Source organism: Perna viridis, chromosome 14 (genome assembly GCF_037379345.1).
Source record: "Perna viridis isolate PV_CMFRI_1.1 ecotype Kerala chromosome 14, ASM3737934v1, whole genome shotgun sequence".
NCBI classification, from domain to species: Eukaryota; Metazoa; Mollusca; class Bivalvia; order Mytilida; family Mytilidae; genus Perna; species Perna viridis.
In genome coordinates this window covers 16,858,217-16,923,890 of record NC_142458.1, presented here as the reverse complement: position 1 = coordinate 16,923,890, position 65,674 = coordinate 16,858,217, and the positions used below count along the sequence as shown (strand labels likewise).

The following is a 65,674-nucleotide window of genomic DNA, read 5'->3' as shown; positions in this document are numbered from 1 at the left end:
CATATATATTACATATTTCCCTGTTTGATATACATATAATTTTCAGGAAAAAATGCTTTGATTTCTGTTTTTATCCTTAAGTTCTTTCGCTTTTTCCGAGATTGCAAAAGTAGCAACCGCGCCGACAAAAATATAGTTGTGTACGCCATGCATTATACAGACAGTCACTCTTTAGTGGACATATTTGTGAGTGTTGTCGAAAAGGTACAATAATCCTCTCAAATTATAGCTTGGTTGGAATAAAAAGTAGGAAATCCTGAGTGATATTTTATTCACGGCAGTTATTTTTTATCTCAAAGCTTGAAAGTTTTAAAATTGAAATTGAAAAAATCAGAACCTACTATATCATGACATCTGAATATACCACACAAGCTTATGTATGGGACAGGAACTCAAATTAAGGGGAAAATAACGCGTTGAAATGCCAGAAATTCGTTAAAAACTCGTCTTCCCATTATATGTAATTTTATTCAAACCCTAGTTATTATATCAAGGCAAAAAAAATAGAATTTAGGAATAAATTCAGAAGGTAACATTTTGGAAAAATTTTCAGTCTTTCAATGGCGCAGCTGGTTTTTGTGTGTTTCATGTCCGATGAAAGATAAGTCGGTACAGCGAATATATCTAGTTTAGACGTGTTAAACCACTTTGAAATAAAAGAAAAATGATTATTCTACTTTTCTGCAGATTTTGTTTTCTGAAATATACGCGCAATTAGCAATTATGAATATTTTTCTGTCGGGTTACCTGCATTGACAAATCGCTTCGCTCTACGAAAACTATTTATAACTTTTTACTGTGTGTATCAAAAATTACAATTTCTACGCAGAGAGGCAGAATAATGTCTGCTGAACATTTTCATATATAATTCAAGGGTGTTCTAGTAGAAATTGTATTAGAATTTACCACAAAAATCGGAGAAGAAGCACATAATCATTTTACCGAGATCGAGTAATGGATTTTACAATTTATTTTTATGGGTGTCTTCGTCGAGGTCCGCGTTGATCGTTTATAAACGAACAGAGCATGTCGGCGTTATTTTCAAATCGTCAATCGTTGGATTAACTTCGTGAAAGACGGATAAATTCTACAAAAATGTCTGACGCAGCAGCAGCAGCCCCAGCCAAGTCACCAAAGAAGAAGGCAGCAGCCAAGCCAAAGAAGCCATCAGCTCACCCAAAATACAGCGAGATGGTCGGCAAAGCCATTACAGCTTTGAAAGAACGCGGAGGTTCCTCAAGACAAGCCATCTTGAAATACATCATGGCTAACTTCAACGTAGGAAAAGATGCCAAGTCAGTCAACGCTCACCTTAAAATGGCATTGAGAGCTGGAGTGAAGAACAAGACCTTGAAACAGTCTAAGGGAACAGGTGCCAGTGGTTCATTCAGACTCGGAGAAGTCAAGAAGGCACCAAAGAAGAAACCAGCAGCAAAGAAAGCAGCCAAACCCAAGGCAGCAAAACCCAAGAAGGCAAAAACACCCAAGAAGAAGGCCGCAGCCAAGAAACCAGCAGGCGAGAAAAAAGCCGCCAAACCAAAGAAGGCAGCAAAGAAACCTACAGTCAAGAAGGCAGCCAAGCCCCCCAAAAAGGCCGCCAAATCTCCAGCCAAGAAGAAGGCAGCCAAGAAACCAGCCGCCAAGAAAACACCCAAGAAGAAGTAAATGCAGAGAGTCTACCTCTGAACTGGCTGTTTAGCAGCACCAAAAGCCCTTTTAAGGGCTACCCAAATATTTCAAAAAGATTCTTAATTTGCATTGTTACGAGTATATCCAAATCTTAAACTGAGCTATACCGAATCAGGGGCGGATCCAGACACTTTGAAAAGGGTGGGTGCCAGCCGGGGTTCCTCAGAAAAAGGGGGTGCTAATACATTATTTGCCTATTTTACACATGAAAACGACAAATTATGCAATAGGAAGGGGGTGTGCCAACCCCCTGAACCCCCTCTGGATCTGGATCTGCCACTGCCATGCCAAATATTTCTCTCATTTTGCCTTCTTTCTCACTGTCCTGCATGTAAAAATTTTTCGGGAACATATGCCTTTGAATATGTATACATAGAAAACTCTATGATGTATGATGCACACGTACAACATTCTCATTTAAGACATTCACATTTTGCTACTTTTATTTGGTATGATAACTTCTAATAATACAAAAACAAAACAAAACAGGTCTCTTAATTACACCCCCCCCCCTTTTAAAAAAAAGATCAACAATGTGATATAAATATCTTCGTTCTTTTAATTATGTGCTTTGTGACGGTGATGGGGAGGTAACTCTAACTTCATTTTTTGTATTTTGATAAAAATTAATAAATTCACAGTATACTTTTCTTTGTTATGTAAGTATTGTGTGTATGTCTCTATATAACTCTTGTGGTATCTTTACTCGTGCTTGTTTTGTACTTTAGAACCAGTTTTGTCTTGTATCATTAAAAAAACAACATATTGTAATTTAGTATCCAGTCGATGCGCGTGCAATTCATAATTAGCAGCGCGTGAATCCTCTGACGTCCTTTCCCTCGCGCGCGACAATGACGTTTGTGACGTAAATACCATGACTACAACTAGCATGCACACAGGAAACAAAGTGAGTTCTATTTTGCACGGTAAGACTTAAATTCCCCTTTAATTTGCCCAAAAAGTCATACACTTAACCTTTCTCTGTCAACGTTTTTCAAATAGGAACACTCCCTTAAATTAAAAAAGGACCATATTATTTGTCGCGCCATATCTTAGTTATCTTATTTCTAACAATTCAAACCCCTAAAATTTTCCGCGCTCGCTCCGCTCGGCCCATCCTTTTATACACTAATTTCCAATAACCTCAAACCATCCACATCAATATCATCCCACACAAACTTCAAAAATATCTCAACCACACCCCCACCCACCCCCCGACCAGTCTACCCCTACCCCCGCCACCCCCCCCCAAAACAAAACCCCACCCCTACCATGTTCAGTCACAAATCTCAACGGCACAAACTCAATTTTATATACCTATAGTTCACTTAGTCTACCTATCTGTCTGCATAATAAACAATACCATACATCAAATGCATGTATTTCCTGCATTATAAAAAAAAACTTCAAAATAACCAAGAGTTTTCATTAATTAATAGCTAGTTCTCTAGTCGCCCTTTTTATCAAAACCCCCTCCTTGAGATAGCGCAAGCAAAAAAAAAAAAAAAACCAAAACCAAAATAAAACAACACTGCCCCCCCCCCTCCCCAACAATTTCTTGAAGACGTGTTACTACACGTAGTAATTTATAATGACTATCAAATTTACAATTGTACTCATGACAAGTACATACACGATCGAGAGATTGGTGAGCGAAACCATATTACACGAAGAAGTAGTGACAGGTCGTTTTTTTTTTTCGATTTCGATTTCCAGTTCTAGCACATGTACACCATAATGTAATGCCATATGATTCTCTTCTGTGCTATACTCTTACCCATTTACCTTCGTGTTTCATTCGGTGACTGACAGCTATATTGTCGCTGCATGTACGCACGTTACGATTGAATCAAATCATGAAGAAAATTTGGCCAGAGGTTTTAGTATTTACGAGGACTTTTCTCGCTTTCTAATTTTATTGTGTATGCCAGTTCATATGTCTATGAAAAGATTGCTTTTCTTGCTGTAGTTTATATACATAAACATATATATTACATATTTCCCTGTTTGATATACATATAATTTTCAGGAAAAAATGCTTTGATTTCTGTTTTTATCCTTAAGTTCTTTCGCTTTTTCCGAGATTGCAAAAGTAGCAACCGCGCCGACAAAAATATAGTTGTGTACGCCATGCATTATACAGACAGTCACTCTTTAGTGGACATATTTGTGAGTGTTGTCGAAAAGGTACAATAATCCTCTCAAATTATAGCTTGGTTGGAATAAAAAGTAGGAAATCCTGAGTGATATTTTATTCACGGCAGTTATTTTTTATCTCAAAGCTTGAAAGTTTTAAAATTGAAATTGAAAAAATCAGAACCTACTATATCATGACATCTGAATATACCACACAAGCTTATGTATGGGACAGGAACTCAAATTAAGGGGAAAATAACGCGTTGAAATGCCAGAAATTCGTTAAAAACTCGTCTTCCCATTATATGTAATTTTATTCAAACCCTAGTTATTATATCAAGGCAAAAAAAATAGAATTTAGGAATAAATTCAGAAGGTAACATTTTGGAAAAATTTTCAGTCTTTCAATGGCGCAGCTGGTTTTTGTGTGTTTCATGTCCGATGAAAGATAAGTCGGTACAGCGAATATATCTAGTTTAGACGTGTTAAACCACTTTGAAATAAAAGAAAAATGATTATTCTACTTTTCTGCAGATTTTGTTTTCTGAAATATACGCGCAATTAGCAATTATGAATATTTTTCTGTCGGGTTACCTGCATTGACAAATCGCTTCGCTCTACGAAAACTATTTATAACTTTTTACTGTGTGTATCAAAAATTACAATTTCTACGCAGAGAGGCAGAATAATGTCTGCTGAACATTTTCATATATAATTCAAGGGTGTTCTAGTAGAAATTGTATTAGAATTTACCACAAAAATCGGAGAAGAAGCACATAATCATTTTACCGAGATCGAGTAATGGATTTTACAATTTATTTTTATGGGTGTCTTCGTCGAGGTCCGCGTTGATCGTTTATAAACGAACAGAGCATGTCGGCGTTATTTTCAAATCGTCAATCGTTGGATTAACTTCGTGAAAGACGGATAAATTCTACAAAAATGTCTGACGCAGCAGCAGCAGCCCCAGCCAAGTCACCAAAGAAGAAGGCAGCAGCCAAGCCAAAGAAGCCATCAGCTCACCCAAAATACAGCGAGATGGTCGGCAAAGCCATTACAGCTTTGAAAGAACGCGGAGGTTCCTCAAGACAAGCCATCTTGAAATACATCATGGCTAACTTCAACGTAGGAAAAGATGCCAAGTCAGTCAACGCTCACCTTAAAATGGCATTGAGAGCTGGAGTGAAGAACAAGACCTTGAAACAGTCTAAGGGAACAGGTGCCAGTGGTTCATTCAGACTCGGAGAAGTCAAGAAGGCACCAAAGAAGAAACCAGCAGCAAAGAAAGCAGCCAAACCCAAGGCAGCAAAACCCAAGAAGGCAAAAACACCCAAGAAGAAGGCCGCAGCCAAGAAACCAGCAGGCGAGAAAAAAGCCGCCAAACCAAAGAAGGCAGCAAAGAAACCTACAGTCAAGAAGGCAGCCAAGCCCCCCAAAAAGGCCGCCAAATCTCCAGCCAAGAAGAAGGCAGCCAAGAAACCAGCCGCCAAGAAAACACCCAAGAAGAAGTAAATGCAGAGAGTCTACCTCTGAACTGGCTGTTTAGCAGCACCAAAAGCCCTTTTAAGGGCTACCCAAATATTTCAAAAAGATTCTTAATTTGCATTGTTACGAGTATATCCAAATCTTAAACTGAGCTATACCGAATCAGGGGCGGATCCAGACACTTTGAAAAGGGTGGGTGCCAGCCGGGGTTCCTCAGAAAAAGGGGGTGCTAATACATTATTTGCCTATTTTACACATGAAAACGACAAATTATGCAATAGGAAGGGGGTGTGCCAACCCCCTGAACCCCCTCTGGATCTGGATCTGCCACTGCCATGCCAAATATTTCTCTCATTTTGCCTTCTTTCTCACTGTCCTGCATGTAAAAATTTTTCGGGAACATATGCCTTTGAATATGTATACATAGAAAACTCTATGATGTATGATGCACACGTACAACATTCTCATTTAAGACATTCACATTTTGCTACTTTTATTTGGTATGATAACTTCTAATAATACAAAAACAAAACAAAACAGGTCTCTTAATTACACCCCCCCCCCTTTTAAAAAAAAGATCAACAATGTGATATAAATATCTTCGTTCTTTTAATTATGTGCTTTGTGACGGTGATGGGGAGGTAACTCTAACTTCATTTTTTGTATTTTGATAAAAATTAATAAATTCACAGTATACTTTTCTTTGTTATGTAAGTATTGTGTGTATGTCTCTATATAACTCTTGTGGTATCTTTACTCGTGCTTGTTTTGTACTTTAGAACCAGTTTTGTCTTGTATCATTAAAAAAACAACATATTGTAATTTAGTATCCAGTCGATGCGCGTGCAATTCATAATTAGCAGCGCGTGAATCCTCTGACGTCCTTTCCCTCGCGCGCGACAATGACGTTTGTGACGTAAATACCATGACTACAACTAGCATGCACACAGGAAACAAAGTGAGTTCTATTTTGCACGGTAAGACTTAAATTCCCCTTTAATTTGCCCAAAAAGTCATACACTTAACCTTTCTCTGTCAACGTTTTTCAAATAGGAACACTCCCTTAAATTAAAAAAGGACCATATTATTTGTCGCGCCATATCTTAGTTATCTTATTTCTAACAATTCAAACCCCTAAAATTTTCCGCGCTCGCTCCGCTCGGCCCATCCTTTTATACACTAATTTCCAATAACCTCAAACCATCCACATCAATATCATCCCACACAAACTTCAAAAATATCTCAACCACACCCCCACCCACCCCCCGACCAGTCTACCCCTACCCCCGCCACCCCCCCCCAAAACAAAACCCCACCCCTACCATGTTCAGTCACAAATCTCAACGGCACAAACTCAATTTTATATACCTATAGTTCACTTAGTCTACCTATCTGTCTGCATAATAAACAATACCATACATCAAATGCATGTATTTCCTGCATTATAAAAAAAAACTTCAAAATAACCAAGAGTTTTCATTAATTAATAGCTAGTTCTCTAGTCGCCCTTTTTATCAAAACCCCCTCCTTGAGATAGCGCAAGCAAAAAAAAAAAAAAAACCAAAACCAAAATAAAACAACACTGCCCCCCCCCTCCCCAACAATTTCTTGAAGACGTGTTACTACACGTAGTAATTTATAATGACTATCAAATTTACAATTGTACTCATGACAAGTACATACACGATCGAGAGATTGGTGAGCGAAACCATATTACACGAAGAAGTAGTGACAGGTCGTTTTTTTTTTTCGATTTCGATTTCCAGTTCTAGCACATGTACACCATAATGTAATGCCATATGATTCTCTTCTGTGTTATACTCTTACCCATTTACCTTCGTGTTTCATTCGGTGACTGACAGCTATATTGTCGCTGCATGTACGCACGTTACGATTGAATCAAATCATGAAGAAAATTTGGCCAGAGGTTTTAGTATTTACGAGGACTTTTCTCGCTTTCTAATTTTATTGTGTATGCCAGTTCATATGTCTATGAAAAGATTGCTTTTCTTGCTGTAGTTTATATACATAAACATATATATTACATATTTCCCTGTTTGATATACATATAATTTTCAGGAAAAAATGCTTTGATTTCTGTTTTTATCCTTAAGTTCTTTCGCTTTTTCCGAGATTGCAAAAGTAGCAACCGCGCCGACAAAAATATAGTTGTGTACGCCATGCATTATACAGACAGTCACTCTTTAGTGGACATATTTGTGAGTGTTGTCGAAAAGGTACAATAATCCTCTCAAATTATAGCTTGGTTGGAATAAAAAGTAGGAAATCCTGAGTGATATTTTATTCACGGCAGTTATTTTTTATCTCAAAGCTTGAAAGTTTTAAAATTGAAATTGAAAAAATCAGAACCTACTATATCATGACATCTGAATATACCACACAAGCTTATGTATGGGACAGGAACTCAAATTAAGGGGAAAATAACGCGTTGAAATGCCAGAAATTCGTTAAAAACTCGTCTTCCCATTATATGTAATTTTATTCAAACCCTAGTTATTATATCAAGGCAAAAAAAATAGAATTTAGGAATAAATTCAGAAGGTAACATTTTGGAAAAATTTTCAGTCTTTCAATGGCGCAGCTGGTTTTTGTGTGTTTCATGTCCGATGAAAGATAAGTCGGTACAGCGAATATATCTAGTTTAGACGTGTTAAACCACTTTGAAATAAAAGAAAAATGATTATTCTACTTTTCTGCAGATTTTGTTTTCTGAAATATACGCGCAATTAGCAATTATGAATATTTTTCTGTCGGGTTACCTGCATTGACAAATCGCTTCGCTCTACGAAAACTATTTATAACTTTTTACTGTGTGTATCAAAAATTACAATTTCTACGCAGAGAGGCAGAATAATGTCTGCTGAACATTTTCATATATAATTCAAGGGTGTTCTAGTAGAAATTGTATTAGAATTTACCACAAAAATCGGAGAAGAAGCACATAATCATTTTACCGAGATCGAGTAATGGATTTTACAATTTATTTTTATGGGTGTCTTCGTCGAGGTCCGCGTTGATCGTTTATAAACGAACAGAGCATGTCGGCGTTATTTTCAAATCGTCAATCGTTGGATTAACTTCGTGAAAGACGGATAAATTCTACAAAAATGTCTGACGCAGCAGCAGCAGCCCCAGCCAAGTCACCAAAGAAGAAGGCAGCAGCCAAGCCAAAGAAGCCATCAGCTCACCCAAAATACAGCGAGATGGTCGGCAAAGCCATTACAGCTTTGAAAGAACGCGGAGGTTCCTCAAGACAAGCCATCTTGAAATACATCATGGCTAACTTCAACGTAGGAAAAGATGCCAAGTCAGTCAACGCTCACCTTAAAATGGCATTGAGAGCTGGAGTGAAGAACAAGACCTTGAAACAGTCTAAGGGAACAGGTGCCAGTGGTTCATTCAGACTCGGAGAAGTCAAGAAGGCACCAAAGAAGAAACCAGCAGCAAAGAAAGCAGCCAAACCCAAGGCAGCAAAACCCAAGAAGGCAAAAACACCCAAGAAGAAGGCCGCAGCCAAGAAACCAGCAGGCGAGAAAAAAGCCGCCAAACCAAAGAAGGCAGCAAAGAAACCTACAGTCAAGAAGGCAGCCAAGCCCCCCAAAAAGGCCGCCAAATCTCCAGCCAAGAAGAAGGCAGCCAAGAAACCAGCCGCCAAGAAAACACCCAAGAAGAAGTAAATGCAGAGAGTCTACCTCTGAACTGGCTGTTTAGCAGCACCAAAAGCCCTTTTAAGGGCTACCCAAATATTTCAAAAAGATTCTTAATTTGCATTGTTACGAGTATATCCAAATCTTAAACTGAGCTATACCGAATCAGGGGCGGATCCAGACACTTTGAAAAGGGTGGGTGCCAGCCGGGGTTCCTCAGAAAAAGGGGGTGCTAATACATTATTTGCCTATTTTACACATGAAAACGACAAATTATGCAATAGGAAGGGGGTGTGCCAACCCCCTGAACCCCCTCTGGATCTGGATCTGCCACTGCCATGCCAAATATTTCTCTCATTTTGCCTTCTTTCTCACTGTCCTGCATGTAAAAATTTTTCGGGAACATATGCCTTTGAATATGTATACATAGAAAACTCTATGATGTATGATGCACACGTACAACATTCTCATTTAAGACATTCACATTTTGCTACTTTTATTTGGTATGATAACTTCTAATAATACAAAAACAAAACAAAACAGGTCTCTTAATTACACCCCCCCCCCTTTTAAAAAAAAGATCAACAATGTGATATAAATATCTTCGTTCTTTTAATTATGTGCTTTGTGACGGTGATGGGGAGGTAACTCTAACTTCATTTTTTGTATTTTGATAAAAATTAATAAATTCACAGTATACTTTTCTTTGTTATGTAAGTATTGTGTGTATGTCTCTATATAACTCTTGTGGTATCTTTACTCGTGCTTGTTTTGTACTTTAGAACCAGTTTTGTCTTGTATCATTAAAAAAACAACATATTGTAATTTAGTATCCAGTCGATGCGCGTGCAATTCATAATTAGCAGCGCGTGAATCCTCTGACGTCCTTTCCCTCGCGCGCGACAATGACGTTTGTGACGTAAATACCATGACTACAACTAGCATGCACACAGGAAACAAAGTGAGTTCTATTTTGCACGGTAAGACTTAAATTCCCCTTTAATTTGCCCAAAAAGTCATACACTTAACCTTTCTCTGTCAACGTTTTTCAAATAGGAACACTCCCTTAAATTAAAAAAGGACCATATTATTTGTCGCGCCATATCTTAGTTATCTTATTTCTAACAATTCAAACCCCTAAAATTTTCCGCGCTCGCTCCGCTCGGCCCATCCTTTTATACACTAATTTCCAATAACCTCAAACCATCCACATCAATATCATCCCACACAAACTTCAAAAATATCTCAACCACACCCCCACCCACCCCCCGACCAGTCTACCCCTACCCCCGCCACCCCCCCCCAAAACAAAACCCCACCCCTACCATGTTCAGTCACAAATCTCAACGGCACAAACTCAATTTTATATACCTATAGTTCACTTAGTCTACCTATCTGTCTGCATAATAAACAATACCATACATCAAATGCATGTATTTCCTGCATTATAAAAAAAAACTTCAAAATAACCAAGAGTTTTCATTAATTAATAGCTAGTTCTCTAGTCGCCCTTTTTATCAAAACCCCCTCCTTGAGATAGCGCAAGCAAAAAAAAAAAAAAAACCAAAACCAAAATAAAACAACACTGCCCCCCCCCCCTCCCCAACAATTTCTTGAAGACGTGTTACTACACGTAGTAATTTATAATGACTATCAAATTTACAATTGTACTCATGACAAGTACATACACGATCGAGAGATTGGTGAGCGAAACCATATTACACGAAGAAGTAGTGACAGGTCGTTTTTTTTTTTCGATTTCGATTTCCAGTTCTAGCACATGTACACCATAATGTAATGCCATATGATTCTCTTCTGTGCTATACTCTTACCCATTTACCTTCGTGTTTCATTCGGTGACTGACAGCTATATTGTCGCTGCATGTACGCACGTTACGATTGAATCAAATCATGAAGAAAATTTGGCCAGAGGTTTTAGTATTTACGAGGACTTTTCTCGCTTTCTAATTTTATTGTGTATGCCAGTTCATATGTCTATGAAAAGATTGCTTTTCTTGCTGTAGTTTATATACATAAACATATATATTACATATTTCCCTGTTTGATATACATATAATTTTCAGGAAAAAATGCTTTGATTTCTGTTTTTATCCTTAAGTTCTTTCGCTTTTTCCGAGATTGCAAAAGTAGCAACCGCGCCGACAAAAATATAGTTGTGTACGCCATGCATTATACAGACAGTCACTCTTTAGTGGACATATTTGTGAGTGTTGTCGAAAAGGTACAATAATCCTCTCAAATTATAGCTTGGTTGGAATAAAAAGTAGGAAATCCTGAGTGATATTTTATTCACGGCAGTTATTTTTTATCTCAAAGCTTGAAAGTTTTAAAATTGAAATTGAAAAAATCAGAACCTACTATATCATGACATCTGAATATACCACACAAGCTTATGTATGGGACAGGAACTCAAATTAAGGGGAAAATAACGCGTTGAAATGCCAGAAATTCGTTAAAAACTCGTCTTCCCATTATATGTAATTTTATTCAAACCCTAGTTATTATATCAAGGCAAAAAAAATAGAATTTAGGAATAAATTCAGAAGGTAACATTTTGGAAAAATTTTCAGTCTTTCAATGGCGCAGCTGGTTTTTGTGTGTTTCATGTCCGATGAAAGATAAGTCGGTACAGCGAATATATCTAGTTTAGACGTGTTAAACCACTTTGAAATAAAAGAAAAATGATTATTCTACTTTTCTGCAGATTTTGTTTTCTGAAATATACGCGCAATTAGCAATTATGAATATTTTTCTGTCGGGTTACCTGCATTGACAAATCGCTTCGCTCTACGAAAACTATTTATAACTTTTTACTGTGTGTATCAAAAATTACAATTTCTACGCAGAGAGGCAGAATAATGTCTGCTGAACATTTTCATATATAATTCAAGGGTGTTCTAGTAGAAATTGTATTAGAATTTACCACAAAAATCGGAGAAGAAGCACATAATCATTTTACCGAGATCGAGTAATGGATTTTACAATTTATTTTTATGGGTGTCTTCGTCGAGGTCCGCGTTGATCGTTTATAAACGAACAGAGCATGTCGGCGTTATTTTCAAATCGTCAATCGTTGGATTAACTTCGTGAAAGACGGATAAATTCTACAAAAATGTCTGACGCAGCAGCAGCAGCCCCAGCCAAGTCACCAAAGAAGAAGGCAGCAGCCAAGCCAAAGAAGCCATCAGCTCACCCAAAATACAGCGAGATGGTCGGCAAAGCCATTACAGCTTTGAAAGAACGCGGAGGTTCCTCAAGACAAGCCATCTTGAAATACATCATGGCTAACTTCAACGTAGGAAAAGATGCCAAGTCAGTCAACGCTCACCTTAAAATGGCATTGAGAGCTGGAGTGAAGAACAAGACCTTGAAACAGTCTAAGGGAACAGGTGCCAGTGGTTCATTCAGACTCGGAGAAGTCAAGAAGGCACCAAAGAAGAAACCAGCAGCAAAGAAAGCAGCCAAACCCAAGGCAGCAAAACCCAAGAAGGCAAAAACACCCAAGAAGAAGGCCGCAGCCAAGAAACCAGCAGGCGAGAAAAAAGCCGCCAAACCAAAGAAGGCAGCAAAGAAACCTACAGTCAAGAAGGCAGCCAAGCCCCCCAAAAAGGCCGCCAAATCTCCAGCCAAGAAGAAGGCAGCCAAGAAACCAGCCGCCAAGAAAACACCCAAGAAGAAGTAAATGCAGAGAGTCTACCTCTGAACTGGCTGTTTAGCAGCACCAAAAGCCCTTTTAAGGGCTACCCAAATATTTCAAAAAGATTCTTAATTTGCATTGTTACGAGTATATCCAAATCTTAAACTGAGCTATACCGAATCAGGGGCGGATCCAGACACTTTGAAAAGGGTGGGTGCCAGCCGGGGTTCCTCAGAAAAAGGGGGTGCTAATACATTATTTGCCTATTTTACACATGAAAACGACAAATTATGCAATAGGAAGGGGGTGTGCCAACCCCCTGAACCCCCTCTGGATCTGCCACTGCCATGCCAAATATTTCTCTCATTTTGCCTTCTTTCTCACTGTCCTGCATGTAAAAATTTTTCGGGAACATATGCCTTTGAATATGTATACATAGAAAACTCTATGATGTATGATGCACACGTACAACATTCTCATTTAAGACATTCACATTTTGCTACTTTTATTTGGTATGATAACTTCTAATAATACAAAAACAAAACAAAACAGGTCTCTTAATTACACCCCCCCCCCTTTTAAAAAAAAGATCAACAATGTGATATAAATATCTTCGTTCTTTTAATTATGTGCTTTGTGACGGTGATGGGGAGGTAACTCTAACTTCATTTTTTGTATTTTGATAAAAATTAATAAATTCACAGTATACTTTTCTTTGTTATGTAAGTATTGTGTGTATGTCTCTATATAACTCTTGTGGTATCTTTACTCGTGCTTGTTTTGTACTTTAGAACCAGTTTTGTCTTGTATCATTAAAAAAACAACATATTGTAATTTAGTATCCAGTCGATGCGCGTGCAATTCATAATTAGCAGCGCGTGAATCCTCTGACGTCCTTTCCCTCGCGCGCGACAATGACGTTTGTGACGTAAATACCATGACTACAACTAGCATGCACACAGGAAACAAAGTGAGTTCTATTTTGCACGGTAAGACTTAAATTCCCCTTTAATTTGCCCAAAAAGTCATACACTTAACCTTTCTCTGTCAACGTTTTTCAAATAGGAACACTCCCTTAAATTAAAAAAGGACCATATTATTTGTCGCGCCATATCTTAGTTATCTTATTTCTAACAATTCAAACCCCTAAAATTTTCCGCGCTCGCTCCGCTCGGCCCATCCTTTTATACACTAATTTCCAATAACCTCAAACCATCCACATCAATATCATCCCACACAAACTTCAAAAATATCTCAACCACACCCCCACCCACCCCCCGACCAGTCTACCCCTACCCCCGCCACCCCCCCCCCCAAAACAAAACCCCACCCCTACCATGTTCAGTCACAAATCTCAACGGCACAAACTCAATTTTATATACCTATAGTTCACTTAGTCTACCTATCTGTCTGCATAATAAACAATACCATACATCAAATGCATGTATTTCCTGCATTATAAAAAAAAAAACTTCAAAATAACCAAGAGTTTTCATTAATTAATAGCTAGTTCTCTAGTCGCCCTTTTTATCAAAACCCCCTCCTTGAGATAGCGCAAGCAAAAAAAAAAAAAAAAACCAAAACCAAAATAAAACAACACTGCCCCCCCCCTCCCCAACAATTTCTTGAAGACGTGTTACTACACGTAGTAATTTATAATGACTATCAAATTTATAATTGTACTCATGACAAGTACATACACGATCGAGAGATTGGTGAGCGAAACCATATTACACGAAGAAGTAGTGACAGGTCGTTTTTTTTTTTCGATTTCGATTTCCAGTTCTAGCACATGTACACCATAATGTAATGCCATATGATTCTCTTCTGTGCTATACTCTTACCCATTTACCTTCGTGTTTCATTCGGTGACTGACAGCTATATTGTCGCTGCATGTACGCACGTTACGATTGAATCAAATCATGAAGAAAATTTGGCCAGAGGTTTTAGTATTTACGAGGACTTTTCTCGCTTTCTAATTTTATTGTGTATGCCAGTTCATATGTCTATGAAAAGATTGCTTTTCTTGCTGTAGTTTATATACATAAACATATATATTACATATTTCCCTGTTTGATATACATATAATTTTCAGGAAAAAATGCTTTGATTTCTGTTTTTATCCTTAAGTTCTTTCGCTTTTTCCGAGATTGCAAAAGTAGCAACCGCGCCGACAAAAATATAGTTGTGTACGCCATGCATTATACAGACAGTCACTCTTTAGTGGACATATTTGTGAGTGTTGTCGAAAAGGTACAATAATCCTCTCAAATTATAGCTTGGTTGGAATAAAAAGTAGGAAATCCTGAGTGATATTTTATTCACGGCAGTTATTTTTTATCTCAAAGCTTGAAAGTTTTAAAATTGAAATTGAAAAAATCAGAACCTACTATATCATGACATCTGAATATACCACACAAGCTTATGTATGGGACAGGAACTCAAATTAAGGGGAAAATAACGCGTTGAAATGCCAGAAATTCGTTAAAAACTCGTCTTCCCATTATATGTAATTTTATTCAAACCCTAGTTATTATATCAAGGCAAAAAAAATAGAATTTAGGAATAAATTCAGAAGGTAACATTTTGGAAAAATTTTCAGTCTTTCAATGGCGCAGCTGGTTTTTGTGTGTTTCATGTCCGATGAAAGATAAGTCGGTACAGCGAATATATCTAGTTTAGACGTGTTAAACCACTTTGAAATAAAAGAAAAATGATTATTCTACTTTTCTGCAGATTTTGTTTTCTGAAATATACGCGCAATTAGCAATTATGAATATTTTTCTGTCGGGTTACCTGCATTGACAAATCGCTTCGCTCTACGAAAACTATTTATAACTTTTTACTGTGTGTATCAAAAATTACAATTTCTACGCAGAGAGGCAGAATAATGTCTGCTGAACATTTTCATATATAATTCAAGGGTGTTCTAGTAGAAATTGTATTAGAATTTACCACAAAAATCGGAGAAGAAGCACATAATCATTTTACCGAGATCGAGTAATGGATTTTACAATTTATTTTTATGGGTGTCTTCGTCGAGGTCCGCGTTGATCGTTTATAAACGAACAGAGCATGTCGGCGTTATTTTCAAATCGTCAATCGTTGGATTAACTTCGTGAAAGACGGATAAATTCTACAAAAATGTCTGACGCAGCAGCAGCAGCCCCAGCCAAGTCACCAAAGAAGAAGGCAGCAGCCAAGCCAAAGAAGCCATCAGCTCACCCAAAATACAGCGAGATGGTCGGCAAAGCCATTACAGCTTTGAAAGAACGTCGGCAAAGCCATTACAGCTTTGAAAGAACGCGGAGGTTCCTCAAGACAAGCCATCTTGAAATACATCATGGCTAACTTCAACGTAGGAAAAGATGCCAAGTCAGTCAACGCTCACCTTAAAATGGCATTGAGAGCTGGAGTGAAGAACAAGACCTTGAAACAGTCTAAGGGAACAGGTGCCAGTGGTTCATTCAGACTCGGAGAAGTCAAGAAGGCACCAAAGAAGAAACCAGCAGCAAAGAAAGCAGCCAAACCCAAGGCAGCAAAACCCAAGAAGGCAAAAACACCCAAGAAGAAGGCCGCAGCCAAGAAACCAGCAGGCGAGAAAAAAGCCGCCAAACCAAAGAAGGCAGCAAAGAAACCTACAGTCAAGAAGGCAGCCAAGCCCCCCAAAAAGGCCGCCAAATCTCCAGCCAAGAAGAAGGCAGCCAAGAAACCAGCCGCCAAGAAAACACCCAAGAAGAAGTAAATGCAGAGAGTCTACCTCTGAACTGGCTGTTTAGCAGCACCAAAAGCCCTTTTAAGGGCTACCCAAATATTTCAAAAAGATTCTTAATTTGCATTGTTACGAGTATATCCAAATCTTAAACTGAGCTATACCGAATCAGGGGCGGATCCAGACACTTTGAAAAGGGTGGGTGCCAGCCGGGGTTCCTCAGAAAAAGGGGGTGCTAATACATTATTTGCCTATTTTACACATGAAAACGACAAATTATGCAATAGGAAGGGGGTGTGCCAACCCCCTGAACCCCCTCTGGATCTGGATCTGCCACTGCCATGCCAAATATTTCTCTCATTTTGCCTTCTTTCTCACTGTCCTGCATGTAAAAATTTTTCGGGAACATATGCCTTTGAATATGTATACATAGAAAACTCTATGATGTATGATGCACACGTACAACATTCTCATTTAAGACATTCACATTTTGCTACTTTTATTTGGTATGATAACTTCTAATAATACAAAAACAAAACAAAACAGGTCTCTTAATTACACCCCCCCCCTTTTAAAAAAAAGATCAACAATGTGATATAAATATCTTCGTTCTTTTAATTATGTGCTTTGTGACGGTGATGGGGAGGTAACTCTAACTTCATTTTTTGTATTTTGATAAAAATTAATAAATTCACAGTATACTTTTCTTTGTTATGTAAGTATTGTGTGTATGTCTCTATATAACTCTTGTGGTATCTTTACTCGTGCTTGTTTTGTACTTTAGAACCAGTTTTGTCTTGTATCATTAAAAAAACAACATATTGTAATTTAGTATCCAGTCGATGCGCGTGCAATTCATAATTAGCAGCGCGTGAATCCTCTGACGTCCTTTCCCTCGCGCGCGACAATGACGTTTGTGACGTAAATACCATGACTACAACTAGCATGCACACAGGAAACAAAGTGAGTTCTATTTTGCACGGTAAGACTTAAATTCCCCTTTAATTTGCCCAAAAAGTCATACACTTAACCTTTCTCTGTCAACGTTTTTCAAATAGGAACACTCCCTTAAATTAAAAAAGGACCATATTATTTGTCGCGCCATATCTTAGTTATCTTATTTCTAACAATTCAAACCCCTAAAATTTTCCGCGCTCGCTCCGCTCGGCCCATCCTTTTATACACTAATTTCCAATAACCTCAAACCATCCACATCAATATCATCCCACACAAACTTCAAAAATATCTCAACCACACCCCCACCCACCCCCCGACCAGTCTACCCCTACCCCCGCCACCCCCCCCCCAAAACAAAACCCCACCCCTACCATGTTCAGTCACAAATCTCAACGGCACAAACTCAATTTTATATACCTATAGTTCACTTAGTCTACCTATCTGTCTGCATAATAAACAATACCATACATCAAATGCATGTATTTCCTGCATTATAAAAAAAAAACTTCAAAATAACCAAGAGTTTTCATTAATTAATAGCTAGTTCTCTAGTCGCCCTTTTTATCAAAACCCCCTCCTTGAGATAGCGCAAGCAAAAAAAAAAAAAAAAACCAAAACCAAAATAAAACAACACTGCCCCCCCCCCCCCTCCCCAACAATTTCTTGAAGACGTGTTACTACACGTAGTAATTTATAATGACTATCAAATTTACAATTGTACTCATGACAAGTACATACACGATCGAGAGATTGGTGAGCGAAACCATATTACACGAAGAAGTAGTGACAGGTCGTTTTTTTTTTTCGATTTCGATTTCCAGTTCTAGCACATGTACACCATAATGTAATGCCATATGATTCTCTTCTGTGCTATACTCTTACCCATTTACCTTCGTGTTTCATTCGGTGACTGACAGCTATATTGTCGCTGCATGTACGCACGTTACGATTGAATCAAATCATGAAGAAAATTTGGCCAGAGGTTTTAGTATTTACGAGGACTTTTCTCGCTTTCTAATTTTATTGTGTATGCCAGTTCATATGTCTATGAAAAGATTGCTTTTCTTGCTGTAGTTTATATACATAAACATATATATTACATATTTCCCTGTTTGATATACATATAATTTTCAGGAAAAAATGCTTTGATTTCTGTTTTTATCCTTAAGTTCTTTCGCTTTTTCCGAGATTGCAAAAGTAGCAACCGCGCCGACAAAAATATAGTTGTGTACGCCATGCATTATACAGACAGTCACTCTTTAGTGGACATATTTGTGAGTGTTGTCGAAAAGGTACAATAATCCTCTCAAATTATAGCTTGGTTGGAATAAAAAGTAGGAAATCCTGAGTGATATTTTATTCACGGCAGTTATTTTTTATCTCAAAGCTTGAAAGTTTTAAAATTGAAATTGAAAAAATCAGAACCTACTATATCATGACATCTGAATATACCACACAAGCTTATGTATGGGACAGGAACTCAAATTAAGGGGAAAATAACGCGTTGAAATGCCAGAAATTCGTTAAAAACTCGTCTTCCCATTATATGTAATTTTATTCAAACCCTAGTTATTATATCAAGGCAAAAAAAATAGAATTTAGGAATAAATTCAGAAGGTAACATTTTGGAAAAATTTTCAGTCTTTCAATGGCGCAGCTGGTTTTTGTGTGTTTCATGTCCGATGAAAGATAAGTCGGTACAGCGAATATATCTAGTTTAGACGTGTTAAACCACTTTGAAATAAAAGAAAAATGATTATTCTACTTTTCTGCAGATTTTGTTTTCTGAAATATACGCGCAATTAGCAATTATGAATATTTTTCTGTCGGGTTACCTGCATTGACAAATCGCTTCGCTCTACGAAAACTATTTATAACTTTTTACTGTGTGTATCAAAAATTACAATTTCTACGCAGAGAGGCAGAATAATGTCTGCTGAACATTTTCATATATAATTCAAGGGTGTTCTAGTAGAAATTGTATTAGAATTTACCACAAAAATCGGAGAAGAAGCACATAATCATTTTACCGAGATCGAGTAATGGATTTTACAATTTATTTTTATGGGTGTCTTCGTCGAGGTCCGCGTTGATCGTTTATAAACGAACAGAGCATGTCGGCGTTATTTTCAAATCGTCAATCGTTGGATTAACTTCGTGAAAGACGGATAAATTCTACAAAAATGTCTGACGCAGCAGCAGCAGCCCCAGCCAAGTCACCAAAGAAGAAGGCAGCAGCCAAGCCAAAGAAGCCATCAGCTCACCAAAAATACAGCGAGATGGTCGGCAAAGCCATTACAGCTTTGAAAGAACGCGGAGGTTCCTCAAGACAAGCCATCTTGAAATACATCATGGCTAACTTCAACGTAGGAAAAGATGCCAAGTCAGTCAATTCAAGGGTGTTCAAATAGAAATTGTATTATAATTTACCACAAAATTCGGAGAAGAAGCACATAATCATTTTACCGAGATCAAGTAATGGATTTTACAATTTATTTTTTTTGGGTGTCTTCGTAGAGGTCCGCGTTAAGCGTTTGGTAACGAACAGAGTATGTCGGCGTTATAAAATCCACTCTACAGGTTGACGTTCTCCTTAGCAGTTAGACAGGGGAAACGCTCTCGGACCCACGTGGGGTCTGGGAGTAGGCCAGAGCGTCAACACTGTAGCCAAGCCGCTAGTAGGACATACTCTGACCGAGTTTTTTGGTCAGGTATCCCGAAGGCTGGGCTCCGCCACCAACACCAGTTGGTTCTAATAACCTACTAACTTCGACCGTGAGAGGCCTATATTGGTATTCAAGCTCGTTAAAACCCCCAATCAAATCGGCGTTATTCTAGGTTCATACGCTGATCCGCGCCGTTCCTGACCAGTCGTGTTTGTCGCCGCTCCCCTTGGGTTCGTTCTTAATTAAGTTTTGTTTGCACTATGTACTTTGTTATATTTATTATTAAATTTGTAGTTTTTAGACTAAGTTCATACCACCCCCATATATCTTTTAATTTTTTAATTTATATATAAATGAAAAAAAAAACGCTCTAATTTTGTTTTAAAATTTGTTTTTATTTTTTTGGTAAAACATAAAATAAATATCCGCCGTAAATCTCATTTATTTTGATTAAAATTTTTTTTCTTTCAAAACAGGAGGTTTGATTACATCTTTATTAATTGATTATTGATTATGGCTAGTCTTAAAAGAAAAGACAGAAGCCCATCAGACACATCACCAGAAATGCCTATCAAAAAGGCCAACTTCAATGGCCACAATAAAAAAAGTTTGAACTTCTTCCCAGAGGAAGAAGCAATAATTCTTAGCTCAAAGGCTAAAAAAATTTATTACTTTGACAGTGCAAACTTTGCACTATCTTCTTGTTTTGGCTCTGGGAGAAATAAACAAAGAGGCAATATCTATCAAGCCTCTCAAAAAGAGTTTCTTGATACATGTGCCTTCTACAACTATAATATCAAAATTCTTATCTTTAAATAAAAGATTAGACTAGAAATACAATTAAACGGACTTTTGCATATCTCATGCATTTTTAAGTTCTGTAATAATAAATATTTTAGCAAAACATTATTTGGTTGGTATCAGTACGGGTTACACATTTTAGACCCTACAGAGTCAGGATACAAATTTACAAAAAATATCTGAATATCCCCTTGTGGACGATTTTGAATGGTTTTCTCAGAGACTGGATATTAGTAGAAAATATCAGCTTTTTAGATAAAGATGTAACTGGTGTATGGTAACTGCGCACTCTACGTTCAATATCGATTCAATCTTTCTAAGCGGTGCTGACTCTGAGAGATGTTTCTTGTAGTACGACTCGCATAAGTTTGAAACTGTGGAAACAGTATCAAGGAGTGATGGAACTACTTTACCTTCTAACAATGCTGTTGTCTCTGTTGGTGGTCCAAATAATCCTGTTTGTGTGGTACGTACTAAGTTGTTTATGATACTGGGGTCATATCCTGTTCTTCTGCTTAAGCCTAAAACCGCCCCTTGTAGTAGGCTTCCTCAAGTTTAAATTCTTCCTCAGATGGACATCCTATTTGTAGATGGCCATATTGTCCACATCTGTAACACTGAGGTCATATGTTTCCTGTTGTTGGTCAGATGCTGATTGTTGTTGGTTATCTTGGGTTGTCGATGGTTGAGTTTGGGTATTCGGTTGTTGTCGCTGTTGCCAGTTCTGTCTTGGTGGGCGAGATCCCCACTTTGAAACTCCTCGTCTATTCACTCTATAGTTGCCTCTATAATTCCTCATGTCTGGACCTTGGTGGTAGTGGTCAACTTTCTGCACTAGCTGTTGGACTAATCTTTCAATTCTCCTATTTCTGATTTCTCGGATGGTGTTGCAGCAGTCTTGGCGGTGTCGAGCTTCGACTTACCTGTATCTTTTGGCGGCATGTGGTCTTTCTCTATATGTCGTAAAGCTACTCTAAGTCTGTCGAATTTTTTGATGGTGTCGTACTTATGACCAATTACGTCTCTCAAATTTTGACGTAGTCCTGTCCATAGCATCGAGTGGAGCATTCGTTCAACCTCATGTGGCTCAACCAATCCAAGTTCTTGTGCTTTCCCTATTATGTCTTTTAAACGACAACTGCAACTTGTAATATCTTCTCCATCTCTTTGGCGGGCACTGTAAAATTCAGCCAGCAGTTGTTCTTTCTTGTCCACATCTCCGTAAAAGCTGTCAAGTTTGGCTAGTATCTGTAGAATGGTAGCATTTACACCAAGTCTCATTACAACTCTTCCCGCTTCTCCACTTAACGACTGTCTAATGTTGTTGTGGACCATATCTTGGTTGTAAATCTTGTCCTTCAACAGGCATCGTACGTGGTGTCTCCAAAGGTCATACGAGACTTCACCCTTCTTCTCAGATCCATAAATACGGACAACTGTGGTGGCTGGAATAACTCGTAGACGGCGGTGTGGATGGCTTGATGTCAAATCCAATAGGTAAGGTCAGCGGGTTCACCTTGGGTTTAACAATTGGTTCTGGTAAATAAGGCTCAGATTTAACTTCAAGTATTCCTTCTGATGCCAAATAATCTTTCATCCACTTTTTTAGCTCCAGTGGGTTGTCTGCTTTTGGATTAATCTTCATGGCCTTTAACATCTTTTACAAGGTCTCAAATACTTCAGGTGTTTCTTCTGGAACTGGTGGGAGGTTAGTGATATCTTTTTTGAGTCCTGTTGCCATGGTGATGTGTAATGAAGATGATCAAATGCAGAAATGAACGAAAGGTCAAATACCTGTATACAAATTATCACAACAAATTTCAGAATTGTCTCAAAGTTAAACAAAATCTGCAAAAAGGGACAATGTTCAATCTAACCAAATAGAAACAAATCTGTGATTAATCACACAAGGATTGTCTTACCTTATAAATATAAGGGCTAGTATTGTTAAACTAAGTCTATCTAATTTATATCTTTGTCAAGTCTAAGCTTGCTTCATCACAAATGCAAAGACTGATTCTAAATCTGATTTATTTTGAGGATTGCAGCATGAAGCAGGAAGAGCCATACTAGAGATTCTAAAGACCCCCAACTCTAACTCACCTGATAGCAAATGACGAGGCGTCATTTTCAGGGTGGGGGGAGTATGTGGTAGAGTATATTTTTAGGTATATATAATTGATTAGATATTGTATTTAGAATTTCGGAGTGCAACAGTTATTTTGTTCATGAATGATATTGATTGTAATGCTTATTTATTGTTTAACTGATTTCATTCATTAAATATCAAACTAGATTTGATATTGAGTTTTTTTAATAAAGATGATTTTGTTTACACTGTAGTTTGGTAATAAAGTGATGGCTCAGTGACTATTGTTTTTAATATACCTATGTTTACTAATTATAGCTATCTATTACCATTACTTTCTATTGCAATCTGATTTTCTTGCTTGGATTTTGGAGGGAAATCTCTTTGTCCCTTTGTTATTTAAGCAGAACTGGAAAATTGGTCAGACATAATGGACACCTTATTTACTTTGTCCACCTGAATGAATCTTTGACATCTAGAATCTATTGTTACCTTTGTTCAATTCCTGAACTGATTTACTTTATATCTAAGATTTATACCTATGTACTGTTTCCACATTTTGATGTTGATAATGATCTGAAGAAACCATTCATTGTACCTGGCAATAACTTTTGTACCCCATGCAAGGTAGGTTTTGTGTCGTTGTGCTGTTAATAATATATATTTTTGCTTTGTTTTGCTGCTTTTACTAATATCGCTTATTGTGTGTTAATTTATGTCAGCATACAAATATGTTTTTGCTATAATTTTTGCTTTGTAACATTTTTAATTTACTAATTTTTTGTAAGATAAGTATGCTGAAAATTGACTCCGTAACTAGAAATAATATTTATTGATACTTGTTCGTTCATAGAATCTGCGTAATTTGCATATTTTGAGAACCATATTTAAAACCGTAGCATTTCTATGAGTTTTAGTAATATTTCTATGATTATGTGTAGTAATAGTTGGTATTGTATATATTGCCTTCATGATTTACCTTGAAAACTAGTCTGAGTTATCTCTCTTTAGACTGAATATTCTGTATTGTATTTTAGGGTATTTTTACTATTGCCTAAGTCAACTCAATAAAACATATATAGAATCCTAGACGACTGGTGTTCGTAATTTTGCCTAAAATGCCACCGGTTACAAAGATAAGAAGTCTTTTGTCAATATTGAACTATGCTTAAATAAGATTTTGAACAAATTAAGAACTCTTTTTTTAAATCATCTGTTAGCTGATATTTTCTGCATACCTTTTACATTTTAACATTTTGTCTTAAAATTCTTGAGAATACTACTACATCTATTTTTAGGCATTTTTGCTATTATAAAAGCGTTAATGAAAGTTGGAATCATTACTATGAAAACGTATGGAAACTATCCCCGGTAATGTTTACTGCTTAAGTCTTAATCAGTGAAAAAAAAATATCCCAAAATATTTAAGAAACAAACATTTCAAAAATATTGGATAAACGATCCATTAATACCACTATGTTTCTTGAAATCAAATTCTTATAGGCCATGAACCACTTCCGCATACCTTTTGAATAAAACTACTTTTAAATGAATATTTGGTTCAATAATTCGTTCAAGTAGATTGCTGTCAACGTACACAAACCAAATACAAGGAAGTACACAAACGAGAGTGTATTAGAGAGGAGTAGTTGGTTAAAAAGATGAAGTTTATTTTCTTATTCATTTTCTCATATTTGCTTCTATTTTCAGTGGAATATGATGGTAAGTAGCTTTAAACTGGTAATGTTGTATTGACATTTACAAATATAGTGAATATAAAAGAAAAAAAAATGATTTATTTATTAACACTTTGTTAACACCGTTAAAGTTTTGACATAATTACACAAAAATATATTACAAGTTTAAACTTTTTCAAAAAATATCAGATTAATTGTACTTTTCGACACAATATTTGTGAATCATCGAATTGTCATGTCTACAAAATAGGGACCGGGTCGTTGTGCTTCAGTTGTCATTCAAAGGAAAAAGTGTCGCCCAGATGTTTGTCTTTATACAACATTTTTAACAAATAACTTCATAGCTTTTAACGATTGAATAACTCATGTTTAAAAGAAGAATCGTAATACTAATGGCATTTTTTTAAAGTATGTGTCTTTGATAAAAGACATGGACATACATCATCAATTAAAAAAGGCTTTTTTACCGTTTGAAATTTAATTGTTTTTATTTCTATCAATTGAATGTGCATTTTAGCTTGAAAACTGAAATAATTACAAATGCAAGAGTCGTCTACAACGCTGCGGGTAAATACAACTAGGCAAGATATATAGGAAATTGAAACAATATTTTTGGATTAATTCAAGAGATGTACCTTATATTATGTTAAAGGCAAAACTAATTAGGCAGATTTGTTTTTGTGGACAAATTTTATTTTGAAAAAAAAACTAAAATAACCTATTACATAGAAAGATAAACCTCTGAATATTAAAGGCATTTATAATTTCCTACGAAACACTAGATTGGCATCTGACTAATGCAACCAAGTATTATTTTGCACAGTTGCAATAATATGAACTAATTACAAAGTGAAGAATTATTTTGGTTTTAACTTTAAATAGACACATAGTGAGGTAGATGCGTTTATGGTATAGTTCATAAAATTTAACTGTTACTTAGTATTATGCAAAATATATACCTCATTTGTATCTTTGAAACTGGGTTGCAAAATATTCACTTAGATGTATTTTATGATGATATGACATTACTTTGGATTTAATTTATGTGCTTTCACGTGTAGATATGTTTTGTCTGTGTGCTTCCTGGAATAAGTTTGAGTCGTATATACAAATGTAACAATAATATGCTCTTAATGTTCATGGAAGAATGAAAGATAATCAATCAATCAATCAATTTCACGGATTAAAAAGAAAGCAAACAACAAAAACACATATAATTCAGAATTTCCTTTTTACTGATTTAAATATTTTTCTCCACTACATTCTGTATATTTCTTAGTTATCAAGTGTATTAATACAAATGTGTTCACATTTTTCCATAGTGCATTTCAACTATATTCGATCTATCAATATCTTAAAAAGCAAATTTTACAAACACTTTGATGATTATTTCTGATGGTTATCAGGTGTAATTGATTGGTTAATGGAATCAAATCTCTGTGTTTTCCCCGAATGTGCCACACCCTATATACATTTTGCCCGATTCTTAGACAGAGAAGAACTTTAATGCTTTCTTAATTTATTTACCTGTTAGTAGGTTTCAATGAACAAAATATCGGGAAAGTTGAATTGTCAAAGTAACATGTAACACGTATTCTTAGGAGATATAAACTATATAAAATGCACTGTAAATTTCAAAATTAAGGGAGATAACTCTGTAAATTACACTCAAATACAACAGAATCCATTGGATTTTCAATGCTGATTATCCCCTAAGAGCAAACAGATTTGAATGAATAATTATACATTTCATAATAAGGACCCTTAAAACAACTTAATTACAAAAATAAAAATATGTAGTCTTTTTTGGGCTGTAGCACATTTTTAGATTTTGCATGATTCTTACTAAGAGTTCTTCCAAATATAAGCATTATACGATTTATATGAAGCATCCTTTGTCCCAAAATACATATTTGCGTATATGTATTTTAAAATTACCTTAAATGTACATAAAACACATATCCAACATCTACTTAAGAGCTGTGTAGTTTTAAATACCGGTATTAAATTACGTGTGAATGGACATATCATACCTTTAGGTAGCTGGTAACAAAATGTCTTTGTCCGTATTCAAATATTTTCAAATGAAAAAGAGATTCTCAACTTCTGTCAGTTGACATTATCTGCACTGTAACTCGAGAGCACATAAGAATTCGTAGTAGAATGCAGTATAACTTAAGGTGTATCATCTTTGGAGCAGTGGATAAAATTTAATTATGTATTTCATTGTATTTAAAAAAAAAAGACGGATCTCGATCTATTGGCGTAAAACTGTTTATACTTTACAGGGTAACTCAAGCACAATATTACCATTAGCATTCTGTCACGAAAAACCTGTCCATATCAAAACATGTACGTTTCAAGTGCTCCCTCAATGTTGTTAAGAAGTAAACCTAGGCTTGTAAGTGAATCATATGTATTGTCGTGTTTGAAAAGCACTAACTCTGATGCATTCATTGACGGGTATGGAATATAAAACTGATATTCCTCAATCATAAATGTCCAAATTGTGCAATTAAGCCACTGTGTTTGTATCTTATTTTCAATGTCATGATTCCATGCAATTAAAGTCTGATCTCTGACCAAATCATAAGGTCTGGTACAAAATGTTTGCTCTTATAGGAACATTTGATGAATAACCTTTTTGATTGGTTTTATTCCTTTTCATAGGGACGCACAATTAATTGTTGGTAATGCTGACATCACAATTTTGAATTGCCGATGAACTGGAATTTTCTATGCGTTTAGAAGTGAACCTCCTCATGCAAAAAAATGCTAACATCAAGGATTTTCTGGAAAGTGTAGATTCGTACTCATTTGAACAAATGCTTGAAAAAAGCCTTAATTAATTTTGCAAGTACTGAAAGTGTGATCTTGGCCCTGCTAACATTTTGCCTTTGCAGTCCTTCTATCCTTGAAATGATAAAAGTATTGGTTGTGTCTTTTGAGTACTTTGTATCCTTTAGTAGAAGAAAATCCCGTTTATATCTGTTTTATTGTTTTGGCGCCCCGTGCAGGTCCGAGTGTTAAAAGAATAGGCCTGCAGCAGCGCTAAGCTTGTCGTAAAAGGCGACTAAATAGTGCTCAGAACCCTAGCCGGGGGCTAGGGCGCTCTGCCCACAGAGCAACTGGGATGTGTGCCCCAGGTGGTGGAATGGGGTACCCCTGGCGTGTTACATGCTGAGGTTGTCAGGCTATAATACGGAAAACCTGACCGCAAACCAGAGTGGTGCACCGTGTTGGGAATGATGCCACGTTCCTCGCACGTTAAAGAACCCTACTGTGGTATTCTCCCGGAGTAGGAACCATAGGGCTCCGCCACAGGAGGCTAAATTGCCCGACCCTACCCACCTCTCCCTTTTTCCAGTGGCAATCAAAATTTGTTGACCCCATTGTCCTTGTATCCCATCCCCTTTTTTATTTCATCATCATTTCATGTTCATTTTATCATCAATTTCATGTTCATCGTCTGAATATAGCTGAAATATTGCTGCTCGGATGTTAAACCCCAACAAACAAAACAAACAATATTGTTTTGGCAGACAACATTTTCATTGAAAAGTTTAAATTTGGTAAGATGCAATTGGCCAAGTATTGTCTAATAAATATCGTTTTTTTAAAAGTGAATCTTGCCATTTCATACGTTTTTCTTGTACTGTCGCATATAGAACTTGCTAACAATCTATCCGATTCTATTTTAATAGTTGAAACATGGTTCGGTAAAGCTGCATGAATTGTCTACGTCTTGAGCTAACTGCCGGATTTTAACCACTGAAAACGAGAAACGGCATCAGCAATAGAATAAAACTTTGCTTAGAATTTTTGCCTTTTATGCAATATTAAACTTAAACTTCAAAGACTTTTTATTTGATGGGTAAAAATATCATTTAACGATATCATAACGATGAAACGCGTTTGCGTTTCGGCTAATAGCGGCTCAGCAAAAAAAAAACCTCTTGTGATTCTTACTGACTTCCCATATTGTCTCATTATCTAGTCTTTTTTTATTGGAATAATTTAAGACTAGAATTTTTTTTTATATATACACTAATTTTAAAAATCTCGAACATACACTACAAAAATAAAATCCATTCCCTCACTTTGAACTCCCTAAAATAGTTAACAATTTCAACATTTCCTTCAAAATATCATTGACAACAATACCGTTGCGTCAACCATGGGATAGTTCAAATAAGTCAAAACCCAAGTACATGGCTTGAACTTAAAAACAGGAAATACGGTCGATCTACATAACCAATGCAGCAAAGTTTTAGATCTGAAGATAATGGAAACAAGCCGTCACTAAAAAAATGTACTAGCAATATGAACTCCAATAAAATACCAGGAGTGATATCAGGTGCTCCAAAAAGGGTCGGCATGTTCTGCTCCACCAGTGGCACCCACCATATTGTAAGTTAGTATGGTCTATTAAAAGTGTGGCAACACCACGAGGCAGTAAGGGGTCCCATAAAAAGATCACACTTTGGCGATTTCATTTAGTAATACAATGAATCATGATAAAAATACGTTAACTAATGCGGAGATGGCTAAAAATAAACATTTGCTATCGTCGATGGTATGTTTTTTTTTTCTGTTTAACTTGTAATGTCGTCGACCGTTTGTCTTTACTTCCACATTGTAGTGTATTTTCTCTTAAGAATCAAGCAGCACATAGACAAAATGATTCGTGCTTTCCATGTTAAAGCCTCAACAATACATAATTTTTCGACAATGTCTCAAAATGAAGTGTCACTGTATCAGTTGAATTCTGCTTAAATATATTTATGGTACCAATGGAGCAACGGATAACAACAAAATTACCAAACACAAATCCGATCCAACAAAGTAGATTTTACATCAACGGGGTAGCTGGTACCACAATGGTCCTGACTTAAAACATACATTTCAAAGATATAGAACGACCAGATTGCTTGGACAGGACAAAATCTTAACCCAAGAATACATGCAGCACAAAGTAAACAAAGACAATTTTATGGTTTAATATTGAATAAATGATAAGTAATCTGCATGATAATACGAATGCAAGATTTGCATAAAGCAAACGATTGTTATTTTTTTGTTTAGGTTACTTTTCTTCAGTGACTGGGGAACCTCTCCTAAAATCGAGCGGTGTAAATATGATGGAAGCGAAAGAAGTACTATCATAACTGACCATTTTCACGTGCAATGGCCGAACGGTCTCGCAATTGGTAAGATGTAGTTTGTGAAGTACAAAAACGTGCTTACAAATTACAACTACGTTTTTAGTTATCTTATAACCTGTAAAAGGCACTAAAATTACTTATCAAATGATGATTTATAACTTTCTATTACATACTATCAATTCAATAATTGTTTAAACATTTTTTTTTACATTTAATAACTTGGAAAATGAGAAATGCGAAAATTTGTCTCAATAAATAATACAAAAAAGCCGAACTTGCATGTATTGTAAGGTACTTTATGAAATAAATCACAATTACAACATATCATTTTTTTAGTTAAGCGGTAAATGAATTCGTTTTATTACATTTTGTTACCAGCATTTGTTTCTTGTGTTTCAATAACTGTTGAAAACATTTCAGATGAAGACAGGCTTTATTGGTGTGATGCAAGTCTCCATGAAATAAGAAGTGCGAATATAGATGGCACGGACGTAAAACTTTTGTACAAAAATACTCTCTTTGTCAACCATCCGTACGGAATAGCCGTGGACAATGACAACTTCTACTACACTGACTCTAACCACAAGTTTATTTTCCGACGTAACAAATACTTAGAGGAATCTACAACTCTTCCAGATACCCTTATTTCAGAAAAAACCAACCTTTATGGCATAAAAATATATAAAGCTATTTCAGGTTGTTCTTTTTATTTTTAAACAGTTTTACTTTAAGAATTAGGTTATAGTATTTAGAATGTAGGAAATAATCAATAATTGTATGAATATATCAGGGTATTTTCTGTGTATACTACTGAATCCTGTTTAAATGTTTGGTTTCCTATTTGACAGTGCTCCTTGTCTTTATTTCATTTAATATCTATGAACTTATCTTAGTTCTATATAGCTTTCCAATACACCAGTTTAATTGTTTTTGTGTTACTTCATATTTAAAATCGATATGTTATGAAAGGACAATTTCTTATTATAATATTTGAATCGTTCTGTTTTAATCATGTAAAAGAGGTCATACGCCATACTGCTAACAATCTGTTATATGAATGAACCAACACATTACTCACATTTTTTAGTGTATTGCTTGAACAGTAGCTCTATCGAAAATCAAGAGAAGAGATCGACAGGGTACATTCTTCAGACAGGCGAGGAACCGATATCCGATGAGTACATAAATGAGGGATGGTATAGAATTCTAAGTAGCTCTGGTGAACATATGGCAACGTCCCCACCAGGAATATTTCATTGTGGAACCAAAAACCCTGTTTGGCTAAATGGTAAACATAATTACGCTGCTGGCTACAATAATGACTGTAATGTCCATGCACAGTCAAAATATAACTGATGCAAACACATTTTGTCTATTTAAACGCTTATTTTGTTTTACTTAGTAATATTTTGATCTTTTCAACACTTAACGTGTCTATTTAAAATACAATTTGTCAATCTCAACACAAAAACGCTTTGAAGTAGACAATCTGAAAACATCAAAGCAAGTGTGTTGAGTAGGACACAAAATGTCTAATACAACGTTTTGTTGCGTTGAGGTTGACACATGTTGTCTATCCAACACAAAAGTGTTAACGTAGACATTTTTGTTAACCAACTCAACAAAATAATCTTTTGACATACGCAAAAAATGTCTACCAAAACATTTTATTATATTTAGATTGACAAAAATGACTAATGCAACATCTTTTACCGTTGTGGTAGACAAAATGTATATTTCGTAGACCGAAAGAGTGTTGATTGAGACATTTTATGCCTGTATCAGTCACAAAATGACTGTGGATGGTCATATCAGTCATCATTTGGTCTAGTAGCGTTAATTAATAATTAAATTTGGAAAAGCAGACAAACTGTGATACAAAAGTACTTAATAAAACCTTCGTGGGCATATCACTTGGCACGGTGGATGCAATAAAAACAACTTGGCTGTAACCCTTTTACAAAAATCGGCCTTGTATGTAGATGAAATTATAAAATTATATTGAAGTACTAAACGACCCTCGAGACAACGAATGTATTTCATAATTAGGCACTATGTATTTAGTTTAATGTCGTGCTATTTCAATAATTCAATTTTTGTATCGGTCGTGAATATATTGTTATTGACTCAAAACTTCTATACTCACAGCTGTCAAAGAGGGTCTGCAGTCCTACTCCCGTAGTGGTATTAATTCAATGCGGATCCTGAAAAATTCGAAAGATCTTTAGAGACAATCAGTTCAAGACTATTATCAGGATATAATAGCATTAAAACCTATGATTTTTCTACACTGGATACTTCTATTCCACAAACGCAGTTAAAATCCCGACTTAAAAACATAGAACATCGTTTTTCCAAAAAAGATGGTACACATAGATACAAATATATAGTTCTTGGTTATTCCTCATACTTTGTAAGAAATAATTCCAAATCATTTTCCAAATATACAGACAAAGATTGTTTGCAAAATGCTGGAATTTTTAATCGACAACATATTTGTCCAGTGTAGTGGACGCGTTTTTCAACAAATGGTCGGCATTCCAATGGGAACAAATTGTGCTCCTCTACTTGCTGATCTATTCATTCACACTTATGAGGGTGACTTTATAGCTGATCTGATCCGAAAGAAAGAATATCGTTTAGCTATATAGATGACCTATTATCTTTAAACAATCCTAATTTTTGGGATTTGATACATTGCATCTACCCCAAAGAACTTGAGATAAAGGATACTACATACACTATAAAGGCAGCTTCATATCTTGACCTACACTTAGAAAGCGATGATAAAAGAAAACTATTAACCAAACTTTACGACAAACGTGATGAATTTTCATTCAGAATTGTCAACTTTCCTTTAATCTGGGGCAACATCCCTTCAGCACTTGCGTATGGGGTGTTCATATCACAACTCATACGTTATGTCAGAGCTTGCCGAAACTACGCAGACTTTTTGTATCAGGCAAGAATTCCAAATAGGCTTCCAAAACAGGGTTATGTTGCTGCAAGATTGGTCATCACTACAGAAGCTTTATGGTCGTCATCATAAACTCGTGGATTGTTATGGTGTATCCATCTACACCTTGAAAACTGATTTTTTCAACGTGTCATAGTTTTTCTTTCCTCTTTTGTCTGCCCCGGACCTGACTTTTTATGAGCAACTCGGCTGGTATTTTTAGAAAAGCAGAGGACGCTTACCCTACCGGTGCACCTGGTCCATGCTCCCAGTTTTTAGTGGAGTCCGAGTTGCTCATTTGCTTTTGTTACTATATATGTATGATTTTAGTTATTCTTTGTTGTGTATGTCTATTTTCCATGTCTGGTCTTTGTCTCTGGATTACATTCCTTTGATTACCCTATAACCTTGCTTCCCTAGATTACTTTTAAATACCTTGTTAACTTTTTTAGATGTAAAAGTTATCCATACTATTACTTGAGACAAGGTTTGTCACCATAGGCTCAGTAAAGGTTAAGGAATAGGCCAAAATGTATTTCCCCATCGGGTTATAATGGCAAATGGTCGCAACCATCCACTGAATCACCTGAGCCACACAAAAAGTGGATCGTTGTAGAAGGTATTCAGGTAATTAACCCTATCAAGTTTCCTAATTGGCGCCTGTGGTATCATAGTTGATCTTTGAAAAAAGCCAATCAGAAGGCTTTTGCAAACATCATTTCTGCCACGATTGGTTAAAATTGGTTAAGAAGTTTTCATGTTGTGGAGCAAAATGTAAACGTGTACGGACGACGGACGCAAAGTGATGGCATAAGCTCACTGGAACTTTCGGTCCATGTGTGTCAAAAATTGGGACACGTCAAATCAAGTTCCGTCAAATATGTGCCTTGTTTCACACGCATGTCTTCACGACACATTTCCCTGTTAACTGTTTATTTGGATTTTAACTAAAACCATATTTGGGATAAATTTAAGGATCTAATAGACTATGGTCAAGAATAATGACAAAAATTTCTTAAAGTAAAGGAACAAATTCTTGTACAACATTCATATGTAGACAGTTTTTATAGTGTTATTTATCTGCCCCAATTTGAAGACATATTCTACGGGTTGTCCATTATTGTTTGCAGTGTGCTCATTGCAATCGTCTATTAGCTTAAATGCCAAATTCATCACGATTTTTGGGGCATATTTGTGTTGTTAAGGCAGAATGGTCAACATTATATATGTCACTTCTATACAGAATCAATCAGGCCTCGGGTAGTTCTGGTTGTATATATGGGAAATACAAGAACGACTTCGAAGATGATGTGTCGTGGGCTTGTCTTTGTCAAGTGCCTAGAAAATTTTCTTCATTCAGACTTAAAAGAAAAGGTAGAGTTTTTCCAACATGGTTTACCCATAATTTGATGAAAGTTCCAAGAAAGTCAGTTGATAAATATAATGTTAAGAAAGTAGAATCTACAGAAGTTTCTTCCAACTATTTTGTATCAAATGTTTACAATAAAGAGTTCTAAAGAGTAAGATAATTCACGAATGTCAGATATGGGGCTCAACAAAGGAAAATATAAGAACACAACAAATATTGATATAAACATGCTATGTTTGCGTACTAAATTTAACTTTTGTTTTCTCAAAAATATATTTTTCTTTAGAAAAGCAATCAATTTCTGTATTATGAAATGATTTCCTGCATAAATCTTGAAATGGTCGTAAAATTCAACGTATTAATTGAGCCTTATTACATTTTTCATTAACATAAATGCTTTGTTTTCTTTAAAGTATTATTTTACAATTGAATTAGTATTTCCTATTATTTTCCAAGAAAATAAATACTTTTTGTATTTTCAAACGAGTTTGTGTAGAAAAACAAGCCAATATTTTTTACTAAAAACTAGCCATATTTAAAACAACTCAAAGAATAACTATTAGACATTTTCAAAGCTATACCATTTAAAGACTCAAACTATAGTGCTGGGTTAACTGTTTGAAGCAAATTACAGAAATTTGTAGGCGTTGACTTTTACTATATAGCTTTCAAAAATGGGGATACGCATTAAGCTGCATTATTAATGATCATTCCATACCCTTGGCATCGTGCAAATTCCTTTCATTATAATTAGAAAAAACTCATACAAAGTTTTGAGGAACTAAATACAGAAATAAGAGTAAATATATATGCTATATTTCTATTCAAGTTCTACCAAACATGGTACTTTAAACAGTATTGAAATCACCAATTCTATGAAATTTTATTCTGAATTAAGAACATTTCGTTTCTAACAATATTTAAGCATTTAAAACAAAAGAGTACAGTGGTTCCGACAATCTCGTGGATATTACAATTTAGACGTTAAAACCTTTGTTTAAATATATGTAGTTACTTTCTTCTTCACAGGTACTCTGCCTGAAAATGGGTTGTCAACTTTTCCCGTTTGTATGCAAACAATCAATGATATTTGTGAACATTCATGGAATATTTCTATTCTGAAGTGCCAAAATGGTGTTTATCTTTACCAACTAACACCCACGATGCCAAATTCATCTTACTGTTTCGGTAAGTAATGCAATCTCAGAAATGATATTTAATGTAAATGACTGAAATGATGTTCAAAATAATGATTATTATGATATCAAGGTCCGTGTCTGATATCAATGAATGTGTCTTGACAATTAAATGCAGGGATTGAATATTAGTGAAAGTTATGAATATGTTCAGTAGGAGGCAATGTAGAAATGAAGATTTAACATTAAAATGCATGTGTTTGTTTAACTGAGATGGCTTGTATGTTGTATTATTTACATTTTAATTATTGCAGGCGCGAACATTGTATTTCATTTCGTTTTGTCAAAAGTATTTTAATATTGCAAGGAACAAATAAAGAGAAGCAAAATGCAAATATTGGATAACAAAGATGAAAAAGCCACGCGAAAACACGTTTGAGAACCCCAAAAATGACAAGGACACACTACATGAATGACAAAAAAAAAAAACAAAAAAACAAAAAAAAAAAAAACATTCAATACACTGATAATAAACAAGCATCACACACACCAACAAAACACGGGTGATTTCTTAGAAGATCGAAGAATGAGCAAACATTTACTTCCATGCCACCCAATGTGCTGCCCGGTGAAGGTCATGTAAATAATAATATGAGGAAAACTCAATTTTGTTTTGTTTTTTTGTTCTGTTTTTGAATATTAAATAGCACATAACATTGTGGGTGAATATTTGAATACTTAACTGTATTGAAGGAAACGATCGTGTTAAATGTGAAGACGGTCTATCTTCAGAAACAGGATATTATCCAGGATGTGTAGGTAGGCAAAATGTACTATTATACTGCAATAGCAATATGTTGCAAAATAAAATTTTTGATTTTTGATTATTATAAACATGTAAATGTATCAGTTCGGGTGCTTGTAACTTTTTTTAATGTATAGGAAGTAAGCGTCGTGAGCCAGGTTTTAAATGGAGATTGATTACGTTTCTCTTAATAAACAAATTAAAATGCTTATATTCAAGTATGAAAATGTCTGTATTAACAAGCACATTTTCCCCTCTAAATTTTCAGATTCTTATCCAAACGTGACAATAACACCATCCGTTTCCGCTCATCTTAAATATGCGGAATTTGGAGATAGTAAATTCTTTGCGAACCTCACGGTATTCCGATGTAAATTTGATGCAAGTGAGATATTTTACTATGATGTTTTCTGGAATGTTAATGGATATTATGTTACTGACATAAAAAACAAAAATAAGATTGAGATGTTGGATACAGATTTACTACAAACCCACTGGAGACCTAACTTCACGATGAACATGGAGGTAGGATGACCATATATTATATGATTTTATTCGTTAAAAATTGTTTTAATATACACAGTTGTGTACTTGAATCGCTCATCTGGAGAAGTTGAGATCATGTAGTCGTACCATCTATAATTATCCATTTGACCAAAACAAAAAGTTTATCATTTAAAGAGGACCCTATACTTACATTGTTTTTGCTACCTACTGAGTCTCATTAGTCACATTTTTTTTGTAAAAATCAATTAATGAGGTAATCAGATCTAGCGAATTTCAAAAGATTGGCACCTGTGGTTTTAGATAATTGTATCTTAAAAAATAAAAAAAAAACAAGAACAATTTTGGTCGTTCCCTCCGCGGTACTCGGGCTCGTATCGCTGTGACATCTATGGCAAAATCGCCTGCGCAAAAGTCCAGCGCCCTAGACCTCTCGGCTATATAAAAATATAGCTTTCGCTCGCAGGGTCATTTCTTCTCTTGTGAAAAATTTAGGGTAACTTAGTACATGATGTATGGACGTATGGGACAGCTCATTTACAGGATCAAATTAATGATACATGTCAATAGATACTTGATCAAGTCTAAGCTACACCCCAACTCTGGAATCGATGCAAGATTGCAAATGTTCGATAAAAATTTGGTCACTCCCTCAAGGGGATTCAAACCCCTTCTATTCTCTGACATACTCGGCCAACTAGGCTAAATTAAAATATAGCATTCGTTAACTGAGTGATACTTCCTCGTAAGTTAATTCAGAGCTCTAACATGAGCAGATAATGTAACCGAACAGGACAATGTCTGATGGTATCGGGTAGGATATATATATTGTAAAGTTGGATGGGGGGTTGTTTATGTCACGGTGTTAATGTGTTAGGGCTATGGTCTTTGTAACTACAAAGAATTTACTTTATACTATAAATGCACTGGTAGCATGGCAATATACTCCAAGGTAGCTAAACGGTAAGGCATTGATTCCAACTATCATGTTTCATAAAGAACATTATCCATTCAAATTAATACACTATTCATTATGCCTATTGACAAACAGCATAAATATAACTAACAATGACAATTATATGTTATAAAAAGCCCACCAGAGCGCTAGAGAATAATCAGGGGACCCATTATTTGGTTTGTTTATAAATAGCAAACATGACTACTATAGCGGAACGGGATGATTATTTTCGTGGGAACTGAGTCAGGTCAACAGGTCGTAAACTAAGATCGTATATATATATGTATGTATGGGGTACGTACACAGGGAAATAATTCGTTGGTATTGGAAAACTGTGCTGGAGCGCTCTGGTCACTTATAAAGGGTTATTCAGTTATCTAGCCCTGGTAACGGGTCACATTCCCCCAGAAGCAGACGATGTTGGGGGTGTTGTACTCCCTTGGGGACCCTTGGAACTATTGGTTGAGTGCCCCCAGTCATGGTAACAGACGCCGCACATGCGTAAAAACGATAATAGGGAAAATACCGGAAGATGGCGGCGCCCAGTGATTTAACCGGTACATGATACAATAAAAGGAAATGGACTGAACGGAACTTATTCTGGGGTAACAATATATCCCGTACACATGAAATGACGAGTGAGAAACAGGACTAGAATGGGAGGGGCAAACTAAAGAGGGGACCTGATTACGGGTGACAGGACGAACTTGTACTTACGAACTTTCCTAAAATACATAATAGCAAACAATGGCATGCACAATACATAATGATGTAATTGTGAGTGTCTACGGCATTCACATTAGTGTTCCACTCAAGCTATAAACAAAACTAGAAAAGATAGTGCCTGAGTAGAAACATAGGTTACCGAACCTTTACATCAAGTCAAAAAGCCTTACCCTTAACATGTTACAATATATTGTTTTTTGGAAGGGGATTTCTGAACTTGCGTGCAACATAAGGACATCATGTTTCATGTGTTATTTTTTTCTAAACGTGTTGACACGAATGCTATTGTAACAAGTAGGGATATTTACTTTTGCTCCTTTGAATACTGTTAACGTCAATTCTTACAAATTGTGTTCCAGTATTGTCATTTTATTTCAAAAGGTGACTTGTTCGGTTAGAGTTAAAGAAACGTATAATGGTATTCCGAGTCCACACCATTACAGCTCTATTTTTAAAGCAGGACTATTTGTAAGTAAATATACAGCATCAGTATTAATTATAATGTGCCTTTGTGTACAACCCTTGCGCTTTCTCTGGATCATTTGCATTATTATTCCATACATGCCAAAACGCCAGACGAATACATGATGAAAGCTGTTCAAATACTTCTGATACTAATATTGCTTCATGTAAGTTTCAAACGACAACAAAAAACACAACAGAACCTTATAGCCTTTGCCTGATATTTCAACCACTGACTGCATTGTATTTTATTATGGAAGGCACTCTTTTAACAAACTTAATTTCTAAAACGATTTGATAATTTTGTTTTACGGGAAACGGATAATTTTAAGCATTTAAGCAATACAATTCAAAAGCTAGCACGTCACAGTTTTTTTTTTTTTTTTTATAGTTCCGGTCTTTTTTTGCTACGGGTGCCAATTTACACGAGACCTGATAGTTTTAAATTCATTACAATGAACATTTTATGGTAGATTTATGAAAGTATTTTCTTATAAAATGGGTCATATAAAAGTATTTTAATATATTTTTCTGGTAAATTAAATAATTGAAATGCATGCATGATAAATTAACTTAAATTCTATTCGTCGATGCCTAAATAGAATAGGGGTTTACGATGAAAGAAATATTTTTATTGAAAGTATTTAAAGTTCTGAACATTGACCTCGCGTATTTTTATTAATGAACATTATTCACAGAACTATATCTATGAATGCCTCTATTTTTTCTTTTATTATTCTTATGCGTTCACTGACTTTTCATGCTCAACTCTGACAACTGAGCAATTTGCATTCGATGGTATTAAACCATGGAATAAATAAAGCTGAATAAGAGAATGATTTTACGCATGAACAAAAGGGCATATTGATTAATTCGGTCGGTGTTAGGAAGTTCGTCCTGCGAAGAAAAAAATAATTTGGATAAATTTTACGGCACATCTGCCTTGTCTTATCAAACAGTTCCATGTCCGTCACATGGATTTTAAGTAGGGTCAGATGCCGTACAGGATGACAGGAAACTGCCAATTTCGGCTTTTAGTGAAAAAGATATAGATCCTTTGAGAGAACTAATAGCTCAAGATGCAAGATATACGATTGAAAAGTTAGCCTCATATTCAGGGATAAATTCGTCAGCAACTTTTACAATTTTAATACAAAAGCTGACGTTACCCAAGGTTTGTGCCAGGTGGGTACCCCATCTACCTACCTATGAACAAAAACAGAACCGGATTAATTGTGCCAAAACAACTTTTTAGAAAAAAGATGAACAGTATGACTTAATGAAATTGTAACAGGAGATAAAACTGTTGAACGACAAATTGCGAGAATAACTGAGACATTGAGAGAGTAACGTATGCCGTTTTTAATTTATGCCAAGAGAGCTGTTGCTAAAAATCCTCTCCTGAAAGGCTCAACTGTTACAGGAAACTTTTATGCTACAAAAATTCTGCCGGAAGTGGTTAAACACTACAAAGCTGCCAGTCCACGCACCGGTACCCGTGGTACCAGTAACTTCATGACAAGGAACCCGCGCACAAGTTTACCATGGTTACAGAATATCTTGAAGTGCACAGTTTTAAAACTTTGCCATATCCTACATGCAGCCCAGATCAAGCATCATGTGACTTTTGGCTTAATAAGTTCAACAAGGAACGTTTTCGAAGGAGGAGATTTGAAAGCCGGTCAGCAGTTGGGTGTGCTGTTTTTCAGTTTATGAACAATATACCACAAAGTGATAATAAAACAGCGTTTGAAAAATGGATTGTTAATTGTTAGACTAAAAAGTGTTTAGATGTATTACGGGAATATTTTGAAGGACTTTAAAATGCAATTTGAAATTTTTTCATATACTAATATTCAATAATTAATGCTTATCAAATGCCACTCATATTTACAAACATATACTTAGCATGATTTCTATGGTAAAATGTTTGTTGTTGGTATATTTCTAAAATATTTTAATACAATACATAGGTACTGGCTTATGCTATCTGTCGGTATATACATATATGTTTATGATTGCTTTATCAATTAGTTAATAAAGTTACGAGGTGCACTCCATGAACAAAATTAGACTTTTGTGGTTTTTGATTTACCATTGATTAAAATATTTTAAAAGGTCATTTTTGTCTAATCTACATACATGTTTAACAAAGTTTACCTAGCACCTCTTACTTGCACAAACGTTTTGAAAAAATTCGATCTAAAGTAATCGTTAAGAATTCGGTTTAAGTTCATATAGATTTCTGTGTTTTTTATGCAACTAGCCTCAAATTGTGGTATCTAGCATAAAACCTGTGTTAAAAACTTTCAATAAATAATTGGAAAATTTTAATTTCTCATACTGTATTGCACACCATCCTCAGTTTTTGGTCTCTCACTTTTGGCTGGGGATGTCAGATATCTGAGCTGAAAACTGGTGGATTTTTTAGGTACTAAATTTGGCAGTTCTTAAATGCAAATCTACTGTACATGCATAAGTAAACAATGCATCCACAAGCGCTTCAGAAGATATTTTTTTTTTAAATTTCAGTATACGAGTGTTGTTAACTTAAAAAGCCTAACATTTTGGACATTTTGGACAGTAAGTGTAACAAACCTTGTATCGAAATCATACATTTCACACTGTTCCTATTCGAGATCTATTGAGGGAGAAATGATAATATTGTAGCTTTGGACTATATAGCTTACATATATACAATGCACTTTTTTATTGTCAAGTGCAAATGCCAGGTCCACTATTTTTTTAATGGTGATATGATTATTGACCTGCGTTGTCATGGTTATGTTATGTTTAGATTGTTATTAGGTTTACACAGCAATAAAAAGTAAACTTGTTTGTAGTTTTCGGTTATTTTTTTCCCACCGAATAACAATATTTACGAGGCCGATCAAATTGAACTGATCGTATATTTCATTCATTCATTCATTTCTTTATTTTCTCATTAAATGAGATTATGAATATATAATACATAATGCATAATACTAAATACTTAACATATAAATACATGACAATAATAAACAAAAATCATGATATCAAAATACAGTTACATTAAGGAATCACTATATACATAATGTCAGAAGATATGGGGGAGATTTGACGCACACTATTTCATGAATCAATTTGTCCCCGAGTGTACCTACTGACAACGTTAAGGATTGAATCACATGAGTATGGCTAAGACTTCTGAAGTTAAGTAAATCGCCATCATCCATATTAGTTTCAGGAAGCTTTCCTAAAAGAGTATGAAAAAAATGAATCGTCGTTATACGAATGCAGTTGTAGAAACAATTCAAACTCAAAGTTTCCGGTCATGACATTCCATAACAAATCACGTAATGGATATACGCATGTGCAGGAGCAACACGCGTGAACCTATATATCCGCGAATTGATTACCACATACTTTACACAGTTTAACCTTATTATCTGGTATTTCCATAAGAAGTTTGGTAATGATGAATGAGGTTCTGACTTCAATATAAGTTTTTGAATTTCTCCAATAATTGTAAAATGACACAGCTTTATGTATGTTGCGAAACTTTTTGAATTTGGAATCACTGTCAATTCTAGTCTTCCATGATTTATTTTGAACACTTGAAATGTTGTCGTTTACTGTTTTTGTTAGCTAATTTGAGGGGAAATTCCCCGTAGACTTGTTTGTAGATAATGTTGCATACATCAAGAATAAGGTCATAGTGTTTATGATTTCCATCCACCAAGAAGGAAAATAGTCTAGTCAAGAATATCTGTTTGGATTTTTAGCTAATGTCCAACAAACAACAGTTTTCTTTTGTCTATTTGACTACCTATAGGATGTAAGCACATCATGCTCTCGTATATGTTGATTGGGTTGATGTTTTCACTTTCAAAACACGTTTGATAATACAGTGTTTCAAACGCTTTAAAGATGCTATCTCGTTTGTTTTCAAATTGTTCCATACTTCACACCCATATAGAGTAGACGGAAGGACAATAGATTTGTATAAGTCAATAAGCACTTTTGGGTTTGTAATTTTCAACATTATTCCGCCAATTTCTACTTTTTCGACACGAATTATTTGTTCTTTCACTCGAGTTCGTGTGTATATCCGCGAGCTTGTGGAACATGTTCACGGCATATATTCCAATCAAAAGGAAGGGGTTGGTCTCTCATGTTCGGAAAAAAACTGTAGAACACATGACTTTCTTGCATTAAATTGAAACCTCCAGGTACGTTCATAACATTCACATACGTCAAGCAGACACTGAAGGGACACAGGGGAGTACCAATACATGAGATATCGTCCGCCAAGGCGGGAGCACAGCTGACTACATTCATAATATTTATACCAGATATTTTTTGTTATAGCTGTTGCATTAAATCATTGACAAAAACTAAATATAAAAGACCCAACAAAACTTCCCATTGTCTATATGCAACATCTTTATTAACTTGACAAAAGTTTGACTGGCATTGATTTACAACAATAGAACTTACAGTAGTAGTATGGCAATCATCAATAATTTTCCACAATTTACATTTTACTCCTAGTCTATTTATTTCAAATATAAGACCTTTTCGCCAATCCATGTGAAAGGCCTTTCTAAAAAAAAACGCAACGGAAATTCTATTAGACATCTGTATATTGTGAAAAATTGTTTCTTGTAAATTGAATGAGGCAGTGAGGCAGCAGAAATACCTTTGAAACCTCTGCTGCTGGGAATTCGGAAATTTAACATCATAGTCTATAACAGTAAGAATACTCGATTTTACGACTTGCTCGAAAATTTTCAGAATGCAGGATTAAATGCTTATAGGTGGGTAACTGTCAGGGGATGTTTTGTCCTTATCATTTCCCTTTTATAACAGGACAGAAGACCAATTTTCCACGCATTATATCCAGCTCTAATTATTTCCAGCTGGTAAATTTTCTTTGTTGTGTTGTACAGCTTCATGCATCTCGCTATGAAATCATCCAACTGTGAGTCTGCAACTACTATCAGATGACTCTATTGTAATCACTTTCTTAGTACACATTTGCTCTGAGGCTACCACCTGCTAGCTACAGACGACACATAGCTCGTTCTTTATTGTGGGCTACTTTGACAATGGCATTCCAATAAGGTTTTGTGTGTGAAATATAACCGAACTTCGGGATAGTTATTTCTGCTGTTTGATTGTGCGTCAATTCCGGCCAATTGATATCTGCGTGTATGCTTTCGCGTGTACCCAGAAAAAACGTCTTCGTTTGTCCGCGTAACCTAACCTATCACACATGTTCGACATTTCCCTTCTTTATCTGTTGTTTTAGCCAAATCACACTTTAGGTTTCATTCTCTTTCTGAAACAATCTATGATTTTTTCCTTCTAATTGTCAGATTTTTCTAAGACACTTAGAATGCAATGTTACTCTCATTTCAACATTTGAGATAGGACAGGGGGTTCGCTAACACTTTTAGTGCAGTCATCTTTTCTAAACATTTCATCAATGGACGTATGGTCACCATTTATAAACATAAAAAGGCTAAATCAGTCACGAGCGTACTTTACTGTTGTTGGGCTTCTATTAGTATTTTAACGATTGTACAATGTACCCAAATGGACACCCGTCAATAGAAGCTCTGTTTGCTAGTATGTTTGGGTACCAGGTTATTGTTTTTTCATTGTCATTTGAAAGTTCAACCAATTTTATAATGCATTGTTCTTTAGGCCAATCCATTAATTGTTCATCTAAATTCATAAAATATAGACTGTGAAAAGAAAGGGAAATTTGTTTCAATTCAAGAACATATTTTCTACTTCAGCCTAGTGCGTATGAATATCAGGTTGAAGAAGGAAATGTGGTGTCCATTCCATTTACGCCAACAGTTCCTATTGGGTGTGATGGTACCGCTCACTGTATTATAAAGTTTTATTTGTATTCAACAAATGATCAACAAATGTGCCTAGGAAACAATAACATCAATCCGCAAACTTTAGCCTTTAGTCGAGGTAATGTTAAATCTTGCGGTATTGTTATAGACAGTAAAAATTGGAACACACCTGTTTCGATAGACGTTCGTGGATATAGTGATGGAAGGTACAACTTCAGAGACAGGGTTTCATTCATTCGACTTTCTTCTATCGTAAATGTTGGAATCTTTGATCCATGGACAAATGTAACACTACCGGATATCAAGGTTTGCTACATTTATTACTCTTATTAGTTAAACATCATAAACTCAGACTCCATTAATATAAATACGTTTGACCAAATTCAGTGAAAGTGTGAACACTTTTGCTTATCTTGAAACAAAAGCCGAGTTGCTCGATGAAAATGCAAGATATAAAGCAGACATTACGCACAAATAATTTCTCCAGACTTGTTAATTGACACACCGAGTGATAGCTCTTGTCGTTTTGCTTAAGAACTCTGAGTAAGTAGTTTATTTGTAACAGGTACAGTATAATATAAAATTCCATGTAGCGTCTTGGTACCATTATCAAGAGGCTAAAGGAATGTTGCCACAGATAAAAGGAAAATTGGCAATGTTAAATTTGAAGCCTTTGTGTTTGTCGTATAGTTTAGTTATGACTGAGATCGAGATAAAACTTATCATATAAGATTTTCTCACTGTTTTGATAGAGGAGATTATCTACATTTGTTACTCTATTCAGTTTTGTGTGTTCTGACTTTTCTATTAAATAATAGTAAATGTTTCATGTAAGACGAAATTATATAATCATTTAAGTTGCTTAAAGATAACTACTATGAATATGGGGGTCCTGTAAACAATGATCAGATATCTAATGGAACTTCAAACATGGCTGAAAACTTTATTACAGTCCTCATTCTGATGGTTTCATTTAATTCTGCTTATTTGATTTTAATTAGTTAGGCAAGTCATTACAATACAGGAAATGTTTCAGATAACTGTTGTCGACAAGGAGAGCGTTCTTAAAGGGAGACAATGCCAATCAGTAAACGATCCTCACATATCTACATTTGACGGCAGTTATTATCATTATATGGAGATAGGGGAATTTGTTTTGTATAAAAACGAAATAGGACCTTTTTGGGTAAATATTTGATATTGTTATTATGGTATGTGACTGTCTGTGTAGTAGTGCAATTAAAGGCGTTCAAATATAATTTGATAATTCGGTTTTAATAACCAAGTATTCAAAAACATTATACTGATATATAGATCATGAAAACAAATGTCTTTTTGATGTTATTTTTCTTTTACAATTTCATCTTTATTACTAGTTATCGGAACCAGAAGTGAAAAATTCTGCGTCACAATTGTATATTCATACTTCTATTTTTTTCATACTTTCTATATTTGTAAATTATATTCAGGAAGGGCTTTTTTTCAAATTTGGCATGTGCTTTACCAAATGATTTTTCACGAAAAACAATTTGTTATGAGATTCGTGTATTGCAGGTTCATGCACTTTTCACAAATTGTGGATATGGATGGGAAGGATCCTCGTGTAATTGTGGTGTCGCCGTAAGAAGTGGACTATCAGTGTTCGTGTTCCGATTATGTGAAGAAGTCTCAAGAACGGACAAGAAATTGCTTGCTCAACCATATATTAAATGGCTCAACTGTGATGAAAATGATATGTCTGTAAATGTTCATCACAATGTTTACACGGTAAAGTTTGTTATATTTAAATCCAATTAAATCCAAGTCATGCCAATGTTTTGCATATACAATAAGTTTGCTTTAAACACAATTTAAATATTAGACATTTCTCTCGACTTATTTGTTGTGCATAAAATTGACAAAAGTTTTTTTTTAAATTCAATGTTTTACGACAATATTAATGCACGTTTAAGGAAAGTTATTCCTGTGACATACAGAGAAGGAGGCTTTCAAAAGAAATGGAAAATGCTAGTAAAATGTATTAATGACTTCTATAACAATTGTTTAAATAAATCAAATTTATGCATAAAGATAGTACTTCCAACCGGTGCAAAGATTGTTTTTCATCCTAACACATGGAATCCTGGGTTTATAAGTCGTATAAACATCATACCCTCACTTCACGACTTAAACAAAACGGAAGGTTTATGTGGCACATTAAGTGATCCTCAAAGCGCTGCAGACGACTATAAACTTCGGTCTGGCACTTTAACAACTGATGACCAAGAGTTCGGGAATTCATGGAGGTTAGCTTTATTTGTTTTCATTAGCTAAATCAAGGGATGCACTCGAGTTTTAAAGGGATATGTACTTTGGATTGTCATGTAGCCTATGACACAACAAATCAAATATACAGAGTGATCAAGGGAATTAATGTTCTACCGAAATTCAAAATGTAATCCAGGGACAAAGACCAGACATGCAAAACAAACACAATAAAGAAAAAAAATACCCAAAATAATACGTACAAAACAACAAAAGAAAAAGAGCAACTCAGACTCCACAAAAAACTGGGAACATGGATGGACCAGGTGCATCGGTAGGGTAAGCGTCATTTGCTTTTCTAAACAAACCTCCGAACTGATACAGTTGGTAAGTGTAATAATAAGTTCTCTCGTGTGTTACAATGTATTACCGCAATTGGCGACGATAATGTAAATATCAAGTTTTAATCTCACAGACACATGCAGACAAATGGATTAAAATGATGCCATGCAAACTGCCCGACAGCAGCGGTTGCAAAATCTGGCTGGTCGACCTTTTAGTAACGACCATTCGCCTTCCCCAAGTGTAGTTATCTGTTGGTATGACTTGAGTACAATACCGTCAGTAGAATTAGAAATAAAAAATCGGAAAATGTTATCCCATTGTTTTTTTGTTTTTTTTTGAATTTCTGTAATTTAAAAAAAAATGTAATTTTGTTGTTCAAGGGTAAACAGCACCAGTTCAGAATCTTTATTCGCTGCTGAATTTCCACAATTTCTAAATAGTTACCGTTCAAGTCGTCAAGACTATATAAATTCGTACTGTATTTGTGCAACAGGGCATAACCCAGAAAACACACAAAACTCAAATGATTTTGAACAAGCTTCCAATGTGGATTGTAATAATACAGGATTGTTTTGTGAAACATCTAACTACTTCATAACGGATTGTCCTATTCCAACAAGGCGGAAGCGGTCTGTTTCTGTTTTCTCTTCACACGATATATATCGAAGGAGTGTTGATAATGATGACAGTGATGATGTAATAGACTTTGAACCCCTGAGGTACGACGGAGATGCCCAAAGCGCAAATATTACGGTTAGTTCATACTAAAAGGTAAAACTAAATCTATTAGTTTTTAGCCCTTTCACTAAAACAAAATGTAATTAAAAGGTGTCGAAAGAGTCAGAAGGTTGTTACAAGTATTAATGAACCAGTATAAATGATATGTATTAAAATTTAAATATTGATTACAAGTTCTGGTTTCAGTTGCTTTTTATGGGAGGCGATGTTTCTTGGTTGAAAGGTCAATTTCTCTAACGAATGCCATTTTGTTATCATTTTATTTTAAACATTTTTTCAATGAATTGGTTTTTATTCTGTATCTTACTTTATAACTATTTCTTTATAACAATTTATTTGTCTTTAAACAAACAATTAATAAAAGGTTAGCAACGACCATAGCATTTTCTTGTATTTATGGTAATGCTGTATTTTGATCCATGCTAGTTAGCTTATGGATTCTAAACCTTTGACTCGTGTGTAGGCTGCCACGTACAGAAATGGTTGGGATGAACAAAAGGCCATTGAAGCGTGCAATCAAAGTCTTGACAGCATGTCAAAGCTTTACACAGATGTCGTTGGAGAAGATAGCGCCTTTTTTCTGGAATCATGTGTAAAGGATATAGAGGTATAACCTATTTTTGTTTCCTTAAGATAACTAAAGATAAATTCGATATATGAAGTTACAATTTAAGTGATAAGACACAAGAAGTAAAATGGTTTTCAAGGTATAGTGCTGTCAATTCGAGTTCATTTCTTACCAAAGAAAAGTTCCTCAAATCTTTATATACTTATATGTGACCTTGCCGATGAAGCACGGTTCTATAGTGCGAAGTAGAACAGATGGTGACCTTTAATTGTTGTCTTGCATTTTGTCAGTAATATACATGCATAAGGTTTAAGCTTATGGCATAAAAGTGAATCTAGATACAGATGACCACTCACAATGATTGGAATGAACTTTAGATAGGGGGATAAATTGTGATTCATTGTAGTCATTTAATCCCAAGATGTCTTTAATAGTTATCTGAAACTCCCAGGGAATCCTTAAAATTAGCTCTTTGTGCACTACATGATGTTTTTATCTGGCAATATTTATATTATGCAAACATTCTGATGGACTCTTTTCTTAGATGAAATGAATTCACTATGAGGCTTATCATATCATTGAAAGATTTCCGATACAAATGTGTAGGAAGGAATAATCTACAATTGGATTGTTGACAAAATCTGAATAATTCTTCACCAATTGTTTAAAATAATTATGATGCTTAATCATTTTAATAAAATCTTTTCCGTTGTTTACTGTCCACTGAACCTCTGACAATAATAGATTTGACTTTGTATTTTATTTCTGATAATCGATTATCATCAACAAACTTTTAGCATTGTTACAAGCGTTTTAATGACGGCCGCATTGTTTTTTTTAAGTCGGTTTCTTAAAATTTCCTTGCATTCGCGATGTCTTATCCCGTTACTGGGTTTTCCTTTTTCAATTTGCTCCTGGAACATGTACCTGTAATTGAACAAATTGTACTTTGGACATACCGAACACAATCTTTGTGTTTCAGCTAACTGGAAACACACTATTTGTCCAAGACACTATTGGTGCAATGCAAACACAGACATTAGAAGAAGTAAAGAAAAATGAAACCCTATCAATTATCAGAACAGATGAAGGGAACAAGACAGTTTTAGAATTACTAGGAAGTCAGCTATGCCCAGAAAACTGCAGCTCAAATGGTCTTTGCGATTTAGGTGAAGTATCCGTTTTCTGCTGTACTTATAGATTTGTAATTACATCTTATTGTAACGTTTTCTTATTATTTGGTGCAAATTATATCAGTAAATGTTTAGAGCAAGTGACAATCTCTTGTTTACGTATTAGTACAATCAAGAAAAAGCAGTCACATCAGTGCAAACGAAGGAACATTTTTTTACAAGTAAAAGCCTTAAAATTAACACACCGAGTCACAAACATACTGCCCAAAAGAACCCAAGGGAAAAACATAGAAAGTTTAACTATGCCAACCCTAAAATAACTTGGAATTAACTCATATGCTCAGTAAGTTCCTGCTTAGTGCCGATCGATGTAGGATAAATTCAGCGAAAAGCAGCGTCTCTGATAAATGATGAATGTAATTGATCAATTTAAAACAAAATCACCCCATTGACCAGTCAAGTCATTATGACGACCATGGGACTATTAACACTTTGTCTTTAGTTGATCCCGATCAGCTCGGTTTGCATTGCATTTTCTATAGAGATGCATTCAATGTCAGCTAACTATCTATTTCATTGATTGAGTTTAATTAGTAGCCTCAAAATACCGTCGCCATTTTGACATGCAATATAATAAGTTTTATCGAATCATATCAATATACGTATAATAAATAATTTGTACTAATTAATTCACAACAGCAAAAACGACACAAAGTTAAATTTGTCAATATCAATTAAAATCTTCTTTAAATGTATATTTCTACAAAAAACATCAAATACACATCTGTTAATTCTTTTTCATATTATATTATATTATATTATATTATATTTGTTAGTTTTATATCGCAATTAGGTGCAAATCCATAGTTTTACATTTCCAGTGCTCTTATAACGAATTGCAATTGTGTCATATCAACATGTTGGCTACTACAACAGGTAGGCAGCACAACGTTGGCAACCACAAATTTGGTACCGAAAATACAACCAAATAAATGTAATGCCTGATCGTCAAAGCAATACCATTTTGGATCAGTTACTAAAGCCCATAATCCCGCTAATTCCGCTAACTGAAATTCCAGATACTTGTTATTTTTTCACGTAGAACGTTCTAAAAATATTTTGATTATTTGGGACCTTTCTACAAAACGATCAAGTTTTCAAATGTTGATCATTTCTTTTGCTAACTAATTAACTAATATTTGTTTTTGTTTATAGGTGTTTGCTCATGTTTTGATGGTTTTTCTGGTCCATCGTGTTCGGAGGAAACATTTCAACCTCCGATAAACATAACAGTTCCTAGAGGTGGTCTCTGTGGGAAAAGACGCAGAGCCTGTAGAAAAACAAATATCTACGGCATTTTCTACTCCGAGGAGATTTGGTGTCTTAGAAAACATTTTTATGTAATTTTTATTGATCTATATTATTTTCTTAATTATACATGAATGCGATCAAAGCTGGCAAATATGGTTTAAGATATCAAATTTTATAGTTTTGTAATTTCTTTTAAGAGTATCAAGGGAACCAAGGTTATAGCGGTAATCAAAAGAATGTAATCCAGGGACAAAGACCAGACAGAAGTAACTAAAATCATACATACAAAGTAACAAAATTAAATGAGCAACTCGGACTCCACTAAAAACTGGGAGCATGGACCAGGTGCACCGGTAGATTAAGCGTCCTCTGCTTTTCCAGAAACACCCGCCGAGTTGCTGCTAAGAAGTCAAGTCCGGGGTAGACAAACGAGGAAAGGAAAACTATGACCCGTTGAATAAATCAGTTTTCATGGTGCAGATGGATACATCATAACGATCTACGAGTTCATGATGACGTCCATAAAACTTCTGTAATGATGCCTTCAATCTTGTAGCAACACAACCCTGTTCCAGAAGCCTCTTTGTTAGAGTTCTAGCGCGATACAGAAAAGTCTGGGTAGTTTCGGTAAGCTCTGGCATAACGTATGAGTTGTGATATGAACACTCCATACGTAGGAGCCGAAGGGATGTCGCCACAGATGAAAGGAAAGTTGACAATTCTGAATGAAAAGTCATCACGTTTGTCGTAAACTTTGGTCAATAGTTTCCTTTATCATTGATTTCTAAGTGTAGGTCAAGATATATATATTATCTCAAATTCTTTTGGGTAGATGCGATCCCCGAAATTAGGATTGTTTAAAGATAATACGTCATCTATATAGCGAAAACTGAGATTGAATGTACGGCAGATACAGATCCATAGTGCTCACGATATGACAAAACAATTCATATACATATTTGTCAGCATATTATCAACTGATCCATGCTCCCAGGTTTTAGTGGAGTCCTAGTTGCTCATTTGCTTTTGTTACTTTGTATGTATGATTTTAGTTACTTTATGTTCTTTGTTGTGTATGTCTGTTTTCCATGTCTGGTCTTTGTCCCTGGATTACATTCTTTTGATTACCGCTATACCCTTGGTTTCCTTGATTACTCTATCAATATACTTAGTTTAAATTATACCTATCTTATTTATCATCAAAGTTTGTTTCAATTACCCTTTTTCCTTAAACAGTATTTTGTTATTACACTTGTATGACATGTATGTAAGAATAATAATTAATTAGTTGGTTCCAAATCATATTCCTTCTTAAGTTCATCAAACAATAGAAATCCTTGTTCCAACAAAAATAAAAAAAATGTTTCACTGTAGTTTTCTCCGTAAACATTTTATTATTCACTTTAATTAACGATTTCAGATTTATGGGTTGGCTCAAGATAATTTCTAAATGACAAGTGTTTCGGTTCGCAATTGTTTTTATATTTCTAAAAAAATATAAGCATGTGAATCAGTCTTCACACCCTCTCATATAAATCCATTGTCTGCCATATTTTGTTTTGTAAAAATGAATAGAAGGACTTTTATTGGAGAAACATTTATGGAATCCAAATGTATTGGTTTTTTGGTGCAATAACATCTAAAAAGATTTTTCAAATGAAAAAAAAATATATATGAGGAAAGTTCAATGGAAACGTTTTGTCCCACAACGAGACTTATGGTTTGAATGTTTATGGGGACAATAAGTTGTTCATCACCTATTAAACTTGACAACTCAGCCCTTTTTGCCTCGACACGAAGAAATTCTTCCTATTTTGTCAACAAAATGCTGGCGTTCAAAATGATGTCTTTTTTTTAAACGGTCATTAGACGTAAATTTATTTTAGTACATAAAATAGGTTATTGTTTATTCGATGGAAATCAAGATTAGAACGTCGGTCAAATTTCTAAAGGGCGACCACAAAAAAAACAAAACAAAACAAAACAAAAACAAAAACAAAAAAGAAAAAAAGAAAGAAAAAAAACTTAAACCGGAAACAAAAGATACCAAATAGCAATTTACTGTAAACATTCGGCAATTTCTAATGACAAGGAATTGGATAACTCGGAATGACCATGTGTATAAGTAGCAAATCCAATCCATTTTTCTTTTTTTTCAATTCTTGTATGCATTGCCGCATCAGACAGTGAAGATATTGAACCATATTAATACCTGTGTTAGATGTATTCATTTTGATTAATTATCAACATAACATAGAACTAAAAAATAGTTGTGTTTGTGATATAAAAAAATAAACTTGATTTTGATCCAACTTTGATTTTCCATAGTAAATTTTCCAAGAAAAGTCGGACACTTATTTCTAAATATGACCCACCTGTAAAAACAACTAATTAGTAATCATACATATTGCTTGAGTCGTGTGTATTCATTCATGTATTCGAATTCGACCTAGTATTTTGAAATGGAAGATTTTTTGTTCGAATTATTTATTTTTAAACAATGTTTATCATAATCATGATTTCTACCAGATTCATGAAAATGGAACACAGTCCCAAACCAATGGCAGTGTTATTCAAGCTGTCTACCGCAACAACTACATGGTATCCTGTGATTTGCATTCAAATAGGCGGAAAAGAGCAACATATGAGGACACCATTGCTGATGGATACGAGATAAGTCTGTCAAACGATGGTTTTCATTTTGGAGATTCTATAAAAGTTATTGTGTACGATGAAGACTGCTACAACTGTAATACAACAAGTCTGACTTGCGTTTTGTTGGTAAGTGTATAATGACAAATACACTGTTGCTATGTTTGAACATTGATAGCATAAATTCATTTAGTTTAGTTACAAGAATTATGAAGAGTAGAAAAGATTAGGTTTTAAATACATATTGATAATTTCAGAAACCTTATTTGTCTGTAATAATGCGCATTATAGTTATCGCCGTTTTTTTTGTTCAATACTGTTTGTAAGGTAGTATGTTATATATATCCCATAATTGTGGTCACTCTCGCTGATGATGTAAGAGTTGGTAGTGATATGGGCAATGACCGGACTAAAATTCAATCATATTCATCCTTTCATTTGAACCTGTATATGAAGAAACTTTACTCCACATCAATATCAATTAAAAACTCATATCAAATAAAATTCAACCACTTTGTATTTTGGCACAAACATTACAAAGCGACAATGTTGGGACAATTTCGATATATCAAAATCCGAGTACATAAATTTATGTATCTTACATGAAGTTTTTAAAGTTTTGTCTCTAATTTTGTAAATTTAACGTAACCCAATTTTTATCTTTGCAAATCGTTTGATGATTTTGATATGCAAGCTTGAAATTGAGCAACATGTTAAATTTGTTTCTCGCACGACATCATAGTTGTTCGTTAACTTTCTTTGTTCATCAGAAATATCGTTCACTGTGAAGTCGGTTCATATCTTGACCTACACTTAGAAATCGATAGTAAAGGAAAACTATTGACCAAACTTTACGACAAACATGATGTCTTTTCATTCAGAATTGTCAACTTTCCTTTCATCTGTGGCGACATTCCTTCAGCACCTGCGTATGGAGTGTTAATATCACAACTCATACGTTATGCCAGAGCTTGCCGAAACTACCCAGACTTTTTGTATCGCGCTAGAACTCTAACAAATAGGCTTCTGGAACAGGGTTATGTTGCTACAAATTTGAAGTCATCACTACAGAAGCTTTATGGTCGTCATCATGAACTCGTAGATCGTTATGGTGTATCCATCTGCACCATGAAAACTGATTTATTCAACGTGTCATAGTTTTCCTTTCCTCGTTTGTATACCCCGGACTTGACTTTTATAAGCAACTCGGCGGGTGTTTCTAGAAAAGCAGAAGATGCTTACCCTACCGGTGCATCTGGTCCATGCTTCCAGTTTTTAGTGGAGTCCGAGTTACTCATTTGCTTTTGTTATTTTGTATGTATGATTTTATTTGCTTTATGTTCTTTGTTGTGTATGTCTGTTTTCCATGTCTGATCTTTGTTCACATTCTTTTGATTACCGCTATAACCATTGTTCCCTTGATTACTCTTGAAATGAAGTGTAATCATTAAGACAGATAATTATTTTGATGTAATTATAGGTACAATTCAGTCGAGTCTTTCTTCATGTTTATTTACCAGGATAGCTGTCCTTACCTTCACACAACAGATTCTACAACAACTACTCTTGTGAAAGACACAACGACACAGCCTGAACTTACTACAAGGATTCAAGAAACAACACAAGAAGAGTCCTCTTCCACAATTGTGGAAACAACGACACAAACTGAACCCACTATCCAGATCAGAGAATCATCTTTACAAACTGAGGCAACCACCACAACAACAATAGAAGAAACAACTAAATCTGAGACCATTACCTTTGATAGAGACACAACGACACAACCTGAACTTACTACAAGGATTCAAGAAACAACACAAGAAGAGTCCTCTTCCACAATTGAGGAAACAACGACACAAACTGAATCCACTATCCAGATCAGAGAAACATCTTTACAAACTGAGCCAACCACCACAACAACAATAGAGAAAACAACTCAATCTGATACCATTACCTTTGATAAAGACTTAACGACACAACCTGAACTTACTACAAGGATTCAAGAAACAACACAAAAAGAGTCCTCTTCCACAATTGAGGAAACAACGACACAAACTGATTCCACTATCGAGATCAGAGAAACATCTTTACAAACTGAGGCAACCACCACAACAACAATAGAAGAAACAACTCAATCTGAGACCACTACCTTTGATAAGGACACAATGACACAATCTGAACTAACGACAAGAATTCAAGAAACCACACAAGAGTCCTCTTCCACAATTGAGGAAACAACGACACAAACTGAACCCACTATCGGGGTTAAAGAAACACCTTCACAATCTGATCTAAGTACCACAATAAAAGAAATGACAACACGATATGAACCCTATACCATAAATAAAGAAACAATGACAGAAGCCGTGTCGACTGCCGCTATTAAAGAATCATGGGCACGAACTGAACCAACTACCGAAATAAAAGACGAAAGAACACAAGCTGAGTCAACTATCACTAATAAAGAAACAACGACAAAATATGAGCCATCTATCTCTATTGACCAAACGACACCAGAAGGGTACGCAACCACCATTATGGAAGCAACGAAAATCACTGAACCCATCGCCGATATTACAGAAACAACCAAGAAAACGGAACAAAGTACATCTAGAAAGGAAGAAACTACACAAACTGAGCATACAAATGAAATGCCAAATGAACCTGCAACAAGTATGAAAGAAACAATTGTAACTGATCCGACCAGAAACAAATCCTCTTCATCAGGTTAGACTTGATAAAAGTTTCTATTTTAAATTAATATTTTTTTTATCAAGCAAATAAAATTAACGCAATCTGCTACATATAGTTAATAACAAATAATATAAAAAGCCAGAGATATTTTCAGAACAATACACATTTAAGTGGAATTAAAATCGATCGGTCGAAATATATCACTAATTTCTTAGGCAAATTATGTATCAAGTTGGTCAAGGCCCAGAAGATAATGTAAAGCTTCGCTGTTAGAGTATGAACAAAGTTACTAACGGTAGTTTAAGGGTCAACTTTGACGTTGCTTAAAATCAATTACAATCATACTGATCTTAATTGAACTTCTATGGGAGGACGAAATCATGGTGAATTACATATATGGATTTTTCCAATTACATTCTTTTTAAACACGTTATTCCTGAATACAGATATTTGCTAAAACAAGTTTGACTGTATTGTCAATTCTTAAATGTAATTATGTTCTTTTAGATTAAGATATGACTTTTGCAGATTACATGACAATGATAACAATTATTGGATCGTCCTTCGCTGGTGTATTTGCAGTACTTGTTCTTATAATGGTTATAGTTGGACTATGTTATAAAGTCAGGTAATGAAGTTAGTTCAAGCATATTTATACAGAAAAAATTCAAAAACAAGTACAAAGTCGTAAAAAACCTTAAACATAAAACATAAGTGAATTAAAAAAATATCTTCAATGTTTTGAATCACGCAGCTTTTATCAACTGCAAAATTATAAACGTTGTACTTTAAATTATGCAATGAAACATCTGAACAAATAAGATTTTCGAATATATATTGCTCCAGATATTACAAAATCTCGTTGTCTGTATAATAACAATAAGAAAAAAACATATACAACATTTTCACAAAGAGTGGACCCAGAAAGTTATAAAAAGGGCGGGATAACACAGTTCACAAAACTGTCATAAACAAGGGTTACAATCTCCGGTTCCTCATCTCCTGGATCATTTTTTTTTACAATATTGCGCACGAAAACGTAATCGAACACAACTACTCTATACACATATATTTATGCGCTGTCGATCTTGTCATATTTTATAATCAAAGAATAAAAAAATTCACACGTTTAATCTTTATATTATTCTGATACCAAAAGTATATTTTCAAATTTTGTTGTTGACAGACACAGCAAGGGGAATGATGTAGATGCAGGAAAGACCAAACGTGATAATAATATGGAAAGTGATAATATTTCAGATGCGGGGCTCCCACCTCTCTATTGGTCAAATTACGAAAGGAAATCATTTGGGAATGTTGATGAAGACATAATCTTTGCTAACCGCACCGCTAAACGTTTCAAGAGTTCGTCCTACTATGGATCCTTCTAATGAACGTTGTCTTGATAACAATTAGTATAGACCTTATTAGGCATGTTATCAATAAATAGAAAAAAAATCATAGGCTGAAACAGTTTATTTAAAATTAATGAAAATTAAAGCACCACATGAAATTCCTGTGATTGATCTTCGTGTGAAATAACATAATTTTGGTGTGAAAATTATGCAAGAATTTCATGTGAAAATTTGACTTTCATGAAAACCACCTTAACTGCATCATAAAATATATTTTTCCATTTACCTGAACATCATGTTCACATATTTTGATTTGTATATACTATAACTTTTGTGTACTTTTTGTATTTTAATGTAAATAAGACAGATATGAAGCGAATTGCACAAATAATCAATAATCTAACCGGCAAGTGATAGGAAATACTTTGTAAATGCCTTGAAGCACATTTTTAGGTACAGGTTTTGTTTTAAAAAAACAGACAAAATGGGAAAGTCTTAGATACGAATGCCAAATACCTACTTATCTGGCAATTCATTTTCATTTAAGAAAGTCTTTTTAGGTCGCTAGTATTATTAGCAACTTCTTGCACTCGTAAATTAAATTCTTTACATTTGCATATGATTTGCATGATTATATATTACAACTCCACATTAAGCTGCTGATCGGTGCCGTGTTTATCGTCATAGCCTTATTGTTCTATCTTCATACGAGATCAAAATGTACCTCTTTAATATCATACAAGTGTGTTCTACGTGTGTTGTTGCTTGTTAGAGAACGGGAAGTTTACATTTAAAGATGGAATGATCGGTTAGTGCATTGAACATTTAGCAGTTTCCAATTCAGACACAGGGGTTCGTTACTATTAACTATATGGGTCATATACCTTACCAGTGCCCGGATTTATATAGCCATTGCCAAATATGTTATTTGGTTCCTAATCTGGTTCCCTGGTCAATATCATAAGCGACCCAAAGATCGCTAGAAATGTAAAAGAAACTTGTGGATGAAAACATTATCCGCACTTCCTGGTAACCAGTTATTTTGATTGAACAAAACATTCTGTTCGTCACGGTTACGAAAGTGTATAATCAAGGGAACCAAGATTTTAGATTTTAGAGTATATCGCATTCGTGCCATTTCGGATGTTGAAAGCAAGCCAAAATCAGTGCATAGAATATTTGACGATTAGCGACGTTAAAGTCTTCAGTCTTTGATTTTATTTATAATGATCGCAATTAAATCACAGTTTATTTTTTAAAACCAATGTTCACCCAGTGTCTGAATCTTACAGATACTTAAACACTAAGTCGCGAAACGTGAGTAAACCGTTCATATTTCTCCACTTGTAAGTGAAATAAATGTGGCAACATTCTTTGTCATACATTGTTTGTTAACTTATATCTATTCATTAATAAACAAGTTTATTAGTTTGTACAAACCTTTTATCATTTATGTGATCTGAAGTCATAGTTTTATAGTTGTAACTTTTGACCAATTCACAAAAGTACACATACATGTAAAGAGAAAGGTAGGGATATTATTGCAAAACAGAAAGGTATATCTGTCTTTTTAAGATGTTACAAATATAATGGAAGTTAGAAAGAAAAATGGAATCATGTGTTTAAAATGGAAGTAATATATTTAGATGTATATTAGTTAAGTATTTGTTTGTGTTCATTGAAACATATTTCGTAATTTCCGTACTTCTTTATGCATGTTTGATTTCTACCTTCATACCAAGTTTTTATGGTTTTGTCCGTCCGTTGTTTGAAAAGACACCTGCAGATTTCAAAGAAATACTTTTTATTCCAAAATGATTTATAGGGTGTCCATACAAAAACTTTAATTGTATAAAGCAACTAAGATTACCCTACAACAGCTTTATAAATCTGATAAACGTAGAGAGTTTCAAGCACAAAAAGTAAAAAAAAATATGAAATTCTGTGATTTTGCAAATATTAGTGCACCTATAGGAAACTTGAGAAATAAATGATGACTAAAAGAGTGTCCGATTATAGTATGCATTTGACGTTCCTAACAGATCGTTCTGATATGAAAGAGCAAAAAAAAAATAATAATAAATGCTTTGTTTAAATTTGCTTCTAACGCTAAAACTCTTTTCCTGATCTTTTCTATGGCCTTCCTAATACATTTTGCTACATGATAGTAACGCCTCATATATGTCTCAATTAGTTGCGAATTTTTGGTACCAGGCGTCGATTTCACAAAAAGTCGTAAGTGTGAAATTGATCGTAGATTATGACGGCATAGTACTATTTTAGGTTGAGACGTCATTGCTTCCGATCAATTTTACTCTTACGATTTTTTTACTTCTACGCCAGAAATCTCAACTTTCAAATATCCTTACATATCAGTTTTTTGGTGATATGACTTTTCTTTCCCAAAACCATATAATCCAAACTTAAAAGGGTAGAGACTTGATTTTCTTCTCGACTGTGGCCGTCAAGTCACGCCATGATATGTCTCTCTTTCCTATCAATCTTATATCAACCGTCTGTAATAAAGACAAGGTTTGGATCCCCCGTTTCGTGAAAACCTTTCCATTGAGGCCAGTACGCGATTGGCATACACATGAACTAGGTAGATGCATGTCCTAAGATAAACCAATAAATGGGTTTACTATAATCCTTTGTAAAATGAAAATATCCAGATGACCAGTGCCCCTTCAATTTAATAATTTGTCTCGGGCATCCTTTGTTTAGCCATCTGTAGCCCAATCTATACGAAATAAATGCCTACGAATGTGTTTTAAACACAACAAAACTCTTTCGTAAAACAAATCTAAACTGGTATTTGGTCAGGGCTGATCCATATAAATGGACAAGGCACGAAGTCTTATTTTGACATTTCTGACGTTTTGAGCGCGCATTTTGAATAAATATGCTCAAATCAGACAGTCAGACTGTTTTTTTTTCTAAAACAAAAATGACAGTTTCTGACCAACCAAATGAACATATACCGAAGTCAGCCTGTTTTTTTTCAATATAAGAATAACGGAATTTCTGACCAAATGACCAAATGCCCAAATAAGCCTGTTTTTTTCTAAACGAGAAAGACAGAGTTCCCCTTTTGATCGGTTTTTGAGCTAGAAATGGTAACGTGCATTTCAAGTTCGCTCTCGGCTGAATGAAATGTTATACTGTCTTGTCCGGAATCGTCGTGAGAACTGTTTACCACTAATACAATTATACGTATCAAAGAAAAATATGTCAAAGAAAAAGCAAGCTGCCAAAAATAATTTAGCTTTATAATCAGAGTTACACTTTATACTCAAAGCAGTGATTAATAGTTTTAAACCTCTCTTGATGCAAGTGCACTCGCGTGTAGCAGGGTCTTTTTTGTCAACCCGTTGACTATTTTTCCTACTACAATGAAAACTTTTGTAGGATCCTAAAACATTGTAGTTTTTGAGCGAAGCTTATATAAGCCTGACAAATAAGTAGAAATATTCGAAACCAAAAACTCATTTGAAGACATGTTATGTATTTTGTAGTTCATTAAATGAGGTAGGCCACCTAACCGCAAATTTGTATTCTACGCACAATTTTTGAAGGATTTATATGCCTTTGATAAATTGACGAACCAGTTTATTTCCCAATTCAATACTCCCATAGGTAGAGCGGAATGACACCGAGTTGATATTTGCTTTTGGACGCAGTCTTCTGAATTTATTAAAGTCAGCACGAGAATCAGCTACGGCATTTAGATAACCCGTGACATGTATAGCTTTTAACAAGATATTGTTCTTTAAAAATAGGATAAGTAATTTTCTTCAAAGGAACATATCCCGGGGTGACTTAGAGGTTTTATCTATTTATTATTGTGACAGCGGCCTGCTTATATTCTCGTGTTAGCCAAATGTGTGCCCCTAAAAGACAATGCCATTACGACTGGAAAGGATTCTAGAAATGTTGTGTCCGTCATTATAGCAGACTGCACCAATGATTTGGGCCAGCGAGAGTGTGCCCACTTCCCGTTCAAATAAATACCGAATCCTCTTTTTGTCCCTTTTGCACCGTTACTAAATAGTTGTATTTGATCATTGCACAAACAAAACCTGTCTACAATTATCGTTGTACCGTTATATAAAATAACCAACCAAATTTTGATATCGGCTTTCATGTCTGATAAAGTTCAAGTCATGTCTTGAGGTTTGTGTAAATGACAAGTCGCAAAGATAGGTCTACGGCAAAACTCTCTCCTGGGTCCTATTACCTGACACCCGAGGTTAAGTAATCCTATTAAAACCTATCAACTCTATGTGTTGAGTCATCTTCTTAGAATTGAAAGATTCAACTAGTTTACTACTTAAACCCTCGATTTTGTCTTCAGGAAGCTTCATAATTATGTTCCTAATATCAAATTCAATCCCCAAAAAATTCTAAAGCCACAGTAGGTTGAACATTTTTTATCGGCTAGAAAGACACCAATATTTACTACATTCTTGAAATTTCATCAAAATTTGTCTACACTAGGAAGTTCCTTCGCGGCCTCCAAACAAAAAGTCATTCAGAAAGTGAGAAGGATTGATCTTAACAAACCAATGCCAAGCAGTAGAAAAAGGCTGAAACAGTTATTTTGGGACTAAGATTAAAAACTTATTCTCGGGTCGGAGTAGCTATTTCTCGTTAAATCCATATTAGAGTCCGTTAATGTGACCTCTATCCCGCGCCGGATTCAGGTAGCTATCAGTACATTTTTTTTCTGTTGAAATATGCTTTAACATTGAATTATTTCTACTAAATTGTACTTTTCCTGTATAATTTCATTTGATATCCACTAATAAAATGCATTAAATACATGAAATGGGTGTGGATATATTTATTGTCTTGCAAGACAAAAAAAATCGACCTAGATAAATTCGTATGTAACTTCTGGTGACCTTAATCCGCGGATGTGCTGTAAGGGTTACTTTTTTAATAACACATCTGAATGCAAAGCGAAAGAGGCTATTCAACGGCAAGAAAGACCGATGGACTCAAACCGTAAAAGAAAAAAAGTTAAAATGTAACCCAAGGATCCTTTTGAAATTTACGTATTGTCATATGATGTGGCACATATATGGTCATTATTTATTTGAAAACTAATCAAGAAATAGATGAGATGAAATGAAAACAAGATACGTGCTCACCTGTGTATCCGTTATTGTTATTTTTTCCCCAAGTTGATTGTCTTTTTGGCAATCTTCGGAAGTAATAGCAAAACAAATAATTACATCAGAGCTATCGATCTTCTCTGATTAAAAAAACGTTGTTTTCACAATATTCTGTAGGTATTAACGACATGTATTGCTTCAATTGCATTACTACTAACTCATTTCATTAAATCAGCAAAATTCAGTAGGATCAAAACTGTACAAATTTGGCAGCTAATGCAGCTTTAAACATTTTCTGCGGTGAATGGTGAGATGCCCAATGTATACAGTTACGACGACCCTGTAAGTATACTTTTATTATTGTGTGTTATACTAGTAGAATTATGAAATAAAAACAAACAATGAATCAATTATGCTTTACATTGTGTGATTGGGCGATTTCCGTTACACCTCTAATATTTAAGTAAAACTTGCAGTTTTTACCAAAAGTACAAACTGATCCCATCTTAAATGCTCTACATGTATATATTTTCTACTTTTGAACTAATGTGTTCATATTTATAAGACCAGTGTACCAGAAATACAAATGGAGTGACTTTATTTGCTGATTTGGGTATAAAAGTCCAACGATAACGATAAACCTTATTAAGTAGTTTTTTTATGGCTATGCTGGGATTTAGACTGGTTCGAAGTCAATTGTGAATTGCACGTTATTTGGGGTTTCAACCGTTCTTTTGCATAGCCGTCTACAATGCTTCAGCGATAACTTTAACCATTCTGTTTCCTTTGGTTTTCAAACCCAAAATTTTTTGTTTGCTGTTTATTGACAGTTTATTAACATACACGCATTACTAAACTAGAGGTTCATAGAGATAAGATCACCGATCCATAAAAGTCATATTTTCTATAATTTTAATTCCGAAGTGGGGAAAAATATGGACGCCCAGTCATAATTTGCAAAGATGGGTTATTTGCCTCTCTTGTATTTTTGATGGGTTATTCACCGGTGAATAATGGGATTATTTAATAATGGGATGAATGTTGGGGGTTATTCTACCTTTCTTGCGATTAAAATAAAAAATATCCAAATTAATATATGTCACGTGAATATATTTCATCCAATAGAATTAATCCTTCATTAGGTAAGGTATAATAATATACATTGCGGCCCCTGAGGAGGTGAATATCCAAAATTGTCAACTCGAACTAGGGTTATTTCGTTGAGGGCTTTAACCAGAGTGGAATAACCTATTCAAGGTTGACAATTTTTGATATAATGCATTAGTTCAAATGAGCTATGCCATCCTTAGATAATGTTAATGGGTTATTCACCTGCTGTTGTATTTTGATGGGTTATTCACTGGTGAATAATAGGGTTATTCAATGATGGCATGAATTTTGGGGATTATTCAACCTTTCTTGCGATTAAAACTAAAAAATATCCAAATTAATCTATGTCACGTGAATATATTTCATCCAAAGGAATTAATCCTTCATCAGGTAAGGTATAATAAACGCCATTGTTGATGTATGTAAAAAAGATATGCTTCTTGTTTAATTGAAAGTATTGATTTTAACATCACTCAAGATGATATTGTGATATTTTATGAGATTCCCATCCCTATTATCTAATTATAAGTTCCTTATATTATGAACAAAACTATTGTGTGGATTTTTTATCAGTCGAAAAACATGCCCCTGGTGCTAAAATAAAACATAGGGGTAACATTGCAGATTTTTGCTAACAACTCAAAAGGCATTGGGTATTGCAACTAGCTAAAACTTGAAACAGGATATGTTTATTGTAATCGTGAAATTTTGATATTATGTTAATTACCACTAAAGGAAGGTTGGTATATTAATTTGGGGTTTGTGGCTACTACTGTTTATAAAAGAGGCCAAAAATGCTTAAACAATCCACCACTCTCTGTATGTGCCTAAGGCAATTAAATATCCATACTGTCCCCAATTGAGTTGTGATCACATCATGCTGCACTCTGACAGCGTCCTTATTTTGTCCATTTGGAAGTGTGAAAGAGTAATCCACATTTATGCATTGTATATTTTGAAAGTCGAGCGCTCGATAGAATAAGTGGAAAATTAAAAATATTGCGTGTCCTAACTGTAGCACCGTAGATATTGATTACAGAACTCTCTAATTTTAATTCTAGTTCAATTACTAAGGATCCGAATACGTATCAAATTAATCAGCAGTCTCTTGGGTAACCAGAGAAGATCATCACAAAAACAATGTGGTATCACAGAAGCTTCAACACGTAATATAAACCGGTGCATAATGTTGGTATACACATCCTGTGATCATCTTGTGACACCCCCGCCAAATGATCATCGATTCTGATCACCGCCCTGCAGACAGACTCTCCCGCTAATTTAGTAAACCTCGTGCGCTCCTCATTCCAGTTACGGAAAGACTAGTGGTCCTTCTTTCGATTTGAAGTACTCTAGTGCCCCCTGGATATTGTTAAAATAAATAACATTCCCAGCAGCTGAAAAATGTTTACCATCGTATCTAAACAAAGATATTTCTCCGGCACTTATATCTGTTTGTCTAATGACACAACCACCGATTTTTCAAGCAAGATTTCTAAACATTAGGTGAAATATTTTACGGGCCGATTCAACTGCCCAATAATAAAATGCTTGCATTAACTGCTTTTTTCAAGAAGTTACGCCTCAAGTACATATACATTGAAGTAAGTATTTAGAAAAGCTAAATATTAAGTTCCAAGCGAAAGTACTTTTTGTATGTGTCAGAGGACCACCAAACCCTCTGGTCCTCATCATTTCATCATCTTAACCAAGTATTTTCGCATCGGTTAGCCCCCCCCCTATAGGAAAGGAATGAGACTTAAAATGTCCCTTTTCTTGAAAGAAAACATTTTCTAACATAGTAGAAAACTGGTACTTGGTCAAGTTAGTTACATCAAAATGAGGAAAAATGGTCTATGTGTTACAAAAACTAATCTGCAATATCTCGCTATTTACGTCTGAATGAAGTTCA

At 35.0% G+C, this 65,674-nt stretch overlaps 7 protein-coding genes across 7 annotated transcripts; all 7 read left to right on the top strand.

Annotated features, from left to right (window-relative positions):
- Nucleotides 1–593: 593 nt before the first annotated feature.
- Nucleotides 594–2,337, top strand: LOC148598419 (histone H5-like). Its single transcript, XM_088561452.1, has one exon. It carries the CDS (start codon nt 1,096–1,098, stop codon nt 1,663–1,665), a length of 570 nt encoding a protein of 189 aa, XP_088417578.1. The 5' UTR covers nt 594–1,095; the 3' UTR covers nt 1,666–2,337.
- Nucleotides 2,338–4,256: 1,919 nt separating this feature from the next.
- LOC148598418 (histone H5-like) lies at nt 4,257–6,009 on the top strand. The gene has a single exon (XM_088561448.1). It carries the CDS (start codon nt 4,768–4,770, stop codon nt 5,335–5,337), a length of 570 nt encoding a protein of 189 aa, XP_088417574.1. The 5' UTR covers nt 4,257–4,767; the 3' UTR covers nt 5,338–6,009.
- A 1,918-nt stretch (nt 6,010–7,927) lies between these two features.
- LOC148598417 (histone H5-like) lies at nt 7,928–9,680 on the top strand. Its single transcript, XM_088561447.1, has one exon. The coding sequence runs from the start codon at nt 8,439–8,441 to the stop codon at nt 9,006–9,008; it is 570 nt and encodes a 189-aa protein (XP_088417573.1). The 5' UTR covers nt 7,928–8,438; the 3' UTR covers nt 9,009–9,680.
- A 1,920-nt stretch (nt 9,681–11,600) lies between these two features.
- LOC148598416 (histone H5-like) lies at nt 11,601–12,936 on the top strand. Its single transcript, XM_088561446.1, has one exon. The coding sequence runs from the start codon at nt 12,112–12,114 to the stop codon at nt 12,679–12,681; it is 570 nt and encodes a 189-aa protein (XP_088417572.1). The 5' UTR covers nt 11,601–12,111; the 3' UTR covers nt 12,682–12,936.
- Nucleotides 12,937–15,262: 2,326 nt separating this feature from the next.
- Nucleotides 15,263–17,639, top strand: LOC148598415 (histone H5-like). Its single transcript, XM_088561445.1, has 2 exons — nt 15,263–15,880; nt 15,912–17,639. The coding sequence occupies exons 1-2, from the start codon at nt 15,782–15,784 to the stop codon at nt 16,380–16,382; spliced, it is 570 nt and encodes a 189-aa protein (XP_088417571.1). The 5' UTR covers nt 15,263–15,781; the 3' UTR covers nt 16,383–17,639.
- A 1,253-nt stretch (nt 17,640–18,892) lies between these two features.
- LOC148598414 (histone H5-like) lies at nt 18,893–19,717 on the top strand. The gene has a single exon (XM_088562184.1). The coding sequence runs from the start codon at nt 19,490–19,492 to the stop codon at nt 19,715–19,717; it is 228 nt and encodes a 75-aa protein (XP_088418310.1). The 5' UTR covers nt 18,893–19,489.
- A 9,377-nt stretch (nt 19,718–29,094) lies between these two features.
- LOC148598413 (von Willebrand factor D and EGF domain-containing protein-like) lies at nt 29,095–57,641 on the top strand. Its single transcript, XM_088562182.1, has 20 exons — nt 29,095–29,135; nt 29,645–29,769; nt 30,145–30,420; nt 30,812–31,012; nt 35,079–35,237; nt 35,939–36,004; nt 36,259–36,515; nt 38,560–38,646; nt 44,427–44,801; nt 45,532–45,681; nt 46,050–46,262; nt 46,566–46,780; nt 47,465–47,837; nt 48,286–48,429; nt 49,373–49,559; nt 50,739–50,923; nt 53,364–53,615; nt 55,007–56,213; nt 56,709–56,808; nt 57,367–57,641. The coding sequence occupies exons 1-20, from the start codon at nt 29,095–29,097 to the stop codon at nt 57,569–57,571; spliced, it is 4,818 nt and encodes a 1,605-aa protein (XP_088418308.1). The 3' UTR covers nt 57,572–57,641.
- Nucleotides 57,642–65,674: the final 8,033 nt, after the last annotated feature.

Coding starts and splice junctions, on each gene's coding strand:
- LOC148598417 (XM_088561447.1), top strand. CDS start 8,439: ATGTCTGACGCAGCAGCAGCAGCCCCAGCCAAGTCACCAAAGAAGAAG.
- LOC148598413 (XM_088562182.1), top strand. CDS start 29,095: ATGCGGAGATGGCTAAAAATAAACATTTGCTATCGTCGATG. Junction 29,136..29,644: donor AACATTTGCTATCGTCGATG/GTATGTTTTTTT, acceptor TTTTTTGTTTAG/GTTACTTTTCTTCAGTGACT. Junction 38,647..44,426: donor TTTTTAAAGCAGGACTATTT/GTAAGTAAATAT, acceptor TTTCTACTTCAG/CCTAGTGCGTATGAATATCA.
- LOC148598416 (XM_088561446.1), top strand. CDS start 12,112: ATGTCTGACGCAGCAGCAGCAGCCCCAGCCAAGTCACCAAAGAAGAAG.
- LOC148598415 (XM_088561445.1), top strand. CDS start 15,782: ATGTCTGACGCAGCAGCAGCAGCCCCAGCCAAGTCACCAAAGAAGAAG. Junction 15,881..15,911: donor ACCCAAAATACAGCGAGATG/GTCGGCAAAGCC, acceptor CTTTGAAAGAAC/GTCGGCAAAGCCATTACAGC.
- LOC148598414 (XM_088562184.1), top strand. CDS start 19,490: ATGTCTGACGCAGCAGCAGCAGCCCCAGCCAAGTCACCAAAGAAGAAG.
- LOC148598418 (XM_088561448.1), top strand. CDS start 4,768: ATGTCTGACGCAGCAGCAGCAGCCCCAGCCAAGTCACCAAAGAAGAAG.
- LOC148598419 (XM_088561452.1), top strand. CDS start 1,096: ATGTCTGACGCAGCAGCAGCAGCCCCAGCCAAGTCACCAAAGAAGAAG.